Source organism: Desmodus rotundus, chromosome 13 (assembly GCF_022682495.2).
Source record: "Desmodus rotundus isolate HL8 chromosome 13, HLdesRot8A.1, whole genome shotgun sequence".
Classification (NCBI taxonomy): Eukaryota; Metazoa; Chordata; class Mammalia; order Chiroptera; family Phyllostomidae; genus Desmodus; species Desmodus rotundus.
Genome location: NC_071399.1, coordinates 89,009,427 through 89,080,403, shown reverse-complemented (window position 1 = coordinate 89,080,403; position 70,977 = coordinate 89,009,427). Strand labels below are relative to the sequence as shown.

At 45.5% G+C, this 70,977-nt stretch overlaps 3 protein-coding genes across 4 annotated transcripts in view; 1 reads left to right on the top strand and 2 right to left on the bottom strand.

The window, feature by feature from the left end:
- MRPS31 (mitochondrial ribosomal protein S31) overlaps positions 1–4,993 on the bottom strand; it is a 23,535-nt gene extending 18,542 nt beyond the window's left edge. The window contains exons 1-2 of one of the 2 annotated variants that reach the window (XM_045201188.3): positions 4,780–4,993; positions 2,435–2,719 (exon numbers count right to left, since the gene is read on the bottom strand). In XM_045201188.3, the coding sequence (XP_045057123.2) occupies positions 2,435–2,719; positions 4,780–4,904 (410 nt within the window). In that variant the 5' untranslated portion in view covers positions 4,905–4,993. The remainder of the gene's footprint in view (positions 1–2,434; positions 2,720–4,779) is intronic. The other variant, XM_053916528.2, reaches the window with a different exon arrangement.
- A 5,949-nt stretch (positions 4,994–10,942) lies between these two features.
- On the top strand, positions 10,943–27,645 carry SLC25A15 (solute carrier family 25 member 15). The gene is made up of 7 exons (XM_053916529.2): positions 10,943–11,121; positions 13,579–13,703; positions 18,739–18,997; positions 22,411–22,548; positions 23,501–23,670; positions 24,579–24,737; positions 25,753–27,645. The coding sequence occupies exons 2-7, from the start codon at positions 13,649–13,651 to the stop codon at positions 25,875–25,877; spliced, it is 906 nt and encodes a 301-aa protein (XP_053772504.1). The 5' UTR covers positions 10,943–11,121; positions 13,579–13,648; the 3' UTR covers positions 25,878–27,645.
- Positions 27,646–31,643: 3,998 nt separating this feature from the next.
- LOC112313683 (phosphatidylinositol 3,4,5-trisphosphate 3-phosphatase TPTE2) lies at positions 31,644–70,427 on the bottom strand. The gene is made up of 19 exons (XM_053916370.1): positions 70,336–70,427; positions 67,322–67,375; positions 66,675–66,740; positions 61,346–61,396; positions 58,625–58,786; positions 58,254–58,373; positions 56,657–56,756; positions 56,450–56,513; positions 55,508–55,572; positions 52,471–52,531; positions 51,644–51,725; positions 51,452–51,540; positions 45,064–45,125; positions 43,294–43,374; positions 39,750–39,855; positions 37,499–37,578; positions 34,831–34,923; positions 33,573–33,643; positions 31,644–31,780 (listed from the first exon to the last, which is right to left on the bottom strand). The coding sequence occupies exons 1-19, from the start codon at positions 70,425–70,427 to the stop codon at positions 31,657–31,659; spliced, it is 1,623 nt and encodes a 540-aa protein (XP_053772345.1). The 3' UTR covers positions 31,644–31,656.
- Between the last annotated feature and the right edge of the window lie 550 nt (positions 70,428–70,977).

Here is a 70,977-nt window from a genome sequence, read left to right as displayed (position 1 = left end):
CTAACAAAATTGACTCTTCACGCAGACCATGCATGAAGCAGCGGTGCCAGTGCATCGTGACCAAGGTGGTGATTAGCCCACTTCCGTGCACCTAGAACCACTAAGGGCAGGGGTAGGGGGGTAGTAGGAATCATTGAAAGATAGATTTTTAAGAACAAACGCACCTCATTCACCAATCTTCTAATGTAAGACCAAGCCTCTTCTTTGAAGACAGGGCCACTGACAGCAGTTCCAAGACAGAGCATTTATACACACCCCCCACACAGTACATTCCCCAATATGCCCAATTTCGGTTTCTTTGAGTAGAAACACGGAGCAAGAACTTAAAAAAGCTACAAAGCAATCTGAGTGTAGAATTTCCATAAATTATTATGCTTGTCTCATTCATATCTAATTGGAAAGCAATTTCGAAAATTAATTTCACTGAATCTTTGCATAGCCTTCAATGCCTTTTAACCATTTCTGTACTAGTTAAACTGTGTAGCTATAATAAAAGCACAATGGGTCATACACAGGTGTGGGAGCTAATAACTCACTCTGGATAAGTACATACGTTTGTGTGTGCATTATTCTATAACACACGTATTTTTACTTTGTTTCTAAAAGGAGGAAGAGGAGGAGGAGGTGCCTATTATGGGCACTCACTGTTTGAATCAGCCTACTCTCTACGACCCAATTATACTTTCCAGAGGTATTTTTGATGTAATCTGACACGATGTAGAAAACAAGAGATTCCATAAAAGTTCTAAAAATAATAACAAATTAAGTCATTCTGGGAAACAGGAATCTACCTTACCTGTCTATTCTGCAAAAAGAAATCAGTGGGTAATCTTAAAGCCATATACCTTATTACTTAAGTCAATGATGTCATTCATGTAAGACATTATTCATCACTACCATGAAATGCTGCCATTGAAACTGCACCACAAATACCAAAAGACCACTGACTGCACTTACACTTAGTGAAATATGATACTCGTGACAAGCACAAGTAATTGCAATGTTTTGAGGACACCACAGAAGCTCAGAGAACTGAAAATTACTGGTCAGAGAAAGCCACACAGAACAGTTGTAAACGATATGCTAAAATTCCATGCGAGGTGGAATTTTCCAAATGGAAATATCGTAACAAGCTCTTCTGAGACACGAAGCTACCTACAAATCAGGATGTAAATTGTTAATTAATAACTTAGAGAGACAACTAATGGCAGGTAATACTGATAAAATATGAGAGAACGTGTGGAATTCTCAGTTACTCCTTCCTTCTTTCTAGATTGTATGCAGATATCCCCTTATTTAAACACAGAATAACAGCACTTCCCAAGTAATTATCAGTCTCTTCACAAACTACACTTAGCCTCCATTAATTCAGTATCTCCCATGTTTTCTAATTAAAATTTTTTTTTACTTTTCATTTTTAAATTAAAAAACCCTGCAAGGATGAGCAGAGCTGCGATCACGTCTAGACCGGAATTACTGTCGCCCCCCACCCCCCACCCCACACCTGCACGGTCAAAAGTCTGTTGAGCCCACAGCTTGTCTAGCCTTCAGAAAGTCCGTCAAAGGAGCAGAACGGGCAAAAACCACATGGACAAAACAGATCACTGATCATTAAACGATGAACAGTGACCATTAAGTGATGCACGTTTCATAAATCATATGTAATCATGGTTGTCTGACTTTAAAAAGTGCCACTTTACAAAAGGCTTGAGCCCAGGTTTCACCTATTCCACTTCCAATGCACTTCAGATGGCCTGCTCGCAGATACCTAGTTTGTAGTTTTTCTAGAACACTTTTTATGCCTCTTTTTTACAGAGGAATGAGTATTCTCCATAAATGCAACTCCATGAATGCATTTGGTTCCTTGCGACACCACTAGCAGCAGATCAGTAAGTATCTACCACTCATTCCTGTATTTGCTGCCCTAAGTCCTGGAAGAGAAACAACGAGGCACACAGGTCCTGCTCGAAAGAGGTATCTGTCCAGCAGCAGAGAGAAATCAAATCAGCGCAGAATTAGGTAAAGAAGGTTTTTCGTTGTTTTTTTTTCTTCCAGAAATGTGAGTGACAACAGGAAAAAAAGTGGAGATAAAGGTTTTAACAGACTAGCTGGAGTTCAGAGGATGCTCAATACAGAGAGACTCGGAAAGGGGAAATGGGACCGGGGGCGGTGGGCCAGGGAAAGCTTTTCAGAGCCAGGAGTTTGGCTGGGTTGAGAAGGCGGACGAGCTGACGCACAGAATGAGAACGCTTGTATCGGGCCCAGAGAAAAGTACAGAAGGTGTACTTAGGGAAGAGTAACGTCCTAACTTGAATTTGGAGAAACATTTGCAAATGGAACTAACAACTTTTTAAAATTTTTGTTTTCTAAAGAAAAAACTGGAGTTTCAAAAATTACTTTCAAAGAAGAACACTGAAATTGGAATGTAATTCACCTCTTCTTTGGGTCATCTCCTATAGGTTTTTGAAGCCTGCCAGTCGTAGCCTCCAAAGGTTTCAGTGGTTTTCTGTCGGGTGGCTTTGTGGTCTGCACATTTACTGTATTTAACTCGACTTTCATGCTCTTAATGATATTCAACAAGCCCTTTTTCGTATTCTCCTTCATATTGTCTTGACTCTTTGTCTCCTTGGAAATCTCATGAGTTGGAATGGACTGCCCATCTTTCTTGCTATAGATCCTGTTGTTAGTGCCAAAATACCTTTGGATGTTATTTTTCATCCTGGAAAGATGACAAAAGAGAGAAAAAAGAATAAACACAATGCAAAATAATAAAGCTAGGACACAAAACTGTTTTTCTGCATTTTTAATTTTTTTTTTAAATCAAGCCCGTCCCTTTTTTTTTTTTTTTTTTTAATTGAGGTACAGCCCTGGCTGGTGTGGCTTAGTTGGCTGGGCAGAAAGGTTGCCGGTTCAGTTCCCCGCCAGGGCACATGCCTGGACTGGCAGCCAGGTCCCCAGATGCAGGTGTGCAGGAGGCAGCTGACTGATGTTTCCCTGGCACATCACTGTTTCTCTTCTCTCCTCTCCCTCCCACCCCCCCTCTCTAAAAATAAATAAAATTTTTAAAAATAAATAAACAAAACTTAGATTCCTGAGATTATCAGTTGGTAGGTTTGGAATGGGGTCCAAGGATCTGCACTTAACCCAGATCCCAGGTGATTCTGGTGAAAACAATCTCAAGACCCTGCATCAGACCTGTACCAAGCTCTCAAAGCCAGCAAATGGCAGTGCCAGGTTAGGGGCTTTTCATGAAAAAGAAAATGGCTACTTCCAAAAATGCTAAGACAAACTATTTGAGATGCTTATAAAAATGCCAGAGGCTAATTCATCAGGCAGTTAAAAATTAGACTGAAAACCCCATGGCATAACTGGCACTCTTATCATCTGTACAGAGGAGCCACATTATAGTATTCAGTATGTGGCATTACTCAACTCAGGAAAATGCTCTAATTGTTATTTCACATGTGAAAGTTACATTAAATTAAAGGTATAACAGAATAGCGTCAATCAAGGGAATGAATGCCATGTATAACCTGTATTTCAATGTTTCCTTCCAAAAGCATGCTACAGTAACATGGAGAGTATGTTTGTACCAGGAAAATCATGGATAGGAAGCAACTCCCTAGCACTAAGATAAGAAAACTCCAGCTCTACCCTCCCTCCTGAGCGTGTTTCCACTGACAGCATCTCATCAGCACTTCAAAGGCAACAGGTCCAAGACCACATTCAAGAACTCCCCTCTCAGACGACTTTCCGTTTTCCATTCTTCTGTAGTCCACCAGCCTCTTCCCATAAATAGGTATTTTTGTATTCTAAAAACTATGACATATTTTAAAAGCTTTCTCAAAGCTGCTCCTCATTCTTCTGTTACAGCAGGTACCTTAATCCTTCAGGGCAACCAGCCGAAATCTCTGCTTTGACTATCCTGCCTTTATCTCGTATATCACATCCTATCAATTCTACCTATGCGATTTCCCTCCTCCGTCCCACCTCATCCCCGCTGCTTCCAACCTGCCTCAGGGCTGTGCCTGTCCACCCCAGTGGCCCCAAACCGTACTGCACGGAATACATGCAGTAGAATTAAAGTTTCACAATCACGAGGGTTCTCAGAGAGTAGCGATTGCCACCAAGTACCCCACAACGCCTTTTCTTGCCTAGTTACCTCCAACCCTTGGTCCGCCCTCAGATTATTTCAGACTGCTCTCCCAAAAAGGACAGTCGGAAAGTCTCCTACACTTTTTTGCTCACCCAGCAACTACTTGTTAAATTAATGGAGCGTTCTGTGCTACCTACGCTCTCTCAGCTATTGCTCCACGTGAACTGCCTCCTTGGGGCAACTGTAGCTCCGTGACGGCAGGACTGTCTTATGCTGGCACACTGCAAGTACTCTCAATAATTAACTGGAGACTAAATGGAGGCAACAGGGAGACCATCACAATTCTGAGAGGCAAAAAAGAAAAAACAAAACTTCGCCTCTGGAGCTGGATGAAACGAGGGGGAGAAGTGGCGAGAAGGCTGAGGCGCGGCGTGTCGTAGCAAGAGCCCAGGACTGCAGACCAGGAATGTCACCTTAACTGTTTCCCACGGGCGCTACGACCTTGGGCAAGTCCCTTTATCTTTCTGGGATTTCCCTTTCCTCGGATTTGAAGCGATGGCTTCTAAGATCCCGGGGGTTGGAACACCGGCCTTAGGAAGCCGGAGAGTGACACCTGAAGGAGCGGGAGGGGGCCCGGGGGTGGCCCGAAGCCCTGCGGAGCCAACAGCGGTAGAAGGCGGTACCTGACCGGTCCTTGCGGGGCACTGAGAAGCGCGATCGCAGCCGCCGACGCCTCCGGGCCTCCGGGGCACAGGGGGAAGCGGGGACGGGGACGAAGCGGCAGGACCGCCGACACTCGTGGAAACATTGCCCAGAAACTGACCGAACTGCGAACCGGACGAGCGCGTCCCTTGCCAAACACGCCCCCCGCTTCTGTCTTCCGTTCCTCGAGCGGGCGCGTCCCTCCCTTTAACCTTCCGGTCGGCAACCAGAGCCCGGGAACTGCGTTCCGGCCTCGGCCGCGCTCCCCGCTCCCGGCGGTTCCCGCCCCAGACGGGGATCGACCGTGGACAACGTCCAGCGAGGCTGCGCTGGCTGAGGCTGGAACCGGAGGAGAGAGCCGGCAGAGCGAGGGAGTGATCAACTGGGCAGACACTGCCGACGGGGCCGGTCGGTGAGGCGGGGAGCGGAGCCTCCTGCACAGTGTTGAGGGGAGAAGGTCCACAGCTCCCATCTTAGTCCCAGACTGATCCAGGGCTACCCAGGAGGTTAAAAAAATTACGAATGGGACCTGCTGCCAGATCAGTTAGTATTTCTTTTCAGTCTCTGTACTTGGGGTAGAGTCAAAACATGAGATACATATTTTGTTTTTCAGAACTGGTTTTAGAGATAAAAGGATCGATAAAAGGCTTTTCGCTGCCCCCCAGGAAGGCAGTGAGCCGTGGCCCAGAAGCCATGGATTCAGGGTCTCAAATCAGGAATGCCCGAACATGAACCCTGCCAGCAATGCCGGGCTCCATGGAGACCGCTGGCTTAGAATGCCATACTAGCGGGTGAAGGTTGACATCAACATTTTCCCTGCAGTTTCAAATAAGAATCAAGATTGGTCGTAGATTTTTTTGTGATGCTGAAAACACGGCTTACACTGAGATCTTGCTGAGGTCCACTAGCCCTCACAGAACCTTTGCCACCAGGCTGAACACAGCATGCCTTGTGTCTCCGTGCCTTGTTTGCCTACTATTTTAGTTTTTGTGGTATTGTATGATTTCCGCCCCCCCCCCGTTTCCTCTTTCTTATGTTATGTGTCTCAATTCTATATTTTTGTTTTGGGAAGTTCTCATCACTTATTTGTTCAAATAAGCTCTCTCGTCCTTTCTTCCTCTCTTTTTATTTTTTTTCTGATATATCCAATATCCTTATATTGCTCCTTTTTAATAGATAATTCTCAGAGTTCTCTCATTCATTTTTTACTCTCAATTCTCTCTCTCCTTCCACTGAGTCATTCCTACATCTCTGTCATCAATATCACCAGTGCTGTCCTCCTGGTCTTTTCTGTTTCCTGAGCTTGCTAGTTCATTCTTTATCTCATTTATTGAGTTCTATGGCTCCAGAATTTTTGTTTTTTTGTAGTTTAAATCTCATTGGTAAAGTCCTCCTTTAGTTTGTTGGTTTTATTTATGAGCTTGTTAAGCTGTTTTTCTGAGTTTTCTTGTATCTCACTGAGTTTTTTTTTCAGAGCTGCAAAGTTGAATGTTCTGCCATTTAATTCACAGTCTTCCATGTCTTTACATTTATTTTCTGGAGATTTTTAATCTTCTTTCTGAACTTCCTTGTGACCTTGGTTATTTTATGTATTGCCCTTGATAGATTCTTTCTTTGCCTGGACATTTAATGTATTGAGATCTTCAGGTACTGTTCTGCTTTTAACAATCTAACAGGTTGATAAGTCAAGGCTTTTCTTTTCTATTCCATTAGGTGGTGCTATTGCACAAGTTTTTGTTTTCTCCCACAGCGTTAGTGAATGAATTAACTTTGTCACATCTCAAAGAAAGTCTCCTACGTTCAATGGCTCCCTCTACCACCCTCTCGATTAAGTCAACGCTCTCAGGAGGGCCTGTGCAGCACCCCCGCAGAGCAGCCTTGCTCCTTTACTAGCCTCCTTTATTTCACCTCCCGCCCTGCACTGAATCATTGTCGTGTGCCTGACTTTGCCACACTGCTTTCCCTCCTTGCAATTGTACGGTTGGTTCCCTCCTTCAAAACTCCTACTCCTACTTGAAGACATAGCCATCACCTCTTCCGGATGCCCTTCTTGGTTTTCTGGGCTGGGTCCTGTGCTCTTTCCCTGTTGCTCTGCAGCACCCTGAATGTGCCTCCGTAATTCTCAGTGGACTGTCTTCCCTCCCTGCAGTGTAAGCTACTTGCGTAATCAGGCTTTGCTTTTTACCTCCAAATTCTCAGTGCATACACCGTACAAAGCTTGGAATAGAAATGTTTCCTGATGGAACTTCACTTGGGGATGGGCAGAATGCCGTGTTTTAGTGTTTCATGCACAGTGAGAAAGAATCCTGTTATAAAAAGGGGGTTGGCAGGTGGCACGTAGAGGTGGAAGCATAAAAATAGCAGCTGTGAAGCAGAGACACTGAAGGTGGCAGGTGGCAGCTGGGATGGTACTTAGAGCATCCGTTGGTAGGACATACCTTTCCCCTCATTCTTGGTCCAGAAGACTTATTCTACTCAGCCAGCAGGAAGAAGAGGTGCTGGAATTTTCCCCTCAGGCACCTGCCTCCAGGGCTTGTGCTAATTTCTAGGCTCTCTTGCCTCAAACATAGGAAGCCTTCCAAAGAACTGATGCATCCCTTTATTTTTGTATTTAGTGATTCCATCGGCCTGTGCTTGCTCAGAATAATCAACTTTCCAATCATATTTTTTAAATGTTTGTAAATGGCTGAGTGTCCAATAACACAGGGCAAGATACCCATGATAATTTTTTATAAAACTTCATAAAAATACAAATACGCAGATCCCTCTCCAAACCTACTAAAACTAGACCTTTAAGAATATAACCAGGCAGCCACTAAGACATTAAAAAATATATAATAGGGTAAAAATAATCTCTACATGTAATTCTCAAGCCCAGCCATAGTTAACATTACTGATGTAGCCCAGTCTCCTAAGTGCTCACCACCTCCTTTTCAGATCTGCAGTGCTTGGTGTTGGGAGACTGGGAACCAGGCCAGGATGTCCCTGCTAAGTTGTCACTCATGCCGCAGACCCTGAGCCCCACCCTGCCCCCATCACTGGGCCAAAAAAAAAGGTACCAACTTCAGTTGTAAGATAAGTAAATACTAGCGATGTAACGCACAACGTGACAGCTATAGCCTACGCTGCTGTGTGATGCAGAAGAAAGTTGTTCGAAGAGTATGCCCAAAGAAATCTCTCACAAGGGGAAAAGGTGTTTTCCTTTTTTCTTCTGATTGCATCTATGCGAACAGATAGATGGCTGTTAGCCGAACCCACTGTGGTGATCATTTCGCAGTGTATGTGCATCAAACCTTCACGCTGTATGCCTTAAACTTGATACAGTGAGGTATCAAGTTTATCAGACAATTCTCAACAAAGCTGTAAAATGAACAGAAATGGCCCCCCTTTCAAACGCCGTCCTACCAACTCTTTCATGGGACCCAAATTACCTCCTGATTTCACACAGGCAGACAGACAGACATCCAAATCTGTTTATTTCTAATACAACGCAAACTCTGGTTCCAGAGGAGGATACGAGGGAGTTGTCAAGGAAAGTTACGGCGGCTGCCAAGAATTGTCGATGGGAGTTAAAATTGTGTAATCAAAGTATCCCTCCTCCTCTCTCATTAATTAAAAGTACCCTTGAATCAGAGATAATTTATGTTTTTTAATTATTTGCAATTCCAATCCATACTTTGTTAAGACACACCCACCTGGCGTCAGGGCCAAACCTTTCCAGGGGTGATTTTAGTTCCCCTCTTAGTATCATTAACCAGTGCATTGTGAAATTCTGTTGCAAGAGCGAAGGCTGTCTCTTCCATGTAGCCACTCTGCCGCCTTACCTCGGACCTGCGTCACACCTGCCCCTTCATCACAGAGCCAGCTGCACCGATGTCCCCGGATTGTGCAATTCCAAGTGCGGCAAACAGCTCCCCCGAGCAAAGCGGTCAGGGCATTGACTTGTTAGCTGTGTTGACCGACATACTATTTGACCTACGCACATGGAAAGCAGTGATCACTCTGAAATTCCATTCTCAAGAGGACATCAGATTCCTGGGGGATGGCCCTGAGGCCACAGTTTGCACGGACACTTTCTCGGTTCCGTGCCAGCTGATCCGCTCTCTGGGCCCTAAGGGGAGGGTAAGCTTTTAGACATCTGTGTCCGCGTCTCCCTGTCCCCAAAGGAAAGAGCCACTGCCGTGAGGGGTGTTAAACTGCTGAGGTGACTTTATAAAATGGCGTGAAGGAAGAGCTCTCCCAGGAGTAAGAACTTCGAGTTCCTGCAACCTTCCTGCTTTTTAAGAGGGAGCCTTCTGGAAGGTATTACTGTATAACGCAGTGGTTCAGAACATGAACTTTGTTGAAAAACTAGAACTGAAGAGGACCTGGAGGAGGAAAGAACTTGGATGAGTCAGCTCTTCCCTTAGTACTTGTACAACACTGGGCAAGTGACTTGTCCCTCTAAGCTCCTTTCTTCACCAGCATCACTCATGGGACAGCAAGCAAAACAGAAAGCAGAGGCCCTGACCGTTGTGGCTCAGTGGGTTGGGACTTGTCCCACAAAGCAAAAGATCACTGGTTCGACCCCCAGTCAGGGCACATGCCTGGATTGCAGGTTCAGTCCCAGGTCGGGGAGCATATGAGAAGCAACCTCATCTCTCTGTTTCTCTCTAATATCAATGTTTCCCTCTTTCTCCCTCCCTTCCCCACCACCTCTCTCTTAAAAAGGGGGGGGGCAACCTCTGTAGAGTAGGGGCTAAAATTTTGCAGGAAAGTTTCCTGCTTGTTTCTTAGTTCCCAGAATAAGTTGAGGCTAACGGCTGTGAAGGAAAGGTGAGGAAGAGAAGAAATGTAGAAGGCTTGGGGGAGTGATGATGGTTTGGAACAGCCCTTGTGAGGGTAGGAGAGGACGGGTCTAAAAGGAGGGGTGAGGGGACGCCAGCTCAGCAAGGGCACCGACAGTGATCTGCCATCACAGGCAGCCCACGGGGAGGCGCAGCAACAGCAGCCCCCAGAGCAGATGCACTCAGCGATGACTAGGGCTTTCAGAGGTTGAATGGCTCCCTAAAGGTCCCACAGAGACGTGTATAAAAGCCTCCTGGCTCCAGGTACAGAGCTCCTTCTAGTCCGTAACAGATCTGGGTCTGTCCTCGAGAAGCTTTCCTTTGGGCCTCACGTTCCTAGTTTGCCAAAGCCACTCGGCCCAGTCGCGTCCCCCAGGATGCTGTAACGGGAGGCTACGCTCCTGGGTCTGCCTCCCACTATTTGGGTTACATGTAACTTTGGGCAAGTCCTCGAAACTCCCTGGCTTGTGTCTGTAATTAAATTTTGTTCCGGAAGCTTGGGTTCTCCAGCGCTGTCTTGTGGGGACGGTCCCAGGCTGTTTTGATGTGAGCCCTCATTTCTCCCGAGGGCCTATTCAGTGATGTGGCAGGTCAAATATTTAAGTCACTGGCCCGCACCAAAAATCACTTTCTTACATCGGCAATAGTCCAACACCGCACACAAACAGGGCAGAAAGTTGTCGAAGGAAATGACAGCACGTTTTAAGGAAGAAAACCCTAAGTAGGAACGAAGCTGGAACCAAAGCAGTCCGAGGCAGTGACTCAAGTGTTGCAGGACAGTGAGTAGGTGTTAGCTGTGTCCTAAAGCCCCAGAGAAAATTGCTTTACCCCGGGTGTACAACGGATTCCTTCAGTCGCGCATTTTACTGAACTTCCAGAGAGCCATTGAAACAGCCTAAAAGATGGGAGAGGCTGACTTAGGGTTACAGTTTTCGTCCGTGCAAATGGATTTCCTTGGGCAAGGCAGAGTGGGCAATGTTTGGGATTTTTTTAAATTAAATTTTATTTTTTTTTTACCGGCAATAGCGAATTTATTTCTCATCATTTCCTTTCCAGTATCTGCATACGCAATTATAACTTAAATGAAGCCCGTGAGCCCCGAGTCCCAGCAAGGCGAACCGGCCTAAGGACTTCTGTTGGTCCTTCTAACCCAGACGCCAGCCCCAGCCCTTCGGTCTCCTACAGCGGGGCCCCCGGGGACGGCCGGTAACCCCGGCAGCGCCCCGGGCGCCGGGTGCCCGTCCGACCCGCGGCCTGTGCGGGCGGAGCGCGCCGCCGTGCCGCGCCCACTTCCGCTTCGCGGCGGGCTGGGCCCTCCCCGGTGCCCGCAGCGCCCCGAGCCCCGCCGGGCCGCCCGCCTCGGGGCAGTCCCGCGCGGGGACGGGGCGGGGCGGCCCGCGGCCCACGTGGGGGAGGAGCGGCCGCCCCCGTCGCCAAGGCCCAGGGACTGCAGGCGGCGGGAGCCGGAGCAGGACGCGGCCCGCAGGCGCGGAGGCGGTGAGCGGAGCCCCGGCCTGGCGCGCGCGGGCAGCAGGGAGCGGGCCGGGAACCGGGGGTGAGGGTGGGGGAGCGGGCCTCCGCGCCCGGGCGGCGCGACCTTCCGGGGCAGCCAGGGAGGCGGCCGGCGCGCAGCACACGTGCCCGGGGGCCCGCGGGCGCCCCCCGCCCGCGTGCTGCCCCCGGGTTTGGCGGAGACTCTATCGGGGTGCGCGGCCCGCTTCCCGCAGTGGTCACCTGCTGGCCAGCGTTGCCCTCCTTCGCCCCAGGTTGTGTCATGTGGCCTCGGGGCTCCGCGCCCTCTGTGCCCGATCGCTGGGGCGGACCGAGGCGCTTATGAATGGGAGACTCTGGCAGGTTGCTGGGCAGAGCTCGCGAGTGTTCAGAGCGGGGCAGACAAAGTTGGAAGTCGTGTCCTTAAGCTGCCCCTCGTGCGGACGAGGATGCCAAGGCTCGCGGGCAGAAGTGCCACGCTGGCTGCTAAGCGGCGAGGCCGGTGTGCGTCCCAGCGCCCTTGTGCCCCAGCTCCAGTCCCTGCCGGAGGGCGGCCGGCTCCTGGGCCGGGTTTCCCCCGGAGGTGGAACCTTGCTGTAGAACGCGGCCTCCTCGGATTCTCCCTTTAGAGAAATTCATTTCCCTAGGGAACCTCTAAGCTGTGTGGTCAGCGCTGCTGTTTCTCCCGAAGTGGACCCTCGTGTTGTTTTAAACGGGGAGAAAGGGACGCTGAAAGGGTTTGGTTTTTATATTCCAGGTAGTACTGAAGGCCGACGAATCCCCCAAGCCAATTATCTCACACGAACCAGAGCTGCGCATTATTCGAATCAATAGCCCAAACTTCGTGAGTTAGTGCGTTAGTTCCCATCACTGTTAACTATCCCAATAATTCTACAGTTCGTAGGACTTAACTTGTGTATGTTTGGCTTACCTAAAGGGGTTGGGCTCACCCCGATGGCATCCTGCGATCTGCCCTTGGAAGAAAGAAATGCCCATTCCAAAAGGAGCGGCAGCGCTGACAGGCCACAGTGGCTGTGTCCCGTTCGTGTCTCTCCTGCACGAGGCACAGCCACAGTCCATCTTCCTCTGGCCTCAATTTCCCACCTGAAAAGGGGACATTAGGTTAGGACGTTGATATCCTTCTCCAGATCCTGGGTGGCCGCCACCTCAGCAACTGGCACTGCCTCTCCAGGCCTGTTCATAACGCGAAATCCTTGTCTTGGGTTTTGAACTTAGTTGCTTTAGGTACTCAAGTACTGTGTTTTGGGTGGTTCTGGTTTTAATTTTTTGTTAATTAGATTCTTGGTGTCTGGTCATGGGCAACCTTCTTCAAGTGGTTAAAAACCATTTGGCAGTTAAAGTGATTTTCTGCTGACATTCAGGAGACGTTGGTGTTCATCCCAGGGTGGTGTTCAGCCCACCCACCCTTCCTGAAAGGCGGCCTGATTCAGCTCACACAGGTCTTCAGTGTGATGAGGAATAAAAACTGTCCCTTGCGGCTCACAGATCAGTCACTTACATAGTTTGGAAACCATACAGAATTGGTTGCTGGATTGGTTACTTTAATACTCTGTCAGGGGTGTCGAACTCATTTTCACAGGGGTGGGGGGGCCACATCAGCCTCGCAATTGCCTTCAAAGGGTCAAATGTAACTTTAGGACTGTATAAATGTAACTACTCCTTAACTAGGGGCAAGGAACTCGGCACTGCCGCTGGATAGGAACAAGGTGCTGAGCTGGCTTCGGCCCGCGGGCCTTGTATTTGCCACCTGTGCCCTGTGTTAATGAGCCACCCTTCCTTTTAGTAAAAAGTCTCTATTAAGTCCATACCTCAGCAGTCACTGATTTTTGTCCAAAGGTAGAGGAATAGGCTCTAGTTTTTGCACTGAATCAAGATTTCCAGGAGAGGGGCCTAATTATTTCAATATGTAACAGGTCCCCCAGGTGGTTCTTACAAAGCAAATCTTGGGCACAGCGGAGCAGGAGTAGCTTCTCCAAGCGTGGTTGGGGGTCAGGCTTTATCAGCTTGTGAAGATGGGCAGTATTTCTGGGGCCACCTGAGCCTATCAGTCAGACTGTCTTTCAACAAGGTCCCCAGGTGATTCGCGTGCACGTGATGGTGGAGAAGCTCCGGGGGAGGGAGGGACTGTGATGACCACAACCTTATTTGGCATTTGTTTCCAAGGGTTTCGGGATGGTTGGAATGAAGTGCATTGCTCCAGTGGCTGTAGATTGATACTCAAGGAAGGTTTTTGATCTGGGAGCTGTTAGTGAGGAGGTGGTGGGAGGGTTAAAGAGAGAGGCCAATCAGGAACTGTGCTGGCATCCTGAGCCCTCCCCCTTTGGAGCACCCTGGAGCTGATGTCTCAGTTCCCCCAAGTTCAGGTCCAGTACCCAGGCAGCAGGCCCAGAGACAGGGAGGCTGCAGAGGCCTGTCTGATGGTGAACTCTTGCCTCCACCCAGGGACATGAGGTGCCTGTCATAAGCTTCAGGGACTTGCCTGCGACGGAGTCCAGCAGAGGAGTGGGCAAACATGAAGTCCAACCCTGCCATCCAAGCGACCATCGACCTCACGGCAGGGGCTGCAGGTAATCCCAGAGAAAACTCCATCCTCTCTGCCTCAAGTGCTCTCTACACGTGAGACCGAGGGAAGCATGGTGCAAATACTACTTTTTTCACCCCCAAGTAATAATGCCTTCACTTAGAACGGGGCTATTGATCAAAAGTGTAATACGGAGCTCTGAGCACAGGAGAAGGTAAAGTAGTTCCCATTGTGTTCGAACTGCACAAGTCAGGGTGCAGGGTGGGAAGGTCCCCAGTTTGCCGCTGGAATACATCACGCCTCAGAGCGGAGGTCCCTTGTCCTTTGTCACATGGCTGGGACGAGCAGGTGACGGATTCTCCTCCAAGCCTGGCAGTCTTCAGAACCCTTATTGTATAAAAATAACACCATGCTATCTCTCCAGGGAATCCCGGTAATATCCTTCTTACTGTCAGGGAAAGAAAGGAGGACACCCTTTAGAAATGTCTTTGGTAAATGAGACTTCCATTCACTGGATCTTAAAGTCCCGGAAGGTCAATAATACGAGGCCCTAGGATTTGCCAGGGAACGGTGGCCCGGGCCCCAGCCCCAGCACAGACTTTGGCCCCATGGGGCACAGGTAAGTGCTCCCGGTGCAGCTTGTGACAGACAAGCCACTCTTGAGAAAGATGACCTTTGCTCAGCCTGACTCAAAGGGCAGCATGGGAAGTGGGTGGCTGGTAACTTGTTCTCCAGATTCCTGTGTCCGTCCCATCAGGGCTGAGGAGCATCAAATGCTCGGACTTCCGAGATGAAGACCTTGGTTTGCCCTTGCCGCCCACCCCCCCGCACTGATTCTTACCATGGGTTGTAGCTCCCGAGAGTGGAGAGGCCACAGGGGTGGGCTCTCCACTGTCCTCTTAGGCGGTGGGACCTCATGGCTCAACAGAGCAAGTGCATTCAGACGGCCACCTCCTCTCATCCTGTCATTCGCTTCCTTGTAAACAAGAAATTGGGGTTCCGAGGGAAAAAATGTATTTTCCCATGAACCAAAGGTCAGCCAAGGTGAGCTAATGAGGAAGGCTAGAAATAGCACGTTGCAGAGGCTTCTCAGGAGTGCAGGGCACCAGCACCAACTCCCAGTCAGAGACCACAGGCGTGTCCCACCTAAGGAGCAGGGGAAACTAAGGGCTTCTGGCTTCTGCCCCCCGCCTCCCCAGCCTTTGCCTGCTGTATGCCAGCCCCTCACCCTGCTGTGGAGTTCAGCTGCAGCCCCTCAGGCCCCACGCCCCACCCCACTGCCTGCCCGTCCCTAAAACCTTGGGACCATTTGGTCTCTGTGGTCTCTCACTGCGTGAGAGGTTCTCAGCTTTCGGAATTAAATGTCCTTCAGTCTATCAGAGATGTGAGATCTTCTGTGGTAGAGTTGGAAAGCTCGCCTTTTCCTAGGGAGGCGTCTGTGTGCCACAGTTATAAGTGACGGTAAAACTTAAAGGTGTAGATTGCAACTGTGTTGTTGGGCGTCTGGTGTGGAAGGCACGGTGGCTGCCACCTGCACGGGGCTCTTACCTGAGCTGATGTGGACTTTCCCTGATACCTGTTTCCTGCCCTGGAGACACAGCTCACCCCGCACTGCGTCAGCACTGCCCCCCCCACCCCGGGTGGTCTGACTTCCGAGAACACCAGGCTTCTCGGTGAGGGCTCTGTGCTCTCCACGGAGGGACCCGTGGGCCCTGAGGAGAGCAGTTCCTGGTAGGGACCTAGAACTCCCTCTGTGTGCAGTGCAGACGGGAAGCAGCTGTCCCCTTTGGGAGGGGTCTCAGTCCTCACAGGATGGGCTGGAAGGGCCTGCAGAGAACACTCAGAAAAGAGGCCTAGGTGGCTTTGTTCAAGTTCGAACAGCTTGGTGGAGTGAACACAAGGCCGAGACCCAGGCTGCTGCATCCCTTGTCTCGTTCTGTCGTCCTCTTGGTTTTACTACAATTCAAGGAGCCGACAGCAGCCCCGGAGGGGGGTTAGTTTGGAGCCTTCGCTGCCCCAGCTCTCTGCATGGGGAAGCGGTTAGGCCTTGGGATTTCCCTGCTGGCCCGGAGCAGGGGCCTCGAGGGTCTCGTGGACACAGCCCACCCAAGGACAGGATTAGTATGGACTGCTTGAGGCCCAAGGTGATGTGGGTGTGAGATCCGTGGGTCCTGTGTCTCTCCTTTTTCTGGTAAGCAAACCTCTCCACCAAGCAGATTTTCAGTCCGGCTCGTCTACCGGGAAGCTGTCCCTGTCCATCTACCACAGCTACTGTAGGGCAGAGCCCAGGAGCGGCTGGGGAGCCCCAGGGAGTGAGGCTGGGGGAGAAAACAGATAACTGGATCACGACTGGGACGAGGCAGCGTGCATCTCAGGTCCAACCGCACTAAGGGGAAGCCTGTGGTAGGGGAGGCCCGTGGTAGCCCTGCCGGCGGTTAAGACGGGTGAAACGTGCTCCCCCCACTGCGGCTGCTCTGCTGCAGTAACTGCCTTGTGTAACTGGCACCGTCGGGGAACGCGGCATTTTGGGTCGTTGAAGTGTATGCCCTCCAACGCCCACAGTGAAGAACAAACCAAAAGCCTCTGATGGGAGTACTGTGAAATCGATACAGCCCTCTGCATTGCTCAGCTGAACCTTTATTGACTGCCTCTGGAGGGGGGTGAGCTTCTTGCCTTTTGGGCGGGTGCACCAGGTAATCCTGGGTGGAGGTCGGCTTCCCGATTTCCAGCTCTGCCTGCCCCGTGAGCTGTCCTTCCTAGCCGACACAGTCCAAGCCCAGTATATTTCCCCAGCACCTTGTCATCTGCTGACGTGACCACAGCAGCGAGCCCAGTGAGGTGCCGAGTACAACCCGGTTGGAGTGCCAGTCCGGCAGAATCAAATGAAGGGCCAGCCCTGATAGCTCGGGAGAATGCAGAGGCTGTTTCCCTGTGTCAGGACACGAGGTGTTCGGAGGTCTGAGCTCCAAGCAAGTAGAGAAATAGTTAATTCCTGTAAATGACTCCTGGCTTCCTTGACGTGGTAGGTGCCTGAGGTCCTGCTGGCTCCCAGTGGTTGGTGCTGCTGTTCAGAATAGTCGGCGCCCCCTGGAGGCGGGCGCAGGGAGTTCCTGGGCAGTCCCCTTTGTGTGTGGTCAATTACCTGTGAAATTAGCTTACCTCCCTGGAAGGAATGAGAGAATCATAGCCAGCATTGGAAAATTCATTAGCTTCCTACCTGTTAGAAACGTAACTCTTACAGATGGGCAACAAATGCGTATCATGGTAACCTGCGATGTCTGAACCATTCGGGATGATTGTGTTAAAACAGGGAAAACTTCCAGTTAAAATAGTAATGCTCTGAATTAAATGCTTTATTCAGTGTATCCGCATCTAAGTTATCTAAATTATGTACCAACTTAAAAAATTCTGACTTTCACCTCTTCTTTCAGAATAATTAAAGTATTTTGACAGAATTAGAATAGTATTTTATTCTGGCCCACCAGTACCCAGGAAAGAATAACTCTAATTATAGCATTGTGTTAGTAAATTACATTCCACCAATTCAGAATTGGGGATAATTTGATAAGACAAAGCAAAAACATATTACCGCTCTCCTACAAGAAACAAACAGCGAGAAGATCACGAAGATCCTACTTGTGATTTCTTCAAAGAAGAGATCGAACAACTCAGACTCTTTGGAAACGTCTGTTCCTCTGCTAATAATTAATTGGGAGTTACTCCTAGCAGCCCCTCCCCTATCTCTGCCTTCCACAACTGAGTTGGAGTCACCGTGTATAATGTCGAAGTTATGAAATTGTATTTCTTAAGTTTTTAAAAAACGTGCTGGGATGACCTTGGTTAATAACATCGTAGAGGTGTCAGGTGTGTGGTACTGTAAACACCATCTGTATGTCACCCTGTGCGCTCATCACCCACAGTCTGGTCCCCTTCCATCACCACGCGTGGGATGTCCTTCGCCTTCTCCAGCCTCCCCCACAGTTCCGCCACGTGGTCCCTCGTACTGTTGTCTCTGTCTGTGCGTTTGTTTCCTGAATACGTCCTGTAATGCTTCTCTTCGATTCTGACTGGGCTTTAATAACCTCACCCAGCGGTTACGGTCCCTGGCACAGCCAGGGGACAGCGGAGACTCAGTGGCCTTGCAGGCCCAAGGGAAGGTGGCAACATTAGCCAGTGGCCGCTCCCAAAAGGCAGACCCCGCCCGGCATCTGGGGATAGAATAGGGTCATTTCAGGTCTGTCTCTTCCTTACGTTCAGAATTTCTCTTGAAGTCATCTCATGCAATTTAGATTTGCTGTAGTTAATACTCTTACAGCATAAAAGCAAACACATATGTAGTTTTTGCTAAGCAAAGATACATTTCAGTTCATTCCTTGTCTGTTTACAAATTCTGTGTTGGTAGAGTCCAAAGAGAGGCTTTTCTATAGGGCCAGCTATTTAACTCCTCGGGGGTTAATTAGCCACTCTGTTTTCTTTATCCGGTGCCAGTTCCTCTGTGATTGTTCGATAGTCGTCAGCACCAGGAGGCATTAGGCAAAGAGAAGGGATGGACTTTTCCCAGACGTCCCTCCCTGTCCTTTGATAGGGATGGACACACACACACACACACACACACACACACACACACACGCAGGAACCGCAGCAGCGGCCACAGTGTCAGGCCTTCCCCTCCGTTGTTATATTCGATCCTTGCACGACCCCGACTAGGAGCTGAGGCCGGGAAGTCCCCTCACTTGTCGAGGACCGCACAGCCGAGCCAGGGTTTTCAAGCCCCGACCCCTCCGACTCCCTTGCTCAGTGCTGCTGAACACAGGCCGCCCCCTTGCTTCCGGTGGCCTCGCCTGTGGAACACACACACGTCCCTCTACCGTGTGGCTCCTTCGGGGCTGGAGCCGGGTGCCAGGCACACGTGTTGTTTCCTGGATGGGTTAGCAGGTTGTGGGGAGCGAGAACAGTGAGAACGAGCTGAAGCAGAGCTCAGTGCTGGGGCAGGCCCCGGTCCCCCATTTCCACAGGGCATTGAGCAGCGCCCTAAAATGGCTGTAGACACGCACTACAGAAGATTCCTGTCCCGTTTGCAGGCGGCACAGCGTGTGTGCTGACGGGGCAGCCCTTCGACACCATGAAGGTGAAGATGCAGACGTTCCCCGACCTGTACAGGGGCCTCACCGACTGCTGCCTGAAGACCTACTCCCAGGTGGGCTTCCGAGGCTTCTACAAGGGGACCAGCCCCGCGCTCATTGCCAACATCGCCGAGAACTCGGTCCTCTTCATGTGCTACGGCTTCTGCCAGCAGGTGGTGCGGAAGGTGGTGGGCCTGGACAAGCAGGCCAAGCTCAGGTGAGTCGGGGATTGCTGGCACTTGTTCCATTTGTTACAAAAACCACGTGCAAAGAGTGTTTCCTTTTTTGAAAATAACCCCCTTTCTTTCTGATGGTGAATATATTGTGCCTGTATCGGAATGCATGTTTGCATCACACTGAAGGAGGATGGACCCTCTGTGGAGAGGGAGCCACCCTGGGTGGGGGTGGGGGGATGGCGTGCTGTGGGAGAACACTTTTCAGATGCTGACGGTGCAGCTGCTTCTCTCGTGGGCAGAAGTGCTGGACAAAAGCCTTGGATGCCCCATGTGGCCCAAGCTTTAGGTTCTACTCTGTTGGCCAAATGGAGAGTCTTGAAAGAGGTTACCTGACCCAGATAGGTCCGAGGATAGACGCGGAGTTGTAGGACGGGTCAGAAGAGTTGGAGAAAGTGCAGGTGAAGCTTCTGCGGCCAGGTCTGCCCCGAACATCGGGCTCTGGCTTATGTCCTGTCATCCCTGATCACCACCTTATACAGACACTGAAAAGGATTCAGAAGCCTCTGGGACGCTGCGCCATGCCTCCTCCGAACACCGATGTATTTGAAGTAACTTAGAACTATTATATCAGCCTCGTGGTTGCAAAGGGCAGGCATCCTGGTGGTTTGGGTAGGAATTTGAAATCACATAGCAACTGAGGGTCCCAAGTGACTAAAGTAGGTTCCTTTGCAACAGAAGTGTTCTCCCGGAGGTCCACAGATGGCCCCGTGTATAGGCGGGAGTTCTGTCTCGATGGACAGAACCTGTTCTCTAAAAGCGTGGGGCGGGGTGAGCTCCTTCAAGGAGACTGTTGGTGGGGGGCTGAGCACGGACCCTGGGGCCGTGCAGCACAGAGGGGTCAGGAAGGAGAGAGGAGGTGAGGAAGGAAGCAGGAGACGGACCAGACTGACGGGAGAGCCTGTTGTGACTGTAGCTCGTCCCACTCGAGGCAGAGGCTGGGCCCCGAGGAGCAGCTGGGGAGATTCTGCAGCAGCCCTGCAGTAAAGGAACCTCCTATCGCCCTTGGCCTAAACCAGCACTCGATTCTGTTTTGCACTCAGAGTCTTCCTGAGGCCACAGTTGGGGCTTGGGGGTGTTTGGTAGGAGTCGGCTCTAGAGGACAGGTTAGTCAGCAGAGCAGTGGAAGGCGAGAGTGCTCGTGAGGATCTGTTGTGAACGTCTACAGTAGCCCTGTGAACACTGGCCGGTTCTCGGTGTGGGCGCTGCTGCCAGGGCTGTTGTCTCCTTTGACCTTTGACCAGACGGGGTGTTTGACCTTCCATGGCAGGGCTGTGCCGGTACATGTTTGTTGAACCCGTGACAGTCGATTCTTACAAAATCCCATCCTACACCTGTTGCCATTTCAATTCCAGTGCTAAACGCTTACGCTTAAGGCGCAAGCTGGGGCCCTCGGGCCTCCCTCAGTGCCCTGGTAGATGAAAGTGCCCCCTAGAAAGCCACAGTCCACCACAGACCCCATCTGGCCTTGCGCTGAGCAGGCGCCCGAGCCAGCCTGCATCTGAGATGGGATGGCCAGCTCCACTGACAGATGCCCCCTTGTTCCCGAAAACTTGGCGAACCAGTTAATGACCCCGATTGACTGCTGCTCAAGTCAGCAGGTTGACACAGGGACCCGTGGGCCCCTGAGTATGGGTCTGCAGGCTGGCTGAAAGACGGCAGAAATCATTCTAGGCTTTGGTTTTGCCAACGCGGGGGGGAAGCAGGAGCAGAGTGGGAAGGAATGGGGTGAGCAGGGGGCAGTTCCCACACCCGGAGGGCTGAGTGCTAGCACAGCCGTGCACCCGGCACGTGAGAAATGGTCTCACGGCCCATTCTCTAAATCAGAAGGAAGGCCAGGCCCCAGGCAGTGTCCTCCTCCTGAGAGAGCCTACCTTCTGAGACCTGACACCCGCCACATCCAGCTGCAGCACCACGGCCAGGCCACTAGGGGATAGGGTATCGGGGCCAGGACGGGAGGTGGCCCTTGATTTCACACTGAGGTTTGCCCACAGTTTATGTAACTATTAGTTTGTTGTAACTTTAGGACACCTGAGTGTGGTAGGCACATTAAGCTTTTGCTCGCAGTCTGTGGAAACCTCGTAAGGGCATGTCTGTACCGGGGGCCAGCAAGCCGAGGGGGTCCCTCCCCGGGGCGTTTGGAAGCCTGAGACTGGCGCTGGTCCAGCGACAGCAGGATGCCAGCACTTAACAGGGGAGTTCCAGGGACTCACAGTCCTGCTGGGGGCAGCTCTGGCTTTCCTGCCCTCCACCCCAGGGTCGTTTGCCCCCCCTGCCAGGGGTGCCGCACGAGGAAGCACTGTCTCGGGGCAGAAAGGGTTTTCTTTTCCGACCCCACACACTCTCAGGTGTCTTCCCCACAGTTTGTGTCTGAGACTGTCCCCCACAGTCACAATCCCCAGTGACTGGCTGGTGGTGCTGCCGGACACGGGCCGAGGAGGCGAACGCGTCTGTCTGTGTGTGGCTGTGTGTCCAGGCCTCCCTTTGCACACACGTCCAGCTTCGCCGTTTTACCTGGAGCTGGTGGACTTGCTGGCTCATGTGGGCTTCGCCCTCTCCCCCGTGCCCTGTGTTGCTGAGGTCAGGAGGTCATCAGCTGAACTTGGAATCTTTTTGGAACAAGCAACTTTTTGGTTAAAAATTTACCCTGGATTTTCACCTGGGGCAGTTATAGTATGTGTTTGCCCCAGGCTGGGTTTTGGCCTCAGAACCTAGTTCTACTTGAAGCTCAGTGGCAAATACACTGGAGCGCTCGACACTCGTGGTGTGCATGTGTTCACGGAGGGGAGACCGGGGGCTCGTTCTTCCTTCTCTGTGTTGTGTTCTGTACGTCACTCAGTGTCGCAGTTCTGGCTGCTGTGACCAAATGCCACTGACTTGCTGGCTGAAGCAACCCACATTTGTTTCTCATACATCTGGAGGCTGGAAAGTCCAAGAGGAAGGTGCGGGCTGGTGTGGTGTTGGGGGTGGGGGGCCCTCTTCCTGGCTTGCAGAGGGAGGGTGCAAGCTAGCTGCTCTCTTTTTGGTCTGTTCTGTTAGGGGTTCTGATCCCACCTGAGGCCTGCACCCTCCGACCTCATCTAACCCTAATTACCTCCCAAAGCCCCCCTTCACACACTGTCACAGTGGGGTTAAGGCTTCGACATGGGGCTTTGGGGGTGGGGGACACACACAATCCACAGCCCTGTGACTCATAAAAAGAGGTGGGTTTTACGGTCCGGCAGACCCAGGTGTGAATCCTAGCATTGCCACTTGGCAGCGGTGTGACTCAGGCACGTGACTTTCCCCACGTGGAAACTGGTGTATCGCTGTCGACCTCGCAGGGTTGTGGGGTCCTCAGGTGGCACAGTGTGTCTCTCTCCTTTCATCCGCATGCTCCTGTGCTGTGTCCTTTCAGCGACCTGCAGAATGCCGCTGCCGGTTCCTTCGCCTCTGCGTTCGCCGCGCTGGTGCTCTGCCCCACGGAGCTGGTGAAGTGCCGGCTGCAGACCATGTACGAGATGGAGGTGTCAGGGAAGATTGCCAGCAGCCAGAAGTAAGCGCCCCCGGGCACCGGCAGTGGATCTCTGCTGCCTTAGCGTATCGAGTGGTTTGTAATTTTGTATTGTACTAAAATTAAGTAGAGGATAGAAGAGCAGACGTATCTACTGCAAACTGTGGTGTTTCCAAATCCTTTCCCCCACCAGCTGGAGGATAATTTTCTGAACGGACTGCCTGTGATGTTGAACCCACCACCCCACCCGACAGACAGATATGTAATCCCCCAGAAGTGGGGAAGCCGCGGGTTATACCCCTTTCGGCCTGCATGCCCCCAGCCATGTTGGGAGGCCCCTGGCTGGCAGCTTTGGTACCGAGAGCTGAGCTTTCACAAGGGCTAATTTGGACTCGGAGATGACTCTTTGATGCTTGTTCCCAAGCGTCACATAGGTGTTCAGGCTGATCAGCCCAGATCCTTGTGGTAACTCCCTTCAACTGTCCCCCACCCCCACCCCCCATCCTTCAGGGCCCAAGTTCCGAAAACCCATGGAAACCCTTGTAAGCACAGCTCTCTTCAAGACCGAATCACTCTCCATCTCAGTGTTTTTCCCCATTACCATTTGGGCAGTTGCTACAGAAGGGGCTGGGCGAGTAGAATGCCATTTATTTTTGCTGCATTTGGATACTCTTTATTGTAATTGCACTTCTTCACTGTGGAAAATGGGTATTAGCTCTTTTACATGGTTGATAGTAGGTCTTCTAAAAATGTATTAACCATTTTAATAAAATTTCTCTCCTACAGAATAGTTCAGGTGATACAACTTGTTACGAAACATTTGTATCTATGCTTCTCTGGATATGTCTTTCCCACAGAAGCCTTTTATTCGCAGCATTCTGGTTCCTCTGTTTCATAAAGTCAGCTGCTTCCTCCCTGCAGCTGGATCAGGCTTGATGACGGGGTGCCTGGGGTGCCTCATTGTCTTCAACACTCTCTCCCTGTCTGCTCCCAGCACAGTGTGGTCTGTCGTGAAGAGCATCCTCAGAAAGGACGGCCCCTTGGGCTTCTACCATGGACTCTCAAGCACTTTACTCCGAGAAGTACCGGGCTACTTCTTCTTTTTCGGTGGCTATGAGCTGAGTCGATCGTTTTTTGCGTCGGGGAGATCCAAAGATGAACTAGGTAACGTGCTCGCATTGGGGGTGCCGGTGTGAGCTTTCCCATGGAGTGGCCGCTGGGGTTCCGGTTCTGTGCATCCCCCTTGGCACTGGGGTTTCTGGACACTGGGAAGCAACGTGGCCCTGGCATTTGCAGGTGCCTTCCTCTGGGTGGCGCTGGCACTGGCTGGGTGGCCCTGGGCTTGGTCATTGTTTTAGGACAGGCTGAAGCCCAGTGTCCCAAACTTCTATGCTGGAATAACATTCATTAATTTGTTCTGGCACCATTTTAGGGGCGAGGAAATACAGAAATTCCTTTCCCTATGGGAAAGCAGCCATAAATTGGACGTCACCTATAAATCATCTTGCATTAAGCTTAAAACATGGTAATAAATCTTGCTAGTGTTTTGAGAGCAGTGGACTTGCATAGTTCTTTCTAGCTTTGTTCCATTTCGCTGCTGGACACAACAGAGTGATGTCTGGCACACACCGGGGGGGGGTCACTTTTTTCTGAACCTAGTCCGGGGTTAGTCAAGCTCCCAGGCTTAACCGTCGTGTTTAATGAGACAACCTGGGTTTCTCCTGGTAAAGGAGGAGTCGGGGCTGTTGGGCTTTAAAATATTAAAATACTTCAGAGGGAGAACGTGGAGTAAAGAGCTGTGTTTCAGTGGTCTCAGTGTCACTCCTCCTGGTAGGGCGTTGCCACTGCTAGGGGCCAGAGGGCCACCGTGCTGTGGTGACCAGCCCAAATACGACCCTCCCTAGGGCTTCCCGTCCACACCACACCACACGGGGCGTGAGCTCTTCGCGCCCTGACAGGTGTCTCAGAGAACTGTGCTCCCCAGCATTCGCCTTTTTATTTGCACCTAGCTGCAGCTACTACCTTGACCTTCAGCACCGTCACACCAGCTGTTTGCCAATGCTCTTCTCTAGGCCCTGTCCCTCTGATGTTAAGTGGTGGAGTTGGTGGCATCTGCCTCTGGCTTGCTGTTTACCCGGTGGATTGTATTAAGTCTAGAATTCAAGTGCTGTCCATGTCTGGAAAACAGGCGGGATTTATTGGAACCTGCATAAGCATCGTGAGGAACGAAGGTGAGGCTGCCGCGGGCACCACATGCGAGCAGTGGGGCTGCTCTGGGCCCTGTCTCTGCCTTTTCTAGCACCGTCTGTGGACTGCTCTCCAACCCCCTTTCTTTAGCTTACTGTTACATTCTTGAGAACGTTTAAAGTTCTTATTCCTAACCCCTGGGCCAGGTCCCCGTGAGGATTCGCAGTTCTAAATAGCCTGGAGGGACTTAGTAATAAAAGCCGGACTCTGTTTAGGGGGCAGAGGTTTGGAAGTAGCAGCACTTGCTTTATGTCACATGGGTCTTTTCAGAGGACGACCCCGAGAGAACTACTGAGAGATTTGAAAGCATGCGCACCATCCTCAGTCCTAAGACTGCTGGAATTAAGAATGCGCTCAGCAACTTCTGAAGGTGACTTTCTATCAGTTTTTAGAGTTAGGTGGGAGAATGAAGATTTTCTACTTACTATTCATGTAAGTCAATTTTATGCTACTAGTTAGTGAAGAGCTGTGAAGTCTTCTGTCTTGATTTGGAAAGACAGAGTACAGTACGAGTGTGCAGAAACTGTTCGATTTGTGTCCCAAATAGAGTCCAGCCATCTTGCATATTTCCAATATTGTAGTAACCCTTCTTTAAATTTACCTAATACTTCATAGTTTCACAGAGCACTTCACACTTCCTTTATCTGATTGGAGCTTTATAACCCCCCCGGGCAGTGCTAAAACTAGAAACAGCCTCTGGCTTCAGCTCGCTCTTCCTGCTGGCCCTGTGCCTCGGGGTCCTCATCCCCTGGGAGAAGCCGTGATGGGCGCATGTTTCCTGAGCATCGACCAGCTTTGCTCAGAGACCTGCCACCGCCCGGCTTCCTGTGGCCTGTTCCGTCCCATCAATCCAGGGAAATTTGGACACGAGCCCTTTCGTCACGTGTTGGTCTTTGAGGCCATTGTAGGGACCTGGAACTGTAAAAACACACTCTGCAGCATCGAGGGGCATCTCCAAGGAAGGGGGTCTCGGCGTTCGCTCACTCTTTTGTCTCCTAGGAATACCGGCCTTGTACTCCGGACTGAAGCCCACCATGATCCGAGCGTTCCCGGCCAACGGGGCGCTGTTCCTGGCCTACGAGTACAGCAGGAAGTTGATGATGAGCCAGTTCGAAGCAGACTGAAGCGTCCTGGCGGGTCCAGACCCAAGGCCGGGTGTTCGAGAACTGCAGTTGATCTCAGGGCCGCCTGGAGTACAAGACCAATGTGTAATTGTTTTGATTTTAGAGCATTCTGTTGTTGTCTGCCATTCCTCTACCCTAAATGTTAAACTTTGTGGAAGGACCTCTATTTTACATCATTTAATTTCTGCCCATAATCGTACTGAAATAGAAAAGTTGCTGCCCTTGTCCGCGGCAGGACCTACAGGGTGAGCCTCTGGCCCTCTGCACCTGACCTGAAAAGATAAACAGTTGTGTCGGGGATTTTGCACGACTGGACGTGCACACGCAGTTTGGATGCTCTGTGTCGTGAGCGAGGCATAGTTCTGTTTCCTGCCTAATCTCCAATCACACCAGAAAAGCCCAGAGGTAGCCGCGTTCCGTGAAGATGTTTTTCCATGGTTGCCCCTTCTAGATGTAGGGTCTCCCTTAAAATATGCTTAACACATGCTCTATGCCAAGTGGTAAAGTTTTAAAAAGGGTTCCTGTGGTGCTTGAAGACCACAATAGCTAGCTAGATTTTAAAGAGGTGAATATACCTGTGCACTGATGCGGCTTCCCTGTTTCTGATTCAAGTCTCAGAGTAGCCATCCTGGACTTTTCCAAGATGCTGTGCTGTTAAAACCGTGCCATTCACTTTCTGGGTGGGGCCCTCTTCTACTGTCTGACATACTGTTGGCTGTGGCTCGAGCATCAGGCCTACAGAAGCCTGGTGGCCTTCACCTGCGCCACCTTCTCTCCAAAGAGCTTCTCCTTGGCCTGGTTCTAGGTTGAGGAAGGGCCTGGGGCTAGGGGGCCGCGCTGCTATGCTTTGTGAAGACCTTGTGGCGGACACCAGCCCTTAGCTTCTGTCTCTGGGTCCTGGCCTGGGTAGGATTCCAGAGTATTCCATTGGGCCCCTTTGGATCACTTACTCATTGCCTCCACCAGCTGAAAACCCACCCAGGGAGTTGAGTGCCAAAGCCAAGAGAAACCCTCATCCCCTGTCTGGTGATGGAGTGGCAGTGCTCGTGGGCAGAGTCCTCCCCTCAGAACCAGACCAGACGCAGCGCATGCATGCCACAGAGAGTCACATCAGGGCCGACCCATTCGCAAGCTTCTCTTGGGGTCTGTAACTCCTTCATCATGCTTTTCACCATGTGGAGCCTCTTACATCCGGTCCTGGCCATCAGTGAATTGTGGTGATGACTGTAGATGCGGTGTGACTTTATGAGCAACGAAACAAGAACAGTAACTTTGATTAAGTTATGCCATATGTATGCACTAACACAACAACAAGAGCCCTCGTTCCTCTGACGCCCACGAACGTCAGAGCTTGGGGATGAGCTGCTGTTCTTTGGCCATCTGAGTGGTTCTTGGTCCGAACAGGCTAGAAATGAAGCAAAGTAGGAAATGGGACCGGCGTCCGGCAGGAAGCAAACTGCTTTGGGCCCACGGTCCCCCTGCCTGGTGTCTGTCAGCCTGTCTCAGCACTGTTGGCAGCACACCTCCCATGTCCTCCTTTAAAGGGTTAACTAAATGTCTTCCACGGAGACAGCCTGAGGCGGGAAGAGGAGTGGGAGCGAGGCAAGGGAAGTCAGGGGGATTGTTTGTCGTTCTGTGTAGCTCATGGTTCAGTCTTTGCGTCTAATTTGTACCATTTCAGATCTGTGCTCCAGACAAAAATATAGTAACATGAGATACTGTGTTTAGAGAAATTCTGGTGTTCTATATCATTAAATTATTTGCCTAATATTTGAGTATATGAGGAGTTCTTTGCATACACTGCAGTTATGAAGCTCGGCACGTTGGAATGTCTGTCTCCCTCCACCAGGCTGCAGAGGCGATATGTCGGATTTGGCCAGATGCCATTCTGTTTTTTAAAATAGTTACAACTTCTTTCTGTTCAGTTTTGGATAATTCTGTTCCACCCAGGTTAGTAAAGCCTGTTTGAGAAAACCAGTACCACACTGATACGTTCCGATGTAAGTTTCTTGTGCTCGAAGAATCACGTTGGGTTCTAACAAAGCAACCGCCGGGGAGACCCCAAGCAAGTTTTCCTTCCCTGAGGGGAAGCAAAGAGTGTGGCAACTCACTGCCAGAAGTTTGGATGGATCTTGGAGGTTGGGGAAGAGGAACCCCAACTGTATCTCCTCAGATCATAAAGCAGGATTCTGACAAAGCAGGGGTTGCCAGTACTGAAATAGGTAGTTCTTACTCCTCACTGAGCCAGCTCAGCATTTCCCCCTGTTCAATGAAGCCTGCCTCCTGACCTGCACCTGCGGATTGGTGTGGCGTGAATTATTTGAAGGACACAGTACAGCCTGTTTGGCCACACCCATGTTCCCCTAACACAAACGAACAGGGCCTGATGCAGCCATAACACGGGAGGAACCTGAGAGCGTGTCCTCCATGGTCCCGCCTCCAGGGAGCCAGGTTAGGGAGAGTGGAAAGATGACTTGTGTCAGAAGCGCAACAGGGACCCTTTGTGGGTTATTTGAGGACAAAGAAGACGGCACTAGTATGCAGGCTGCCCGCCAGGGTTGGTGGTGATGGCGGCTCGGGCAGTCTAGAGATCGTGCCACTTGGCACCCACCGGCCCTTCTCCAACTAAAGCATTGCCCCAGCTCCCCTCCTTTCAAAAAATACCTGCTGTGGGCTTCCGGCCAAGACAGAGGCGGAGGTAGACACACGGTGCCTCCTCACACAACCAAAAGAAGGACAACAACAAATTTAAAAACAAAAAACAAGCAGAATGGCCAGAAAACCAAACTGTATGGAAGTCCGACAACAAGGAGTTAAAGAAGAAACACTCACCCAGACCAGCAGGAGGGGTGGAGATGGGCATCCAAGCGGGGAGGCAGCAGCTGGCAGACTGGGGGTCCCACATTCTTGTGTGGATAAGCAACTGGGGAGCAAGACAGCCCGCATGATCCAGGGCTCCAGAGGGGAAATAAAGCCTCAGACCTCTGACTGCAAACACCTGTGGGGGTTGAGGCAGTGGGAGAAACTCCCAGCCTCACAGGAGAGTCTGTTGGAGAGACCCACAGGGTCCTAGAATATACACAAACCCACCTACCCAGGAACCAGCACCAGAAGGGCCCACTTTGCTTGTGGGTATTGGGGGAAGTGGCTGAAGGCTGGCAGAGAGTGGAGCAAGTGGCACTGTTCCCTCTCAGACCCTCCCCCACAGACAGCGTCACAGTGCAGTGACGTGGGTTGCCCCGCCCTGGTGGACACCTAAGGATCCGCCCCTTACTACGGAACAGGTGCGCCAAGACAAAAAAAAAATGGCCCAAATGAAAGAACAGATTAAAGCTCCAGGAAAATACAACTGAGTGACAAAGACATAGCCAACCTATCAGATGCACAGTTCAAAACACTGGTTATCAGGATGCTCTAGGAAATCACTGGGTATTTCAACAGCATAAAAAAGACCCAGGCAGCAATGAAGATCGCATTATGTGAAATAAAGAAAAATCTACAAGGAACCAACAGTGACAGGAAGGAAACCAGGACTCAAATCAACGGATTGGACCAGAAGGAAGGAAGAAACATTCAACCAGAACAGAATGAAGAAACAAGAATTCAAAAAAATGAGGAGAGGCTTAGGAACCTCCAGGACAACTTTAAACGTTCCAACATCTGAATCATAGGATAGGGGTGCCAGAAGGAGAAGAGGAAGATCAACAAATTGAAAACTTATTTGAACAAATAGTGAAGGAGAAATTCCCCAATCTGGCAGAGGAAATAGACTTCCAGGAAGTCCAGGAAGCTCAGAGAGTCCCAAAGAAGTTGGACCCAAGAGGAACACACCAAAGCACATCATAATTACATTACCCAAGATTAAAGAGAAGGAGAGAGTTACCTACAAAGGAGTTCCCATTAAACTATCAGCTGATTTCTCAAAAGGAACCTGGCAGGCAAGAAGCACAGATGTATTCAAAGTCATGAAAGGCAAGGACCTACATCCAAGATGACTCTACCCAGCAAAGCTATCATTTAGAATGGAAGGGCAGATAAAGTGCTTCCCAGATAAGGTCAAGTTAAAGGAGTTCATCATCACCAAGCCCTTATTATATGAAATGTTAAAGGGATTTATCTAAGAAAAAGAAGATCAAAAATATGAACAGTAAAATTACACCCAACTCACAGCTATTACCAACTGAACCTAAAAGAAAAAAAAAAAACCCTAAGCAAACAACTAGAACAGGAACAGAATCACAGAAATGGAGGTCACATGGAGGGTTATCAGTAGGAGAATGGGTGGGGGAGTGGGAGGGGAAGAGATGGGGAAAGGTACAGAGAATAAGTAGCATAAATGGTAGGTAGAAAATAGACAGGGGGAGGTTAAGAATAGTATAGGAAATGGAGAAGCCAAAGAACTTACATGTATGACCCATGGACATGAACTAAAGGGGGGGAATGCAGGTGGGAGGGAGTGTGCAGGGCAGAGAGAAATAAAGAGGGGAAAAATGAGACAACTGTAATAGCACAGTCAATAAAATATATTTAAAAAACCCTGCTGTGGCAAGCACCAGGCCTTCTGAGCTGCTATCGGGGTGGTTAGTGGGTAGTGTGCTGGTTACAACACTGCTTAGTTGGAGTGGTCTGCCCTGAACCCCCGAACGCCCAAACCCAATCTCCCCCAGCAAACCATTCCTTTAATGTGTTCTTTGAGCAGAGCGCAAGGTTTTCCAGGACTGAGTATAGCGTTTTAACAGAGGCACTGTGTTTCTTATTCGTTGCCACCTTTGTTTCCCGATGAATTTAACTTGCCAATTACAGGAAAAATCCCTCAAAGAAGGGTAATTTCAATACAGCCAAACCAGAACTGTTCTCCAGGACAGTTATGGCATTATGATGCAGTGGCAGTGAAGTCACTTAGACTAAAATAGCACCAGGTACCAAAGAGAAAAGGACTCCCCATGGACACAGGACTAACCACTGCTTATAATGAAAAGGTGACCTTCCTTCACAGGGTCCCCAAGCTCAGGTGAAGCTGGTTCTTAGCGGGGGTGGGGAATGATCCTCTAGATCTCCACCCCTCCCGCCCCCACAAACATTTCCTCTACTTCACTTGTGATATTGCACAAAAGCAGGAGTTACTGAAGGTTCTTTATCCTTCGTGGTAACATGGTCCTCCACCCTCCCCAGCATGTGTGTGTGTGACCGAAGGGAGCATGCTCAGCTCTGTGCGGTGCTTGGGGGGTGAGAGACAAGCAGGTGCTGGGGTGGGGGGCTGCCATGGGAACATTTCTGTGGGTTTCAGACAGGCTTTGCTGACGATCTGGTATTTGTTCTTTGTAAATCAAAGGGAGGAAGAAGATAGAAGCTGCTTTTCTAACATGAAGTTATAATGTGAAACCAAGCAGGAACGAAATACTTGTCCAAAAATACAGAAGTAAATGAAGTAAACCCACCATATAGGGGAGAATCACAATTTTTAAATACTTCAATTACTTTGATATGAAAGTTCTAATTCAAGTTTTTAAAAGCAGTAAATGATGTCCCTGTGGAATGCGTTCCAAATTTACCTCAACACAAAACTTTATGTGACGTATATTCCTTCAGAACGGAAAAAAAATCACCATCAACGTAATCCCTTGTCTATATTTAATATATATTTAATAGATTTCTCAAGAACATATGTACATGTATGTAAATATTAGTATAGCTGGGAGGAAACAGGTTTTGAAGATATAAATATGGGGCAGGGATTGGGAAGAATATGATTCTATCCTGGAAGGGGAACTACACTTAATCAGATATCAGCTACAACTTGATCAATGGCATCAAAATATATTTCGACTGCAAACTCTGGACGATAAATTTTCCATGTTTTTGGTTTATGGGGATTGTCCAATTTATTCCTTGAAAGATAAAGCCTAGAACAGAAAAACAAAGTTACATTTTAGGGCTTACAGAAAAGCCATTCGGTAGGGCACCTCTGTTTAAGCTTTAAAAAAGATTTGCTGGCTGCGATTGGTCTCCGCCCCCTTTTCTGTGAGCCAGTGTTCCCGCCCTCTCCAGTGAGATGCAAAACATCTTAATCTTCAGTAACAAACACACAGTAACAACCTGTCGCTGATTCTTTTAACATTGACTTTTATGGGATCAGTGACATCTGTGTTTAATAAAATAAATTCCTGTGTGTGACAGAAATCAGAGAGAGAGATGAGATGTGTATTAAAATCACTAATAAAATACTCTTTTTTTTTATCCTTGCCCAAGAACATGCTTATCGATTGTAAGAGAGGGGAAGGGAGAGGGAGAGAGGGAGAGAAACCCTGATGTTAGAGAGAAACATCCTGTGCCCGACCAGGACCGAACCTGAAACCCAGGTATGTGCCCTGACAGGGAATTGAACCCGTGACCCTTCGATTGATGGGACGATGCTCTAACCAACTGAGCCATACCAGCCAGGGCAAAATACTGAGTCTTTCAAATAATGAAGTTGGCGTTTTCAGATGATTAACAATCTCGTAACTAATAAAAACAGCTTTACCAGGTAGTATGACAATTTAAATGTGGAAGAAATCTTTAAAAACATGTAAAAGTGGGGAGGAAAGTGATCTAAATTGTTGCCTCTCCAATATGAACTTGGCCTTTTAAAGGACAAAAAGTGTGTCCTTTCTTTAGCAAGAACCACTTCTGAGGAGTACATCAAATGAAGTTCCACCCAGATGTCTATTTGAGGGACTTTGCTCCTGTTATGAGTTAAAGTTTATTGTTTGTATACATCCAAAGAACTGAACTGGTAAAAAACTTTCATCCAATCCAAAGTTCACTCTATCAAAACCCATAAATGTGTGTGCATTATTAAGTCTGTAGGTTAGATGTTCAATTTACCGCTCCCTTACTGGACTTGAAGTGTGATTAGAAACAGTTCAAATTTGAAAAACAGGCTAGAATTTATGTAATGAAAACTATCAATTCCTGCCACAGGCAATCACAACCACTTCAAAGCTCACCCGCGTGATTGTTTGAGTGTTATTTTTCCTTTTGTATTGGGTGGTCCGGTGATATCAATAATCTCAAATTTTCAGCACCACAGAACAAATACTCAAAGTGGAGAACTTCTCGAGTCAGGAATGAGTTTCTGGACATGGTAAAGGTTTTTTGGAAAAATAATCTCCAAATCAGTTAATTACTTTTAAAAGTGACTCCAAATTTATTCAAAATCACTTTTAAATGAGAGACTACTAGTGATTGTCTTTTAGCCTTCTTCATTGATACTGTGTCTTGTCACTTCTGCCCCAGTGTACCAATCAGCCTTTAAACCAGCTGAAGGCTCCCAGGTGATGCCTGCCTTTGGCTCAGAATTTGGCCGCGGTCAGTCATCAGTAAATCAATCCATATGGAGGAGCTGCTAAGTTTAAGGTACTGAGCGGACTCGAGCTTCCATGGGAGGGGTTTATTACCACACTTAAGATCTGACTACACTATGTTTTAACTTACAGCACAGTCCTGTGGCAGGGACCTTGGGAATTATCTCAAGAACAGCCACAGTTTAAAAATATCCAGGTTAAAATGAGTATGTGAATGAATTACGGCAACTTGAGCATCTTTTGGTTTCTGTAAATTGAGCCTATGGCAATCGGCAAAGTAAGTGCCATTACACCTTATGCAGATGTGGAAGACAAGGCTGCTTCTACTGGAGTTGATCGTTAGCCATACCTGTTATTCTGTATAAAAGACGTGTGGAACCAAAAGAAAAACGGGCAGTTGTCATAGTCTTTCGGAAGAGCCTAAAAATACACGGTTAAAAAAAAAAAAAAGGGTTAGTCGTCATAGTAAAATTGATACCGAGAACTAATCACTCCAAAGGGATTAAAATTCCTTCCTTTATTCATTTACATATTTATCAAACCATTGTAGCCATTCGGTGTGCAGCACTTAGAGTCTAAAGCATGACCCTGGGGACGCAAAGGAGGAGGCTTTAGTGATTCTTGTTTCTATCGAAATTGCCATGGAAATGTACTTTTTTTAATGATGGATATTCACACATGTTAATGTGGGTTAGATAGTGCTAAATGCAATCTACTAAGGATCTGTGCCTATTTATGCCCCCAAATATCACCCATTTCTACAAGGAGCAGCTATTATATAATTAATGGTCATTGATGATGATAGAAATACCTAAATTTTTTGAACATGCTTTCATCTCATGGCCCTTGAAAATCGTAAAGGCCACATACTCCCAGCAACCCCTGGGCCAGTGTCCCTCCGCAGTGCTCTGCGCGGGGGCCAATGGCTGAGAGAGAATTCAGAGTGGCTCCATTATTCAAGGGGTAACCATCCAATATGGGAGCTATCCCCGCCACTTGCTTCAATGCATTTACCATTTCAGCGTTCAGTAGATTGTCCCCAACAGGGAGCAGGCAGGGGCTAAAGGAGGGCACAGGAGAGAAGTTTCACATCGATGGACATAGTTCCTTACTGGCAGTTTAGGTTGACAGTTTAATAGGAAAATGAATTGAAATTATTGAGACTCAGAAATGTGTTATAGACATACATTTTATGACATATAAACTATACGTTTTTGATACTCTGAGCAATGACAACAGCAGAATTCTTATTTTTCATAAAGTAAATATCAGACTATATAAAGTATGGGGAGCAATGTGTGTTAGAGACATAAAACGAAACTGTGATGCATGCTATGCAGTAAAACATAGCTTTGTCCTTTTTCCATCTTAGTTTCGGTATTACTTATGTGAAAATTAATACATGCAAATGTATAGACTCTAGAAAAACATGAGCAAAACTTTTAATTTACATTATGTTCTTTTCTTAAAAAAAAAGGTGTTATGGATCTGACTTGGTTTTGTCTTCCTCCCTGGCTAGGAGTTGACGTCAGCAAAGATGACAAAGGCAATCCCAAACCAGAATCTTTCAAAAGGCCAGGCAAGAATGGCGGCGGAGGACTGCTCACCGAGGACAGGAACCGTACTTTCACGTCGTCATGCAGAGGCGGGCAGCTGCCGAGATGAATGACCACTCTGTCTCTTTCAACATCGTGGACGATCTGTGAATGAACACACAGCACTCAGAGAGTGAGCTGCTGCGATAGCCGTTACCGACATAAGTATATCAGTGAAGTTCACTGAGGCTTCCTATATTTATTTACCAAGGACTCTCCGTCTCCTAGCCCTATTGCTACATGTATAAATAAATGTTAATCATTATTTCTATAAAGTGGTGATACTGTTGTCTACATTTTTAAAAGGCCAACAGGTTTGAGGGTTGTATGGGGGGGCACTGTTAAAAAGCAAAGCATTCAATTTTCTATTAGGGTTTACCCCAATGAACATTACTGTCGCATGTATGTCTCCAGTTTTCATATTCTGGGGATACAGCAAGAAGCTCAATTTTCAAGCTGGCATTCACAGTCGAAAAGCAATGCCTAACTGGTCATGTTTTGTCAAGCAAACATCATAGGCGCTGTACAGAGCAGATTGCTCGATGAAGAGACCTAAGAGAGGCCAAGTTTCTGGAGTGAACACCTTTGGAGCCATCCTATTTCTTTGTTACTGATTCATCCTTGTGTGGCGGTGCCCCCACAGTGAGAAAGGGCTCGGCCAGGCCCTGTGAAAACCACAAAAGAAGGTGCAGACTGAGTTGATGACTCAGGGGGCTGTCCCACAAGGAACGAGAGTGGGATGGCATATCACTGCGTGTCATGCTGTGTGACGAAGGCTGAGCGTGCTGTTGTGTGTTTCAGGGAGGTTAACAGGAGGTGCAGAGTGAGAAAGCAGCACTGAAGAGGCAGAACTGGAGCTGGACGTGGAAGGGTTTGTATAAACAGGATTTCTGGAAAGAATAGAGTTCAGACAAGGGGCGTGTGGGGGTGGGGGAGGGGGAAAGACCAGTTAAAACCTGAAGCAGAAATCAGGAAGTTGTGTTCCAAGGCCCAGCTGGGTCCCAGTCTACTTGGAAGGGAGTGTGCAGGTCAAGATACTGACGGACATGAGCTCAAGTATCATAGGGCTATCTCTCGAGAGTTCAAGAGCCAGGGAAATAAGAATGAAGTTGCTGAAGACTATGGTGGGGCATTTCCTATGTGACAAAGTGGCCCGACAGTTCTTACAGATAACATTTACTCAGTCGTTTAGAGCTTACAGAGCCACTTCCCATGGATTACCCAATTCAAATCCCCACAATTCTTGAAACATAATCTTTATTTTACAGATAAGAATATTGAAACAAAGATATTAACTGTCTCTGACTATGAGCACACAGTGTGTCTTCGGCTCTCCCTGCAGCTTTTTACAATGAGAGCAGTATTTCAGGATGCGCATTGTAGGACTCTACATTCTGTGTTGGATAAGGAGAAAAAAGGTAAGGAGGTGACTATAGAAATATAGGCATGAGCAAATGGGGTCCTAGACTACGGAGTGGCAACAGGAATAGAAAGGAGGGGAGTGAGGAGCGATTTCAAAGGCACCCTCAGCAGGATGTAGGCGGCCAAGGCCAAGAGAAAAGTCAAAGACAATACCAACATTGAAGGCCTGAGTGAGAGGACGCTGGTGCCATTAGCAGAAGCAGAAGAAAAGGCCATTTGATAAATTTCAATTGATGAATGTACTTTTTTTCTTTTTATTGGCTTTATTGGGGCGACACTGGTTCACACAATTATCCAGGTTTCTGGTGCACAGTTCTACAACACATCACCTGTGCACTGAATACTATGTTCACCCCCCAAGCCACGTCTCCGTCCATCACCGTTTATACCCCCTCCTTACCCTCCTCCACCCACATCACACACATACCCCCAGACGACAGTGCGGTGATTGCCACACTGTCGTCCATGAGTTTTTTCTCTTCTTTTTCTTTTTTGCTCAATCCCTCTACCCTCCAACCCAGCCCACTGCATGGCAGCTGTCAGCCTGCCCTCTATCTATGAGTCTGTCTCTATTTTGCCTGTTAGTTTATTTTGCTCTTTAGAGTCCACATATGAGTGAAATCACATGATATTTGTCTTCCTCTGACTGGCTTATTTCATTCATAATAATCTCACAATAATCTCCAGTGCCATCCATGCTGTCACAGAGGGTAAGATTTCCTTCTTTTTTATGGCCAAGTAGTATTCCACTGTGTAAATGTACCACAGCTTTTTCATCCACGCATCTACTGATAGGCACTTGGGCTGCTTCCACATCTTGGCTATTGTAAATAAGGCTGCGGTGGACATACGGGTGCATATATTTTTTCAAATTAATGTTTCAGATTTCTTTGGGTAAATTCCCAGAAGTGGAATTTCTGGGTCAAAAGGTAGTTCCATTTGTAATTTTTTGAGGAAACTACACATTATTTTCCACAGAGGCTGCACCAGTCTGCATTCCCACCAACAGTGCACGAGGGTTCCCCTTTCTCCACATCCCTGCCAACACTTGTTTGCTGATTTATTCTGAAAAACCTTTCTGGGACAATGAGTTTAATTTAGCTCTGACTTGCATTCAAACCCAGGGGCACCAAATTGGATAGTAACCCAAAAGCAACATGGCCTCTCTTTGTGGTGAGCGAGGGTTTTGGCAGGTCAACATGCTGATTTGACATTGAGATTTAAAACAATGATTTTTCAGTCACATGCTTTCTCTTACCCTACAGTTTTTAGAAGCAGAACAGAAAAAGACAATCTCTTGGTGCATTATTATTTCTACTTTCAGATCACTTCCGTTGCCTTTTCCAACACCTGAATGAAAATGAAAAGTCAGAGTAAAGATCAAAATGTCTCACCAATTAGCATGATGAATTAAAAAGACAAGAAATCCCAGCTAACAATGTATCAATATTGAATCATTTGAGTTTGCATGAATTTTGTCTTTGAAAGACAAGACTTTGAACCAATTCTGACTCCTAAAGCAGACTTTATTAGCCTGGAGGAAAGAAAAAAAATAGAAGACTCATACTTCAGCTTCTAAGCCTCACCTTTCTAGAAAACAGAAATTAGGGAAAGTGACTTGCAGCCTTTCTTACTAATGCACTGCTGTCTTCAAATTTCAGATCATGATAGTTCTTAATACCAGTCTAAATTCCTCTTTCCCTTGTTCCTAGAGAGCAGTTCTGGGATAGCATTGGATACTCCAGCATTCCTGTAGTGTGCAGTGTACATTTATAGCCAAATGTTTTTTGTCCTTTTTTTCAATTTAAATGATCCCCTTCCTTTAGCATTTCCTCAGAGGGCTCATTTCTCAAGCCTCCAATTACTTTTTATTGCTTTCCCCTCAACCCTGCATATTTCACTTAAACAGGCACAGGACTAAACAAAAGTACAGGACTAACACAGATACTCCTACAAAGCCATCTAGTAATCATTCTCGATTGGTCCCCTCCTTGGTTTTGTTTTCATTTAATTTTGTTTCCACTAATGGCACGTTATTAACTGGTCGTTAGGAGTCCCCTTGCCTCGGTGCCCCACTCCCACCCTGACTGCAGAACTCCCCCCCACTCACGACTCACTCACGGCTGCCAGAGATCAGTGACATAAGGACTTAAACCAAGTCACCTACTTATCACGTGATAAGAAAAGGGCATTGATTCACAAGCTTCAATTAATCCCCACACATTTAAAAAATTTTAAATAATCACATGATTTAAAAATGAATGGTAAAAAAGACAAGAATCGAGAAATCTATGGCTTACCCATCTCCACCCTCAAGTAGATAGCCACACTTTTTATTTCTTGTTTTATGCAGTTATAATCAAATATAAATATTCTCCCACAGGTTTTACAAACACATATGCACACAAATATAAAATCATATGTCTTTCTTCTGTTTGACAGAAATTGTTGCATAGCAGAGCACTGGGCAGTACCTTGCCCTTTTTAAAACACATGGTGAAAATTATTTAACTCATCCATTAATAAGGGACCAGTCAACCGTTGTAGCCAGTCCAAAGTCCGGCACACTTACAGGCAGATGAGACATGGGGCTGGGGGTCAGTTCCTGTCTCTACCTCTTTTCCTTTCTTCCTCAAGGCTGTATGTCCCTGCTGCTGGAGGGGATGGTGGATCTAGTCAGCTCTTTTGAAGAGTATATGGGTTTTTATTCCTGGTAGTAAGTGGTAACAGTGGGGGTTAAGGACACCCCACAGAGCCCAGGTTCCCCAGCTCCTCCTGCTAGTGCGGACTCAGGCAAGGACACCCAAGTGCTGACCCCTAGAAAGCATTTCTTGACCCCAGCCCGGACAGGGCCCGGCCCCTGCGTGCCAGTACCACTGCTCACTCCTCCGCTCTGCTCCCCATCCAGGGCTCCCGAAGGGTGTGGGCCCCGGGCCCAAAGTATGTGCTTGGTAGTTATTTGTGAAAAAGAATTTGTGGCAACAAAATTCATTTACACTGCTAGTATTTGAGGCATTTTGAGAGGGTTGCTGAAGGTGAGAGAGCAACAGGTGGAGGAGGGAGGGGAGAGGGAGAGACCAGGGTGATGACACAGATGTAGGTGACAAAATGAAATGGGCAGGTCTCTGCCAAGTTGAACATGAACCAGAGGTGGGTATGAGGAGGGCATGGCCAGTGCCCACAGGCCCCTCCTCTCTTCTGACTCAAAGGGTCTACTCTGCCAAGTCCACCCCGGCCGTCAGTGAGAACAGGAGAAAAGGGAAGGGGACAGGGTAGCTCACACCGGTGACGGGAAAGGAAGAGAGAAGACATCCAATGGCTGGTGATATGGCCACAGCACCTCTGGGCTGATGGCAGTGCCGGGGAGGAGGTGGGGGGCTTCCCATGCAACAATGTCCAACAGCACAGCTCCAAGCTGGGGTGCCTGTGTACATAACTATGGGCAAAATCCTCCCAAACAGTAAAGTCACTACTCCCCCCAATTCTCCAATAATATATACAGTGCTTACCATGAATTGAATAAATAACAATTTTTCTTATCGCAAGTAATTTTCTTGGAGGGAGAGTCAAGTGATAGATGTTTTTCACATCTGCAAAATATCCAACATATCGACTCTGAAAAAGAAAATAGAAGCCTCAATTTGCATGGCGATGAAAAGCCTAAAATCAGCATATCTGAATTTTTTTCCACATGGAACTGAAGGGGAGCCATTTAGTAAGGAAATGTTTTTGGGGGGCCATTATATAACCATGCGTTTCTACGGGTGTTGTCTCATGACCTGACATCTGCGTTGGGAAAAACACCGTGGGAAGTCACAGGAAGGAGCAGGTGCTGCTGACAGCTGCCACCGCAGAGAGGGTGAACCAGGCTGAGCCAACACAGCAGTCACCTCCCAGCAAGATGCAGTCACCGGCGACTGGAGATGAATCGAGCTGAGGGTAGGAGCTTCGCTGTGACTGAGTTAAAGGAGAGTTTGCGGTTTGGTGGTGAGTAGCCTCGTAGGTGTGAGAGGGGCAGAGGCAACCCTCCAGAGGAAGACCTCCACAGACTAGTGGCAGACACATGTCCTCTTGCCTCTGCCAGCTCGTTTCCTGTCCTTCCACTCCCCAATTCTGTGTTTGCAAGGAAGCCCTGGGAATTCCCTTAGCCAGGCCTTCTCTGGTGGCAAGCAGCTCACCCTTGTTGAAGCGTTCTGGTGCCAAATCAACTGGACCAAGGAGTTCACGCTCTTCCCCACCCACCAGGAAATGTTAAGAAAATTAACTGCCTTACTGTCCTGGCCAGTGTGGCTTAGCTGGTTGGAGCATCAAACACCAAAAGGTTGGGGGTCGATTCCTGGTCAGGGCACATACCTAGGTTGCTAGTTTGCTCCCCAGTCGGGGTGTGTATGGGAGGCAATCAATCAATGTTTCTCTCTCTCTCCCTTTCTCTCTCTCTAAAGTCAGTAAAAATACTAACACTTTTTTTTTAATGTAACTGCCATACTTTCCATGGGAAAGGACCAGTGAAAGAGAAAGCCCGTGCAAGTTCGGAACCCAGGGGTGGATGGCATGTAGCCGACAGAGAATGGCAGGCAGTGCCGGGGTGGAAGACGCTGGTGTCCGAGAAGGGCCACCCATGCAGCAGGAACTCTGTCCCCGGGCCAGGCCGGCGCAGCTCTCAGACCTGAGGCGCAGGCCCTGAACTGCTGTCCTGGGAAATCAGAAGAGAGTCCGTGGTAGCGAGGCTGCGCCAGCTCTGGACTCAAGTTAGAGGAAGCGTTCACAGCTGTGGGAGAGACAGGGGAGGGGAGACGTACAAGGAGAGCCCTTGAAGGGGTTCCATCTAACGCCCCCTTGACTCCTACCACCAGACTCTCCACCTTCCACCTAAGGTTGGTGACCGAGCACAGCCCTCAAGCTGACTTGCTGTCACTGTTCCTTCTCCTCTGACCTAAAGCGCCAGGGCCTGCAGCAGGAGTTAATGACACCCACGTGGCACTCAGGGGGCACCTGCTGCAGACAGAGGTGATACAGGTTGTACCACCTGCGGGGCTGGGGGATGCCTGGGGTAGAAAGACGGGTAAGACAGGGGCTTCTTCACCTGGGAAACCGGGGGAGAGGTCCCCATTGCCAATGGCTAGAGAACCATGGAAAGTAAAGTAGAATCCCTGAATGATCACGAAGCGCTAGAAGAATGGGAAGAGCAGAAGACCACTTTGGACTGGGAAGGGAAAGGGGCTCCAGGAAGGGAGCCCACAAGAACAACAGCCCGTGGGTGTCAAGTGCCGCCAGCTGGGAGGCCGCACACAGCCCAAACGTGTTAGAGTGTGGGACATGTGACTGCACGCAGTGGGGGGAGTGGTTGGGAAATAAATCGTGGATCTTGATGTCAGGTGAAGAAGTTGATGCTTGTCGCCATTGGCAATCAGAAGCCGTTGTGGAGTTGGAGCGTGGAAATGGCATGACGAGAGCTGGGCTGGGCTTCAGGAGGCTCGTGTGTTCCTTTCAGTGTGGGCTAGAGATTTTTTTGGCGGGGGTGTATGACAGAAAAGTTTCAGGGATTAAGGCTAAGTTCTTTTGCCCCAAACTAAGTGTCTGCAGCCAGCAGTTGCAGTGTTTGGCCAACAAGGCCAAAGGTATCTATTCAGCTCACAAATCACTTCACCTGGCTCCAAATCTGTCATTCATAGTCACGTCCATTCTACGTAAGGGTTCCCCACCAGCTCTTGCCGCGGTTTGAGGGTGATAGAGTGGATGGGAAGCTGTGCACAGCCCGGGAAAGTACAGGCTCCGGGGTCTGACAGATCTCGTTTGCGTTCTTGGTTTGAAAAGTTAATTTCCCTGAACCTCAAGTTCCTTTCCAACCGTAAAATGGGACTCACCGTGGTGTCCACTCACAGAGTTACTGAGAATATGAAATGAGACAGCAAACGCAAAACCCTTAGCACAGCTCTGTCCAGTCTAGAGTGCGTAAACTCTGAAGGGGAAATGCCCGGGGTTAGCAAATGAACAACCCACAAGGAACAAAAAGAGGTGGAAAACCTGTAAACCACAGAAGACTTAAGAGACAGAGCCACCGAATGAAACGTCTGGCCCTTATTTGGATCCTGATGGAAACAAACTAAGACTTCAAAAGATTTTAAGATGAAGATAGGGACGTTTAAAGAGGAACTAGACATTTAACATTAAAATAGTATCGTATTTTTAGATGTGATCAATGGTTTTAAGGTTTTTCTTGAGAGTCTTTATGTTAGATGTCCTACTGAAATACTCGTGGGATAAAATTATCTGGTGGCTGGGATTTCCTTTAAAATAATCCAGGTTTGGAGAAAGAGCCGGGGTGGGGGGGGAGGGGGGTGTGGAGTGGAGAAGAAGACCACAGCCGGTCATGTGACGAGGTCCTTGTTGAAGTGGTGTGAGAAGGGTAAGGGGACTTACTATACGACCGTCACAGCTTTTCATGTTTGACTTTTTCCACAACAAAACCCTTTTACAGGGAAAGACAGGGTCATAGCATCTATTCCACCTGGGTTATCTGAGTGTTCAATGAGATGGCACAAGTAAAAGTGCAATATGATGGTGCATACTAGTGTCTGGTATCTAATGGGTTTTTGAAAAATGGTAATTTCTCCTTTTCTTTCTCACTCTAAAGATAGCCCCCACCCTGGGTGTGTGTCTGTCTGTCTTGTCTGTCTCTCTCTCTCTCTCTCTCTCCCACACACACACACACACACACACACACACACACACACACTCTATATTCTGCACGGGTCGAATCGCCCTAGTGGGGCATCATGAAAGACTCAGTTGTGACTGCTGAGTGTTGTCTGGAACCTCTTCCCTTCTCTGGAAAGGGAGTCAGCACCTCTCAATGTCAAGTGGGAAGCTCTGTGGAACACTCAGTGCTTGTGAAGCTCAGGTCTCAGCCTCTGGGAGGGGAGCGAGGCCTATCACAGGGCACCCAAGTGCGGCTGCCTGACCACCAAGGAGAAGCCTAAACTGCAACCACAAAACAGGTGCCAATCTTCACCCAATTCCCCAGAGGACCCCTTCTTTAAAAAGAAAACTTACCTGAGAAGGAGTTTCTACTCCCTGAAATTTATTGCTGGTGGCTTTATCTGTTCGTCGCTCTCCAAAATAATGAAGGCTTTCCTGTGGAAATGGGGACAATCCAACCGTGGTTCACCCGCCCTTCCCGCTCCTGCGTAAGGCATTCTTAGAGTTGCTAAGGGCATGTGTTTCCCTAAGTCCGCGGTCTTTGGGCAGAGGCTGCCCCGAGTGACAGAATGAACAAAGCCACACCGAGGCTTGCTCTCATTCAAAGATTCATCGGGATGTGGAATTGCAGAGCTGGAGAGAACATTCATCATCTGATCTGTCTTCCAACCTTTCCATTTTACAAATGGAGAAGACGGAGACCAAGAGAAAACCAGTGACCTGTCACGGGGACGTGCGCAGCCGGTTAGAGACGGCACAGGCCTGGCGCACCAGGCCCTGGCTCTCCGGCTAAGGCTGGGGGTCAGTGGCTTTCAGACTTTGTTATTTTAACAGCCACAATCCACATTAAGAAACCAAAGAGATGCACAAACCCAACTGAAACAGAATTTCGCAAGACAATACTTACCTTTTGGCATTTCCTAACCTATTCCATGTTATTAAAAAATATGAGTTGCAACCCAATAACTCATGAGTGAATTGTGATACATAGTTTAAAAAACACTGTCCTAGCCCTGGCTGGTGTGGCTCAGTGGACTGAGTGCCAGCCAGCGAACCAAAGTGTCACTGGCTCGATTCCCAGTCAGGGCACATGCCTGGGTTGTGGGCCAGCTCCCTGGTGGGGGACGCTCGAGAGGCAACCACACATTGATGTTTCTCTCCCTCTCTTCCTCCCTTCCTCCCTCTCTAAAAATAAATAAATAAAATCTTAAAGAAAAAAACACTGTCCTCGAACATTCATGGTCATAACCTGTGAGCCTCAAATTGGAACAGAAGAAGATGGTGGAAATAGCGAGTGGGGCATTGTGCATAGGCTCCGGCCGCTTCTCCACTTGGCCGCAGGCCAAGTGAGGAGCAGAGCTGCTGGGAGCCTGTCCTCCGAGGGGAGACTTCTCAGCAAGGTCACGGCAGAAAAAAAAGACTGAGAACCCTGCTGTAAGAGGTATAAACAGCCCACTCTATCTTATCGGAAATTTCCAGGGGGCACAGACCCCACAGATACTGACTATGCAGAGCTAACACTCAGGAGAGACTTGGCTCTGAGTTGGAACCTAGCCCCCCTAAGGAACAAGGTCCTTTAGAGACTTACTAACCAGTCTTGCAGTTTGTCTTGTGAGAAAGGAGGAAGTCCCACAACTGGTCGGAGTAAGAGCAGAGCCAGACTAGGTGAGACAGTCAAGCCTTGAGTGCTGGGCTTTCTTGCACTTGCATGACTCGAGCTTACCTTACCTTAACCTTGAACCCTCCTGGGTGCTATCTTCATTTAAAATGTTGACATTGTATACATTATGGACATTTCTGTGTTGATTTTGATTTTTAATAATATTGCAGTAGAATGTTACTTATTTCCACTGTGAGTATTTCGGCATTCTCTTAAGTTTGTGCCCAAGGTGAGTTGTACTGACCCCACCCTGGTCCTAGCCCAGAGTAAGAGGTATCTAGGTCAGTTAGAACTAGTGCAAGCAAAGGAGGAAGGGTTAAAACAGAGCTTTCCCATTGCAGCCTCCCCAATGACAACTTCATCAAGTACCATGACTTGAACCACCATCCTGTCCTACCAGGGACATTCCAGAACTAGCAAATTCAACCAGCACACGACAAAGTTTGTAGACACGTCCCTCCTACCTCTGCAGTTGTGAATATTCCACAGGCAATAAGGTAGGCACAAGCCATCGTTCCAGTTCTCCCTAGAAAGGGAGAGAAGTTCGTTCACGAACCATTGTCCAGCGTCCTACATGGTCTAAAAATACTCTCAGAAATATTCAGGGGTCATTTTGCATTGGTTTCCTTTAACTCTGAAAGTGCTTGTTCAGAAAATTTCAGTTCAGGAGTAGACAAAGCTGTTTCGCGGCTCCGAGGTTCTGCCAGGCAATCCTCCTCACCATGCACAGGAACAGTCATGCGCTAGAGTGGGCCCTCCCTGCAGCATTGCAGCTGGGAGGGGGGGTGCAGTCACTGGCAGAGGCAACCTGCTCTGCTCCAGGACTCGAGAGCTGAAGAGCTACTTGCTGATTAAGAGCTAATTAAATACGCTGTTTGTCTAACACCAGTAAAAGAACAAGGTTAGAACCGAAAACGCCATCTAGCACTTGCAAAATCCATTATTCCTTCCATCTTACTTTTTCAGTGTGTTACAAAACATATAAAAGTAGTGAACAGTGTACTGTATGCCCATGTACCTGGTCCCCAGACTCTATAATTATATTATATTGTTTCACTTGTTTAATTTCTCTCTCTCTCTTCCTTCCCTTCTTCCCTCTCTTCCTCCCTCTTCCTCCCTCCTTTTCCTCCTCCTCCTCTCTCTCATATAGCATTTTAAAACAAACCCTTGATTTCATGTCATTTCATCTTCCAAGTCTTTTATGTTTTATTCCAATTTATATTTTTGTCTTGACATACAAACTTAAGTTAAAAAATGTTGCTTTTTTTAACTTCTACAACGATCTGTAGCTTTTGTCTTACCAGTATATGCTGAACTTATTTTATGTAATTCCAAACTTATCCCTTTAACCTGATGCACTCCATTTTCTAGCCTATCATTTTTAAATGAACTGTTAAACTTATTTTACAACCCACAGTTTGAAAATCACTGTTTTAAGCCAAGTACCTCTAAGAGAGGACTTTGTACCACCCCACGCTATGATAGATAAAAGTTCTGTAACAGCCTGGCTTTCAGTTGCCTGTAGACTGTTAACGTGTCACTTTTGGAGGACATTGCTGGGTCTCTGTAACTCTGACACTGTCCTTTTGAAAAACACCTTTGCAGATTTGCATCTCTGTGGCTGCAGATAAGTACAAGCGCAGCCACAGTACACGCCGTCTCTCCAGCCTCAGGTACCGCAGGGAATCACAAAAACAATATTGTCTGTTTTTCACTTAAAACATAAATGGGTATTTATTCACTAAACTTCTGACCTTGAGCAAAGGTTTTGGAGTTTTTTTCTTGGAAAGACCAGGTCCACGGTCTAGACCATTGCATCATCCATAATTTCTAGTTTCAGAATTTTGAAAGCCAGCTAGGTACAGAAACCCTTCTAGATTTTACTACTGGAATTTTTCTCCCAGTGTTTTACATTCATCTTACTTGTATTTAACAAGTTAGTTGCAGCCACTGAACTTCATTGAATCTTCTTGAAACGTGCACTTATGTTTCATAAACCTGTAACTTTTTCTGTTCACTCTGCCATTTCACAGATCTATGCAATACTGGGTTACTTGTCCTCAGTACAATGACAAGTGGCACTGGCAGACCCTGGTGGGAGCAGGAACACAAGGCATCCTAAAGAGAAGCTTATAGCTACAATTTGTCTCTGTGTCCGTGGACACCAACGGGAGAGTTTACAGAGGGAGTGGAGAACATCACGGGATCCACCAAGTTGGTTAGACGGAGTCAGAACCAGGGCTTTTGTTACCCTGAAGTCGGCAGAAGCATCTTGCTCCTCTAAATGTGATATAATTTTTGGCTTTCATAATGATAATAACTAAAAGTTGGGTAATGCCTTACAGATCACATGTGATCTTTACAGCAACTGCATGAGATAAATAACCCAGGATAAGGAAGGGAGACTGAGGTCCTGCAAGTTCAAGAGACTTTCACATAGTCAAATAGCAAGATATGTTCATGCTAGCTTCTATGACCTTTTTCAACAACCTTTAAGCTTTATTTTTTTTTCTCAAGCTCTGTCCATCACCACTCCCCACGATGTAGAACTTACATGCTAAATTGTGAGATTGTGCTTCGCTAACTGGGTCCTAGTTGATGCTGATGCTGCTAGCCCATGGACCACACCTTGAATCTAGGTCACTATCTCTGAACAAATACCATGGAAAATCAATAATAAAGACATGGCTAGAACTCCTGAACACTAGCTGACTTTAAGATAAATGACTTAAAAATAATCCAGATTTTTAAAAAATCCCTTCTATATAATCTCTGTGGTTAAGAATCAGGAGATTTTTGGAATTATTTTTAGGAGAATTAGTAGAATAATCATGAATTATTCAGAACTAAAGGAAAACAAAAACAGTACCTATAAAATAATTGGAAGTTAGCTAAGACTGTATGAACAGGAAACTATATCGACTTTAAATGCATAGATAAAAAAGTTCCTGGGGTGGGGTGGAGGGATGGGGAGAAAATGCATACAACTGTAATTGAATAACAATAAAATTTTTTTTAAAAGTTCTAAAATTACAATTAATCAGCTAAGTTTTTGTTCAAGAAGGTAAAAGAAAATAAGTATACTCAAAATAAGTAGAAACTGTATAACTATTAAAGTAGAAATTAATGAAACATAAATTAAAATAGGATTAATAACATTAAACATCAGGTTTTCCCCCAAGAAACTAATAAAAAAATCTCTTATAAAATAGATCTTATAAAGGGAGGCATAAATATTAGAAATAAAAATAAGGACCAAAGTATGACTATAGTACAAATATGAAAACACTGCAAGGATAACTTTATGGGAATCATTTTAAAATTTAAAGTTAAAATTTCAATTAAAAAGTTTACTCAAAAAGGAAAACCTAAATAGAACAATAACATTGCATTAAAAATTATATTTATAATCAGTCTTTCTCACCACCTCCCCCCAAAAGGACAAGATGAGATTTATACCAAACCCACAAGGAAGCAGTAATTCCTATCTTTTATACTTTTTAAATAATAGTAAAAAATGAAGAATTCCCAACCCATTTAATAACATTAGTATAACTGATTCCAAAATTGCACAAACATAATAGAAGAAAGGATAACTTTACACTAGTCTCACTTATGAATAAAGATGTTAAAAAAAGTAACTGAAGTATCTTAAGAGTGAATCCAACAATGTAGAAAAAATATGTATTACTATCAAGTGCCATTTATCTCAGGAATGCAAGAGTCGTCTTATATCAGGAATCTATGTTAATGTAATTTGTTATATTCACAGATTCAAAGACAAGCAATAACCTCAGTAAGTACAGGAAAAGGCTTTCACTAAAATTCAATTATATCCATAATTTTAAAAATAAAGAAAAACTAAGAAACTTCCTGAAATTGAGGCAGGTGTCCTGGATGGAAGACTCAGTACTGTAAAGATTTCTGTTCTCTTCGGTCTACAGATCCAAGGCAATTCCAAACAAAATTGAATCCAGTGTGTGTGTATGCGTGTGTAATTTGAGTAGCTGAATACAAAATTTAAATGGAGACATAGATGAGCTAATGAAACCCAAACAGTTGTGAAAAAGAGCAAGCTGGGTGGACTCCCTGGCCAGTGGCAAGTAACATAGTTGCACTACCGGCATGCAGACAAAAGAAGACCAATGAACAGAACAGAAAGTTCAGAAACAGACAATGTCCCACAGAGTGGTGAAGAATGAAGATCCAGTCGGTGTGCTGATACAGTTGGGTGGCCATGTGGGAAAAGAGGCAACTTGGCCCTTTCCTCACACCACACACAGAAATCAATTTCCAATGGAATGAACCTTCTATAAGATAATAATGCCTTTTAAATGCATCAGGACACAAAACCCAGCACTAACCTTATAAAGAGAAAGAACAATACAGTATGTTGACTACGTTAGAACCAAAAACTTCTGTTAACCAAATGATACTCATAAGAGAAAGAAGAAACAAGTTATAGTGCAGAAAAGGTTTCTTGCAATACATATAACAAATAACAGAGTTGAAAATCCAGAATACATAAAAAAACTCTTATATGTCAAACGGGAAAAAAACAATCCAGGAGAAAAATGGACAGGGAAATTAAACAGAACTTCACAACAATGATATCCAATGGGCCAACGAACCTATGAAAACTTTCTCAGTCTTCTCAGTAATCTCAGAAATGCAAAAGAAAGCCACTGTGAGACACAGCTACACACCCACCCAAAACTAAAAGTATAAAGGCTAAGAACTCATGTGTTGGTCAAGATGTGGGACATGGTACTTTCATACATAGTCAGCGGAGTGCCAACCAGCACAACTGTTTGGGAACACAGACGACATCGTCTATGAAAGTTGGAGATGCATTACTCTAAAACACAATGAATTTCGTCCAAGGTATACACTCAACAGAAATGTGGACACAAGAATCACGTGCATTACTTATCAGAGTAAAAACTGGAAACAATCCAAATATAATAGAAAAAAGGTTCCATTTGCAAGGGCAATATGCCTGAGGATAAACTTAATGGAAGGTATGTAAAACCATTTGGAAGAAAAGTAGGAAATATTATTGAAAGAGAAAAGATGATTCAAATAAATAGAAAACTATTCAGTATAACTCAGTCTTGCAAAGCTTCAATTCTTTCAAATTAATCTATAAATTTGACAGTTCCAATAAAAATCCTAAACATATTTTATTTTAGAACTTGGTAAAATGATTTTAAAAGTAAATGTAAAAGGGGGCAAGACAATTCTGTCTTCATTGAGATATTTTATAAAGCTATAAAAATTATAATAGTGTAGTATAGAAAATTCAAAAATAGTCCCAAACATTTGAGAACCCTGCTATGTACCTGAGGAGGGATTCCAGTCATTGAAGGACCAATGAGCACTCAATGGGTGGCGTCTCTCCCTGCGGAAAAAAGCACCCCTCCCAAAGTCCAACTAGATCAAAGACCCAAATGTAAAAAATGAGGCTTTAATATTTTATAAGTAGAATTATCTGCACTCCCCCAGTGCATGGGTGGATTTCTTTAACACAAAAAGCACAAACCACACCCACAAAAAGATTGATACATTTCACAATGTAAGTGACAAACGTTTATATGACAAAATAAATCATAATCAAACTCAAAAGACAGCATAGTGGGAAAAGATATTTGCAATATAAATTCCCAACAAAAATTTAGCATTCGGATTACTTAAATAAGTCCTATACATTAATAATAAAGTATTTTGACTAGCACACAGCTGGTAATGTGCAGGCACCAGCCAGCGAGAGCAAAACCAATGTGGACGAAACACTGAAAAAAGACGCTGATCTGGGGCACACCAGCTGAATGCCAGCCCTCCCAAGGATCCTCAAGGAAAGTCAATGAAAAGCGTGCGAACACAGAATAGTGTTAAGTCCCCTCTCAACAACACAACAACAAATTTAAATTGGAAACGAGTATTTTCCTTCAAGGAGGGACTGAGTTTATTTAACAGAAAACGGAAGTCAATTGCTTACACTATGAGTACACTTACACACACGTGGTGTGGCTATTTCTGTAAGTAAAAAAAACAGTCAAAAACTGGCAATGCCATATGGTTCAACCTCAATGTTCTCTATTAATCCATGATATTGTAATTTTCCAATATACACAGAATATTTCAACCTGCAGGACTAACAATAGAACCTGCCTACTACTAATGGGCTTGAAACTAATTTTCATGTAAAACTAAAACTTGATTCTACTCAACCATATAAGGCAGTTTCAAAGTGTTGTGTTTTCCTGGAAGTCAATGTAAAAAAAACCAAATATGTAATTCTTTGTCAGAAACTTTGAATTTTGTTTAGATGACTATTATTAAAAGCCTAAAGCTGAATGAGGGAAAACCTAACTTAACTTAAATCGGCTGGATTTACAAATGGTTTTTTAAAATAATTCACCCCTACCAAAATTGACTTTTTGTGTCATAGCACTACAAACATTTCAGATAATTTTTGGTCTATGAAATAGCATTACTGTTGCTCCCTTGAACCTTAAAAGGGTCTTACAAAGTTGAAGAAAAATCTTAAGTAAAATTAAAGCGTTTCAACAGTTTCTAAATTTTAACACAGTCAATATTTTGGCAAGTCAAAAATGAAAAAATCCAGATTGTCCCTAAAGGGAAATTAGGCTCAACCTTCCTTAGTTCTTTTGGGCTGATTTTCTTTCCTTCCTTCCTTTTCCCTTGTTTTCCTTCAGTCTGGAAGCTAATATTCAAAAACGTTAACAATTATCAATACCGACTAAGCGCAGTATGCATCTTGTTCTCATACTTAAATATAGTTTTCTAATTTCCTAAGAAAAGGAGAAATAAAAAGAAAAACGTGTTTACCTTTGCCTCCCATACAGTGAATCACTACGATGTTCTTGTTATCCTGAGCCATCCACTTCTGTACTTCTTTGGAAAATTCCACCATCTCACTGATTGCAAATGCAAGCTTGTTAGTTGGGTTAAAAGACCTTGGAAAAATCAAGCCCCGTGTGTTTATCCCTCTTCTGACAGCCCACTCGGCGTAACGCTCACCTGAGAGAGGGCACGTTGTGGTCGTCAACCATGAGTCGGTGGACCCTATAATGGAAGTACTTAGGGTCATAAGCTTTTTCACCTAAAATAGATGATACATACACCTAATAAACATAGTTAATTATCTAGTGAGGAAGAAGTTGTACTTTTCTATTAGAAATTCCTTATGCCCCTTTAAAGGGAGATTTCTGACTGGGTCCTGCTCCACTGAAAGAAACGAAACTTAAGGCTCTAGAAAACATAAGGATAAGCAGTGGTTTGTCCATCTTGAGGAACGTAAGCCCAATGTTTTTGATTTGTTTTATAAGCCTTTTAACTTTCTAGCAGGTTCCTCATTATATTATGCTCCGGTAGTTGGATACCCCAGAGCAGAAGCAAAGGGGGCCAACAGGTAGGTTTGCCTCCTCAAAACGTCTAGTGTGCAGGAAGAGGAAAAATCAGGAGAGGGGAGTGAGCTGCATATAATATTTTCTATAGGGTTTTGCTTTATTTCGTGGAGAGCCCAGCTATCCGGATGCCCCACTCCTAGTGGGTTAGAGAACGCATTTGTTGAATTGTGTATCTTCAAAACTGGCAGAAAAACACAGAAATATTTTCCTACACCTAACACCACTAGAGTAGGCTCTTCCTAAAAATGCTCCACCTCTACTCCAGCCTCCTGCCAGCCCCACGGGCACTTGGGGCTGGTGAGTCATCTTTTCCTCCCAGGTGGGGACGGTGCAAGACCCCAACACCACCAAAAATGAAACGTGAAAACCGAATCATCTTCGTATGTGTAGTGACCTCTTTTCTAACCAGAGGAGCAAAACATCCAGTCTTGTACGTACTGCAAAGATTGTAGACTCGATAGTGGTTTCGATGCTTGGTGTCCAGGAACCGCACAACTTCCTAAGAAAGATGGACACATGTCTTCCATATATCCACATGGCACCAACACAACCCACCATCTAGGAGTGACCTGCAGGGGTCACCACCTTTTATGCACTTGTCCCCCTCACTTAGCGCCTTTTAGGGGAGATTCAGGAAATAGGAGGTTACGGACATTCCAGGTCCTATCTGACCCACATGGTTTTCGAATAGCCCACAAAGCTGTGCTTGGCCAGTCTGGCTGGCCTCTGCTACAAATACTCCGGGCTTCGGCCACCAGAAAAGGAAATTAGATGGTTAACTAAGATGAATGTATGTCTGTGTGTCTATGGGTGTACATGCAAATACACACAGTGTGTGTGTATATATATATTTAACTTTTAAAATAAAACATAAATGGTGATTATTTTCTAAAATACAGTTACTATCACCATGCTAATACACTTCAGCAAACTTATCCATCAGAAACACACACGCGTGTATGTGTACATGTGTGTGTGTCTGTACAACAGCAAAAAGGACTATTAAAAAGTTTTAAAATTGATTAGGATGGCTTAATATTGAGATAAATAAAAATTAAGTCATCAAAGTGATGAGTTTATTAATTGGTGAATCCCTGTCCAGTAAAAGAGAAAAGCATTCTGAGTCTGCATAGTACTGGGCTGGGGAGATTAAATAGTCTTATACGGAAATTCATAGCATCCCTTATACCAGAATAAAATCCAGATGGACTGAGGAATGAAACGTAAAAACCCACAAATACCTCTAAAAAATTAAAGTGAACATTAGTCAATTTTTTGGATGAGGAAGAACTAAGTGTTAAATCAATGGACGATTGACAGATTTAAGTGGGACTTCATAAAATGTGACGTTTCTGTTTGAAGAATGCCACAGTATAACAAACAAAGAAGAGGGGAGATTTTTTCAGTAAGATTGGAGTGAATGGGGACTATGCTTAATATAACCTACAACTAGTTATACTAGTATAAACTAACAACTCATTAACAATAATTTAAATTTTACTCCCTCATCCTATAGATAAATGGGCCAAAGACAAAAATAAAATCACAAAAAAGAAAATTCACTGGCTAATAAGCTACATAAAGAAATATTCACCCTCACCAATAAAGAAGTCAAAACAACGATGAAATGCCATTTTCATCCATAAAATTAGCCTTTTCCTTTTCAATGAGAAAGTCCAACACTGGCAAATACGGCATGAAAAGAAAACCTTTGGTTTATTGCTTATAGAATCCACTGGACTTGGCAATATATACTAAGAACTGCAAAATATTCGTACTCTTTAACCAGATAATTTCACTCCCAGGAATCTATCCAGAAAGAGTGTTGTGCCTTCCTTGCTGTTTTAGTGATAATAACGACATCTAAACATCCAGCACTAGAGTTTAATTACAGCACTAATGAACTGTCACGCAACCACTGGAATGCTGTCCCAAAACCTTCATTTTCTCAGCAAGTGAACATTGCACAGTGGTTCATTTATGTGCAGACTTCTTTGGCATACCCACATATAAGGATAGTAAGTATTTGCTCGTTTTAATGGGAAAATTAATGTACCTGGATGGTTAGACTTCATGGACTTTAAAAATCACATTCATATTTCTCTAAATGTCTAAGAAATAATATTAATGCTTTGATTTTTTTCCATGAGTCCTGCCTTCACTCAATATGAAGACAATTTATGGCTCTGTTTTCTGGTTTAAACTGTTTACCTAAAGACTCCAAATACCTCTTGCCCAAATGAACTGAACAGAGATATAAAACACCGAGAGAAAACTTCGACTCTGCTTGGAACTATGTTTTGGGGGTCACAATCTGTCACCAGATGAACAACTTCTGTCCTTGACCAGAATGAAGAATATTCCACTGTAAAAGAATATTTTTCCATTTTTACAATGCAATATTCTTGTGAAATTCTACCATGTGCTCTGCACACGACTATTCAATATTGTTCAAAACATAACCCTGCAACTTCATTCCCTCTTAACGGGGAAGGGGAAGCACATGACTGCTCAGCATTCTCCCTGGAGTTAAGGGCGGCCACATCTGCATGTTGCACCCTTCAGTCAACCTTGATTTGAAGCAGCCTGTGGACGGCTCTTACCTACAAAGGACAAGGCATTCTCTCCGGCACACACTGTTATCACTGAGCACACGACCACTGAAGCAGCTCAGCGTGGCTGCCTGATTCTCAGTCTGCCTGGGCAGCTGAACTAACAGCTCCGACTCAAGCCTGCCCTTTGGCAAAAGATGGTGGTAATTAATTATATGAATAGGAGATATGCTTTTGCAGTGATTTATGATTTATGGATTTTAGGAAAGCAGATGATTAATTACCACTTCTTCAGGTATGCTGATTAAAAATGACAAAGGGATGAATGACTTGTTAGAACTCCACCCATATTCCAAGGAGATAATAGTATAATAACATCATACTCAATGATAAAAGGGTAAATGATTTTGCTCTAAGATCAGGAACAAGACAAAGATGCCCACTTTCTTTTTTTAAAAATATATAATCTTTCAGGGTGCCCACTTTCACCACTATTATTGAATATAGCACGGAAAGTCCCACACACAGCAATCAGCTTTTAAAAAAGAGAAATAAAAGGCCTCCAAATGGGAAAGAGAGAAGTAAAACTGTCATGATTTGCTGATGACATAATACCATGTAGAGAATACCTAAAGACTTTGCCAGAAAGCTATTAAACATAATAAAAGAATTCATTAAAGATGCAGGATACAGAACCAATATACACATACTGTGTATGTTAAATGTGCTATGTACTGTATTCATTACATGCACATTACATGTATGATGTACAGCACATTGTACAATACATATATCGAAGGTCATTAAGAAGGTACCCAAGAGAGAACATGTTTCGGAGAATGCGTCCGTCTCCGGGCGCTCCCACCCACGACTCCACGGTCGGCGGCTAGGAGACAGGAGCGTTTGCCCGGAAGTACTCTCACCTGAATGGGGTTCCTGTAGAAGGACTGCCGGCCCGAAGACGGGAACGACATGGCAATGATGCGCCCTGCAAGTCGAAACAGTCACCGCCACGGACGTCGGGACAGGTGTCAGACGACATACGAGAATTTGCTCACATACAATCAGACTTCTTTTTCACAGAAAAGAACTTTCAGGATTGAGAGTGACAGGAACAAACGCTAACTAACCCTCGGGATAATCAAGATAATATATTAAATTATCCAGGTAATGACCATTAAACTCCCACGTGTTCCCAACGCAGTTGGTTCCAGCCACATGGGACAGATTGGTGTTGACGACCATCTGGAGTTTCCCTGTGGTGGGAATTTACGTCTTATTTAAACACCAAAGAAAATGAGGCATTTTGGCTCCAGTGATGGCTCCCAGGATGCTTTGCAGGGTTCCTGGCTCAGAAACCTGATGTCTCCAAAGCAATGACCTTTTTCTCTGGGGTTCTAGGAAAATCAGAGATTTCTCTGGGATCCTTGGGACTCAGACCTCAATAAATTCTAAACAAAATGGCCCTGGCTGGTGTGGCTCAGTGGGTGGGGTGTCGTCCCGCAAGCCGATGGGGTTGGCTGATTGATGTTTCTCTCCCTCTCTTTCTCCCTCCCTTCCCCTCTCTCTAAAAATAAATAACCGAACTCTTAAAAGAAAAAACCCAACGAATGGGGTCAGTTGAAAATCCATTCAGCTCCCTGTACTGTAACCAAATAGGCCTGGTTTGAGATGACAATAAAAAAAATTGTCCGGGTTAAACTACTGGCCCCGACAAGGTCAGAGATGCGTACCTCCTTGTGGATAAAGAATACTTCGAGAGAACGTGGCCTAGACGCGGCAAGAACACTACAAATGCATAATTACTTACACACAAGAAAAATGTGAAATTAACATAAGAACATCAACAGTAAAACTTCACAAACCAGTAACGTAAGTGAGGTCTAAGTCAAATCCGTCCTTCTCGTACCGTCGTTTGTTTCCCGAAACCTGAGCATTTAAAACAATCGTTAATTTGGAAAACAAGTCAACACAAAAATGAAGATCATGATATAAATGCGTAGAACAACCCTTGCCAGTGTTTCCTAAAACACAGCACTTTTCTGAGTTATAAGCGTGGTTTGCCCACTTACCATCCTTCTGGTCAGCTTTTCGAGATGTCTTTTTTGGTGCGCCAGATGAAAAATTCTCATCAGAATGACAAGTCGTAGAGATCGAAGGAAAATTATCAATCTAACAATAAATTAGAAAGACCAACTTTTGCTTCAGAAGCAGGGTTTCGTCAATGTGAATAAGTCTGGAGCAGCAGTTCTTAACCAGGGCTAATTGTGCAACCCTCTCCGCACAAGCTTCCTACCCATCCACGTAGGGGACATTTGGCCATGTCTGGAGACATTTTTTTATTGTCACAACTGTGTGTAAGGGGGTGCCGCTTGCATCTAGTGGGTAGAGGCCAGGGATGCTGCTAAACACCAATGCACGGGGCTGCCCCCCGCCCCCCACAAAGGCCTATCTGATCCCAAATATCGATAGTGCTCAAGTTGAGAAACTCTGGTTTAGTTGTACGATAAACACTTAGAATGAGTGGATTTAACTTTTGTGGTTTACGATGAGTATTTTTCTGTCTTTTTCCCATGGATACAAACTGAGTGTTCTCGGTCACCTTTGTTACTTCCATCAGTAACAGAGGTTCGTTACAGCTGCTAACACATCAGGCAGGCAGCAGGTGGAGATGCTTCCCAGGTGTGCCAGCTGGTGTCACTCCTACCACCAGCGAGAAACACAATGGCAGAGAATGGATGGTTTGCACTAGTGTTTCCTCATGTGAGTGTGCACACTGATTTAGTGTGTATGGAATGGGGCTGGGGATGCTCTTCTTCCATTTTCAGCAAGTTCTTAGGGGATGCTGAGATTGCCGGTCAGAGGACCATTCTGGCTCCAGTTATTTTCAGACAATGCTCAAAGCCTATCGGATAATGCCAAGTTGTGTTGGAACATGAATTGAAGTCTGGGGAAGATGGAGTGGAGCAAGAAGAAGCAAGCTGTTTGATGAATGAATAAGCCTAGTGGGCCACCCAACATCTACAGCCCAGGACATGTTCGTTCTTCTTTTCCGCATTGCCAGAGTAGGAAGAGAAAGAAGGAAAACAAGCTATCAATGTCCCCTACACATTTTGTTAGTTTTCTAATCCCAAACAGTGACAACTTTGCCTCAGCTTTCTTCATTTTGAATACACTAGCCTGCGTCTTCCACCTCTGCGTTGCTATCCAGTCCCCTCGTTTCATGTTCCACTTGCTCTGTTTTAGACAATTGCCCTCAGAGTCACCCCACATTTGCATATGCTCAAAGCAGTATCCTCTTTTAGAAAAACCTAGAAATTTCATGGGTAGGAATTTGTGGTCGAAGCTCACATTCTAATGTAGTGGGAATTTAAAAATGCAGAGGAGTTAAAATTAGTACAAGAGACGAAGCGCCCAGTTTCTTCCTTGGGTGTCCCACCTTCTTCCATCAGTGAAAGGTGCTCAGTGGGTACACCCCTCCCTGGTCCCACCCCTCCCTGGTTCCTCCCTTTAGTTTCCAAGCAGGTGGAAATACCATTTCATTTTCACACAGCTCGTCTGGTACCAAATCAGGACATTCAGAGTTAAAAGGATGACATAGGGAGAAAGCCACAGAAAATGAAGACAAAAAAGAAAATCTTTAAGAGAGGTGAATCATAGGTTTCTTACCTGGGGATTTCTTCAAAAACCTCAAAGTCATTTGAAATATAAGTGAGATCAATTAGTAGAGTCACCACAATAATCACAGCATCTATAGAATTAACTATGTCAGAAAAATACGACTGTATCCTGTAATATAGAACAAAAAATATGTTTATGCCTCCCAAGAAGAGATAGGGATGTATTTAAGAACACAAATTATTTGACTCGTCCCCCTAAAGAACTCCACTTTAATGAATTACTTTAAATTCATTTTTAAAACTAGATTAAGGGGACAAATTTCACATTCATTATTTTATATATATGTATATAACAAAAGCATCAGTAGGGCAATTTAAGTGTAGTATGAGATATAACCAAACCATTGAACAAATACTTACCCTTCTACAAATACTCGAAGAAGAATATCCGTGAAAAAAAATAAAGCGATAGATAAGGAAATTGAACGATATTCCAAAGGAATGTACATTGTGTTATCAGTGATAAGTAGGTCTACAATGACGACAGACACATCCACAAAGACCAGCAAAATTCCAAATATTCTACAACAAACACAGAAATCAATAGAATCAGGACAAAGGGGAGTTCACCTCCGTGGTTGTACTACATTTAGGCCACTCATCTGATTTAAAAATGCCACTCTTTAGGACGAAACCATGCAGTGGTAGGAAGAACTTCACTGCCTTAGAACCTGCAGAGTTACTCCGTTCTCACCCAACAGAAGCAGGTGTCGGGAGAACAACATTGTCCCAGACCGCCTGATGTTACCTTGTCCTTTCCTTAGAGACACATCAGGTGGACACCCCAAAACAGAACAGGCAAATGGAATTGAAATCACCTGTATCCACTTGTAAGCTCTTCATGAAATTTGAGAATTTTACCAGGGGCTTCTACCGATTTCTCATGATAGTTAAAACTTCCTTAATCTTGATGACTTTACAGGATTCAGTAATAAAAACCAAGTGAAATCCTGGCTAACGTAAGCCCTTAAAAGACCACATGGACCAATAAGATTCTGTATCCGTGAGATTTCACATGTTAGTGGATGCTTTGAGAACAAGGCTGGCAGGTGAAATTCAATTTCAGAAATACATACATAATTGAACACTAAAATATCTAAGCCAGTCTCGTACACATTTTATTCATTTTCCATCTTTTTTTGCTTTAAGTGAATTCATTGGGGTGACATTGGTTAATAAAATTAGATAGGTTCAGGTGTACAATTCTTTTTTTTTCTGTTTAAAGTCTATTTTATTGATTATGCTATTACAGTTGTCCCATTTTTGTCTCCTCTTTATTCCCTCTGCCTTTCAGCCCCCCACCAGCATTGCCCACCCCCCTCTTAGTTCATGTCCATGGGTCATACATATAAGATCTTTGGCTTCTCCATTTCCTACACTATTCTTAATCTCACCGTGCCTATTTTGTGTCTGTCATTTATGCTTTTTATTCCCGATAGGTGTACGAGCCCATGTAGCACATCATCTGTACAGTGAATTGTGTGTTCACCATGCCAGGTCAAGTCTCTCCCATCATCATTTGTCCCCACGTGACCTCTTCTACCTCCTCCCGCCCTCCTCGGCTCTGGCAATCCCCACACTGTTGTCTGTGACCGTGAGATTTTTTCTTTTTTGCTTAGTCCCTTCACCTTTTTCACCCAGTCCCCCAATACCCCCCTTTCTGATAGCTGTCAGTCTGTTCTCTGTGTCTATGAGTCTGTTTCTACTTTGTTAGTCAGTTTATTTTGTTCATTAGATTCCACATGTGAGTGAAATCATATGGTGTTTGTCTTCTCGGACTGGCTTATGTCACTTAGCATCATGCTCTCCAGGTCCATCCATGATGTCATAAAAAGTAAGATTTCCTTCTTTTCTACAGCAAAGTAGTGTTCCATTGTGGACATGTACCACAGCTCTTTTATCCATGCATCTCTTGATGGGCACTTGGGCTGCTTCCAGATCTTGGCTGTTGGAAGTAATGCTGCAATGAACATAGGGTGCATATATTCTTTCAAATTAGTGTTTGGGGGTTCTTTGGTTTCTTTGGATAAATTCCCAGAAGTGGAATTGCTCAATCACAGGCAGATCCATTTCTAATTTTTTGAGGCATCTCCACACTGCTTTCCACAGTGGCTGCACCAGTCTGCATTCCCACCAACACTGCACAAGGGTTCCCCTTTCTCCACAGCCTCGCCGGCACTTGTTGTTTGTTGATTTATCAATGACAGCCATTCTGACAGGTGTGAGGTGATATCTCATTGTGGTTTCAGTTTGCATTTGTCTGATGATTAGTGACATTGAGCATCTTTTCATGTGTCTGTTGGCCATCTGTATGTTCTCTTTAGAGAAGCAACAATTCAGGTCCTTTGCCCATTTTTAATTAAATTGTTTGGGGGTTTTATTGGTGTTGAGTTTTATAAGTTCTTCATAAATTTTAGATATTAAACTCTTATCAGATGTATCGGTGAATATGTTCTCCCATTCAGTGGGTTGCCTTTTCATTTTGCTAATGGTTTTCTTTGCTGTGCAAAAACTTTTTAAAAACTTCAGTGTCTTATTAGCTTTCAAATTTGATCTAAATGTAATTTTTCTAATGAGTTACATAGAGTTTAAACAAATTCTCCATACATTGATTATACTATTTGCATAATCTATGAAGATAAATTAGTATTCAAATTACTTTTTTACAATTGTATCACAGATTAAAATATTATACATTTAAAAGGAAACAAGTATAACTTGTGACTCTGTTGAGAAGAAGCCTAAGTAGAATGCTTCCATAATTAAAGAGTAATTCTAGACAAATGAATAAACACACAATTATAGCATCTTAAAATGCATGCTTCATTATTTTTACTCTTACAGATAAAAACATTAATATTTACACTAGACTAGGCAAAATGGCATTTCTTTGAAATCCTTAATGTTCAGCTTAGAATAATATTTCAAGAATTACATTATATTATATTAAATAGGGCACAGGGACAATTTTAGCAATATACTGACAGAAATGTTTTCTCCTCCCAGATCCTTTTTCATTAAAAATATTGATATTGAGTGTTATACATATTTAATTATCTCCTTTTCTAGGGTCTCACATACCTGAATGTAAAGGATGAAACAATTAAGAACATAGTTCTCTTAATCTTGCTGCTGCAAAAAGAAGTGTGAGTTAAAAGAATTAAAAATCAAGTTCCAGCACTCGCAAGTTTATCACAGATTCCTTCTAACAGATAATGTGAATTTAACCAGCAAACAAAGGCCTTTATCAATATAATCCTTAAAAAACTCTTCAGAAGTTTCATAACAAAATGCTTTTTACTAATAACTAAATTTGTCACCTTTCTGCTTCATGATTTTTTCATTCATATATATGAATAAAACACTAAACTTTGGATACTTAGTAATATTTCTCTTGCCTGTACAGCCCCAACCACAACCTTATGGTGAGAGAAAACTTAGCATCACCAGCTAAAGCCCCACCGACTAAGAACGTGGCGACAGGAGGGAGTGGGAGAGGAGACCTGGGCCGCAGCGCTCTCACTAGTCATCTGCGGGATCCCGGACAAGTCATCAGGCCTCGCAGACCTCTTTCCACAGCAATAAAATAAGGGCTCTAGGGATGGGTAGGGAGTAAATGATATTCTTGTCCTGTAATACTCATCCCTTGGAACAAAACACCCCCACGGAAACAACAGCTCATGGGGGTCACATTTGGGTTGGCAAGGCCACTCTGGAGGTGAGGAATTTCGGTAAGATACACGTCAAAGGAGAAACCCTAGTCAATGGCTCCTTCCATTAACAGGAGGAGGGGCCTGTTTGATGGAGCCTCTGGTTATGCCTCATTTTACCCTCCAGCTGGGGATGAGGTAGCCATTGGGGAGCAATTTCTAGCCCTGCTGACACCTCCAACAGGGGCCCCAAATTCCAGCCCCAGTGGGACTGACCCTGAAGTAGGGCTCATCGCCTACGCCCAAGGCTGGAGACTGGAGAGAAAGAAACAAACGCTTGCCTTGTTCAATCTATCCAAATTTTGCCCCACCCCTGGGCCAAGCCCCATTGCAGAGTATTTATAGTTAATAGGCAGACAAGTAGCATATCCACTGCAATAATAATAATAATAATAATAATAATAATAATAATAATAGAAGAAGAAGGAATGTCAAGTTGTGTTCTGATAATGCTGGAAGAAAACTGGTAGGGAACTTGGCAGTGGAAGCAACAGTAAGATCATCTGCAATCCAGGGACACATGTACCGACCGCCCCGGATGCTGTGGAATGGTATCGAAGCCCAGGTCTTTGTCAGGATTCTAACTGGCCAGGAAACTCTGGCGTCAAGAGGCAACAGCACAGCTAGGCTGACTGCTGAGAGCTGCCCAAGCCTGCGAGATTCTGACCATGGAAAAGAAGAGTAAGGGAAATGAGAACTGAATTCCTGTTCCTACAGGTTCAAAGCCTACACAGCTTACGTCACTTCAGCTCCTTACCTTTTGCACTGCATCAGAGTGCTTTCGTTGGCTTGTAAAGTAACCCTGTAACCCTGCTGTGCTCCCGTGGTTGCTGGCTTCCCTCCTCCCTTGATTTAATTTGATGAAGTATGTACTTGTAGATCAGTGTGTGATGAACTACAGGAAGGGTTTTTTTTGGGGGGGGTGGTATTGTTTGTTTGTTTTGGCACCACTTTCTTGAACAGTTTTGTTATCTAGAGTTTTGGCTGCATCGAACACATAACTTGGAACACATACTGATATTTTCTCAGAACTCTATAGTTTTGTAATAAGGAGAACAGGGCTTACGATAATACCTACTGAGAGATATCGTCCCAGGGACGTGGGGCAAGGTCTACATAAATGGTGCTGGCTTGGCAAACCGCTTGACATAGAGTAGATGCTCAATGCACGTTGCTGTCATCACCACTATCCATTACTGCCATCTGGCACACTCTGGGGCCCTTTGTATTAATTAAGCGGCGGAAAGAACTATTCACTGAAGGCCCGTACTGAAAGAGGTCATAGAAAGGGAAGTTCACGGGTAATTTGAAGAACTATTTCTATGCATCAGTTTCCCTTTTGTTTTCCATGGAATCTTCATCAAGACACCAACAAATTGCAACAGTGGCCGTTTAATATCCTCTTCAGCTCTACTCACTCTCCAACAGTGACACAATATTTGATGGTTAAATAACTGGCTAAGAAAGAAACAGAAGAAAAATCCCACGAAAATGTCTGCAGTTCAGACACGCAATTTTAAGAATGTATTATTTCCTTGCCATGAGTACGTGGTGAAAATGTCTTCAGACCAGAGAAGTAGGAAGTACTCTCGCTGAGATTATGGAGAAACAAGTCACAGGTAACAAAATTCAAAATTTAGCATCCTTTTATGATAAAAACTCTCAGCAAAGTGGGTATAAAAGAAACATCGCAACATGATAAAGACCAACCCACAGCTTGTCACATCATACTCAAAGGTAAAAGCCGAAAGCCTTTCCTCTAAAATCAGGAACAAGACAAGGATGTCCAGTCTCACTGTTTCTATTCAATATAACATTGGAAGTCCTAGACACAGCAATCAGGTAACCAAAAAAGGGGGGGCATTCAAATCAGAAATAAAGAAGTGAAACCCGCATCATTGATACTACAGATAGAAAACCCTAAAGACTCCACAAGAAAACTATCAGAACTCATAAATGGATTCAGTAACGTTGCAGGGTACAGAATCAATGTGCAAAAATCTGCTGCATTTCTATACACCAATAACAACAATCAGAAGGAAAAATTAAGGAAACTGTCCCATTTACCATTGCATCACAAAGCATACAACATCTAGAAGTAAATTTAACCAAAGGGGTAAAAGACCTGTACTCAGAAAACCATAAGGCGATGAAGAAAGAAATTAAAGAAGGTACGATAAGTGGAAAGATGTATCTTACTCAAGATTGGAAGGATTAATATTGTTAAGATGTCCTTACTACATAAAGCAATATACAGATTCAGTGCAATCCCTATTAAAATACCAATGACATTCATCTCAGAATTAGGAAAACTCATCCTATAATGTATATGAAACTGCAAAAAACCATGAATAGGCAAAGAAATCTTAAAAAAGAACACAGTGGGAGGTATCACACTTCCTGACCTCAAACTATACTGTAAAGCTACAATAATGAAAAGCACAGCACTGGCATGAAAACAGATACATAGATCAACGGGGTAGAATACGGAGCCCAGAAACAAACTTGCACTTATATGGTCGATTAATCTATGACAAAGGAGGCAAGGATATACAATGGGATAAAGACATTCTCCTCAATAAATAATATTGGGAAAACTGGACAGATAGATGCAAAAACTAAAATCGGACTATCTTCTTACACTATATACAAAAGTTAACTCAAAATGGGTGAGACTTAAATGAAAGACCTGCAACCATGATCTCATTCATACGTGGAATCTAATGAACAAAACAAACTGGTGAACAAAATAAAACCACAGACATGGATATGTGGAAGAGACTGCCATATTCCAGAGGAGGGGAAGGCAGGGGTGGAGGGTTGGAAGATATTAGGCAAAGAACATAGACGCATGTACGCAAAGCCCACGGACACAGACAACAGTGCGGTGAGGACTGGGTGGAATAGGGAACATCTGTAATAGTGTCAACAATAAAACCAACCAACCAACCAACAAATAAATCCATTTTCTTTCTTTACTAAAGAGCAAACAATTGAACAAACAAAAAACTCCTAGAAGAAAACACAGGCAGTAAAGTCTTAGTAAACTTTGACATCACTCTCAGCATTATGTAGCTTTTTGGATATGTCTCCTTGGGCAAGAGAAACAAAAATAAATAGATAAACAAGTGTGGCTTCACCATACTAAAAATGTTTTGCACAGTGAAGGAAACCATCGACAAAATGAAAAGACAGCTTACTAAATGGAAGAGGACATTCACAAATGATACATCTGGCCAAGGGGTTAATATCCTAACTATATAAAGAACTCATACAACGTAACACCAAAGAAAACCAAGCAATCTAATTGAAAAATGGACAGAGGACCTGAACAGACATTTCTCCAAAGAAGACATACAGTGGACAACAGATATGAGAAAAGATGCTCAACATCACCAGTCCTTAGGGAGATGCAAATTAAAACAATAACGAGACACTACTTTACAACTGTGAGGATGGCTATCATGAATAAATCAACAAATAAGAACTGCTAGGAGTATATGGAGAAAAGGGAACCCTTGTACATTGTTGGTGGGATTGTAAATTACTTCAGCCACTATGCAAAACAATACAGAGATTCCTCCAAAAATTAAAAATAGAGTTGCCACATAATCCAGCAATTCCACCTCTTGGTATTTATCCAAGAGAAAGAAAACGAAAACACCAATTCAATAGATACATGCACCCATGTGTTCATTGCCGTGTTACTACTAATAGCCAAGACATGGAAGCAACCTAGATGTCCGTTAAGAGATGAACAGATATATACACACAACAGAATGTTACCCAGCAATAAAAAAAGAATAAACTCTTGCCATTTGCGACAACATGGAAGGACCTAGAGGGTGTTATTCTAAGTGAAATAAGTCAGTCAGAGAAAGATAAATACTGTATGATTTCACCTACATGAGGAATCCAAAAACCAAAAATGAATAAACATTAAAGACGGAAACGGACACACAGCATAGAGAACATGCTGGTGGTTGCTGCAGACATGTTATCTAGAGCAGGAGGTGGTGACCTATGGCTTGTGGGCCGAAGGCAGATGGCCGGATACTTTGGAAAGTCATGTTTCATTGGGACCCACCCACTTGCTCTCACACTGTGATGTCAGAGTGGAGTAGTTGAGACAGAGACCATACAGATGACCCACAAAGTTAAAAATATTTACTATCTGGCCCTTTTTGGCAAAAGTCGGCCAACTCCTGGTCTAGGAAATGAAAGTCTTTCTGTTCATATGGTTCAATTCTTTAAACAAACAAACAAAATTCCAACAAGCAAAAATTTCATCAGCAAAACAGGTTCACTTTACTGTCAGTCCCATTGGCTCACAAATAAAATCAACAAAACTAGGAACTAGAATATATAGCCAGGAAAAATGAGAAAGGACACAATCAAAGAGTAAGTATCATGCTGCATTTCTCTATTAAGAAAGAGATTGTAATAAAATCACACTCTACTAATGATATGTTCATGCTTTTCAAACTAGAACATTTAATTGTGATAACTGATTTTTTAAAATGCTACATTTCTGTAAATTGGATTAGAATGGTTTATTGTGTACCATTATTCCCTCTCAAACGTTTTGATTGTCTTTCCATACTTTTCCATTTTTCTCCTTGCCTCAGCATACGCCCTACCTTCCCACAGATAAGCGCTGCCTCGATGGCTTCCTCCCCCAGAACTTCAAACTCACTTACTCATATGAATTGAGAAAGTCAAGGTCTTCACCCCCGTCGTCAAGCCTGGAGAGCTGCTCTATTTTACTTGAAATGCCAACAAAGACAAAAAACATATCATTAGAGGTTTCTTATAAGGAACAGTGAGCCCTGGCTGGTGTAGCTCAGTGGATTGAGCACGAGCTGTGAACCAAAGGGTCACCAGTTTGATTCCCAGTCAGGGCACATGCCTGGGTTGTGGGCCAGGTCCCCAGAGGGGGCCACTGAGAGGCAACCACACATTGATGTTTCTTTCCCTCTTTCCCTTCCTTCCCTCTCTCTAAAATTAAATAAATAAAATCTTAAAAAAAAAAAAAAAAGGAACAGTGAAGTGATCAATTTACCTCAACAACAAGAATTCCTTGATCAAAATATACAGGGCGAGGCAAATGTAGGTTTACAGTTGTTCATATGGAAAATAACACAGTAATAAATAAATAATAATACAAGAATAAACTCTGCATTTTACAACTGTAGACCTACGGTTGCCCCACCTTGTATAGTAAACGTGACTTGGCTGACTGGAAACCCTAACTTTTTAGACATAATGTTAGATCACGGCCCGTGGTACCATGGGTAATTCTGAGACTGAACTGCTGCATCCCACGCCCTCTAGGTGGACACCTTACCTTTCACCAGTGGCTCTGTCACAGATTACCGATGTCACTTCATCCGAGTCATTTCTAAGGAATTAAAGACATATGGTTAGACTCCCAGGGACTTCATAGATTTATGCATTTGTTTGCAGTTAGTAACAAGTAGTCTTCAATTTGTAAACTGGTTGAACTCTAAAAACTATTTCTAAGTTAATCGTCTGAAAACCAGCATTTCCATTTCCCCACGAACTCAGGCTTTATAGAGTTAGGATGAAGCGCTCAGGTCTGTCAAAAAGCCCAAGGAGTCAAGACGAGGGACAGCTCCGCACGGTTAAGCCCGACTGTCAGGTAAAACCAACTGCACTGAGGTTGAATTTACTTCATAATCCAGCTTCGGTTCACTGGTTCACATTGATCCAGCCTCTTCTAGTTTCCTGATTATCGAGTCCCTTCACGACATCCTTACTCTTCACGTATCATGGATGGCTTTTCTGTTCCTCAGTTGGGTTCAAATAACTGCCAGCCTGGGTCAAGGGCTCCCTCCGACATCACTGTGATTTCACATTTGTGAGCCCAGCTCTAGGGGTGACAGAGCTCTGGGGGGTGAGGGGAGAGCCAAGGTCTGTTAGCTCCAGTCTTTTCTGTAGCAAGCTCCGTGGCTCCCTGGCCCCTGTTCCATCCTCCTTACTGCAAAGGGGATCCCCTCCTCTCCCAGTGCCCTCTACGGGGGTCCCACACGCAGACATTCAGCTAGTTTCCTAAGAGGCGACTACATACTCAAGATCACAAACAGACTATGAGTCAGAGCCTCCCTCTTATGACCGGCTCTTCTTTTGTACACATAGACCGCCCCCCCCCAAAGAGAGTGACCTACAGAAGCTAGCAGTCTCTTAGAGAAACCTCTTATTGCCAATGGATGCCCCCAATACCTGTCACTGTAAAGGTCAGTCAAGTCATCTCACCCCTGGTTGTCATCATTGTCAAGGGACCCTAAAGAGACATCCATAACTCAGCTAAAGAGTAAAAAAATATATAAAAAATAAAGTCAGACATTTTGGAAGGCAATCAAGTTCTTTTTCCTCATAGAATTTCAGGACACGGGATGTAAAATCATGAGGAAACGTGACAGAAACTAAAGACACTGTTTCAGGGCATATAGCATTGGAGGCGCTGAGACAGGCTCTGGGCCGTGGGTGCACACCTGTGTGTGCACAAGCGTGCGTGGGCATCCACGGGAAAGAAGGGAGGGAGGCGGAGCACTCATCATCGGTGTAGGAAATGTGCAGGGGGAACGAGACTGCAGGGACGGGGAGGAGGACCCAGGGGACCGCTAGTAAGGGGGTACAGGAAAATATCAGAAAATGCCAGAAAAATCTTAAAAAAATGGAGATCTCAATGCCAAGGGCGAGCCCCTCCCCGGTCACCATTCATTGGAGGAGAAACAAGTAGGGAGGTCAAGGATGGATCAAATTATGTTTAAAAGATTTTTCTGAACTGAAAATACAGTATGTGTTCAGAATGATTCCTTTTTCTCTGAATTCATCTCAAAAAAGATGTCTGATTATTTTGTCCAAAAATCAAGACTCCCCACCACTGGGTTGGATAATTTAATCTCTCTGTAACTTAATTTTCTCATCTATAAAATAAGACAGATGAAAATGCACTTTGCATCTCTCAGCTTCATAAAATCATGCCGAAGAGTCATTTCACAAATATTACTGGGTTTTTTAAGGCAGTGTTCCCCAAATGTTATGCCAAAACATTAGCATGTGACAACATAAAATGATACATATTTAAATTTCAAAAACATGTAAAGATTCTCATTAAAGTAACACACTACAATAATATCCTGAGAACCCGGACATGTGGACAGACTGAGGAAAAGGGGTGCCAGGGGCTCGGTGGGAGGGAAAATTTTATTTTATTTTAATTCTTTAAAAAATATATTTTATTGTTGTTCAATTACAGTTGTCTGTATTTATCCCCCACCACTACCCCCTGCCCCAGCCTAACCCACCTCCTTCCCCTGATTCCACCCCCCCTTGGTTTTGTCCATGTGTCCTTTATAGTAGTTCCTGAAAACCCTTCCTCCCTTCCCCCCATTATCCCCTCCCCCCTCCCCTCTGATTACTTTCAGGTTGTTCTTAATTTCAATGTCTCTGGTTATATTTTTCTTGCTTTTTTCTTTTGTTGATTAGGTTCCAATTAAAGGTGAGATCATATGGTATTTGTCCCTCACCTCCTGGCTTATTTCACTTAGCATAATGCTCTCCAGTTCCATCCATGCTGTTGCAAAGGGTAGGAGCTCCTTCTTTCTCTCTGCTGCATAGAATTCCATTGTATAAATGTACCACAGTTTTTTTATACATTCATTTACTGATGGGCACTTAGGTTGCTTCCAGCACTTGGCTATTGTAAATTGTGCTGCTATGAAACCTCATCAAATTAAAAAGCTTCTGCATGGCTAAAATAAAGAGCATTAAAATGAAAAGAGAACGAACTATATGGGAAAACATATTTGCCAATGATGCCTTGGACAAGGGTGTGATCTCCAAAATATACAAAGAACTCATACAACTCCACTCCAGGAAGGCAAACAACCCAATTAAAAAATGGGCAAAAGACTTGAACAGACACTCCTCCAAGGAGGACATACAGAGGGCCCAGAGACATATGAAAAGATGCTCAGCATCACTGGCCATCAGAGAGATGCAAATTACAACCACAATGAGATACCACCTCACACCAGTCAGAATGGCCAGCATAAACAAACCAACAAACAAATGTTGGTGAGGATGTGGAGAAAAGGGAACCCTAGTGCACTGTTGGTGGGAATGCAGACTGTTGCAGGCACTGTGGAAAGCAGCATGGAATTCCCTCAGAAAACTAAAAATGGAAAATTTTAAATCCTGCTCTTGCTTTTCCCCTGAGTTGCTTGGAGACAGTTACTGCCTTTCTCAGGAGAAACCAGTGAAGGTGAGATGTCATTAGGATACAGTCAGGTGAGCTGCCAAAAGCAGGAAAGGCCTGAAGCACAAGCCTCGGGCCTTTGCTCCTCTTCCCTACCAATGTCCTTGGGCCCCTGGCGGGACTCTAGGCCTCCTGCCTCCTCCAGTGCTGCTTTGCCCAGGGGCTTCATGGTGACGTGCCCTGACCAGGGGAGTTGCCTAGTCCCGGAGTGTCGCGGGACTCTCTGAGACTCTCTGATCCCCAAGGCTCATCACCTCCTCCTGTTTTAACCTTACTGCTAAACACACACTTTTGGTCCTAGCTTTCAGTGAGGGGGGCTTACATAACACCTCACCCACGCCAGGACACTTTAGAAAGTGAAGGGATACACTCTGAATAATCAGGCTGACACAACAGCCCCAGACTGTCTCGAGGAGGATGACGTCAGCCCTTCCCTAGCACAGGTCAGCGGACAGAGTGGCAGAAAGCCACAAGGGACGTGAGCTCCCAAGTCAAATAATTAGACATGGAGGAGCACAGCTAGTGGAAAAGGCATGCAACAGACTGAACGACGTAAACCATCTGGAGCAGAACATAGTGACAAAGAGTTTTAAAATAAGCTTGAGAAATACGCTTAGAGATGCAGAGAAGCGCCCACAGAAAATACTCGGAAAGAATAAACAGAGAGGGAAGGTTCCAAAAAAGTGCCAACTGATACGGAAGGTAAAAAGCAACAGCTA

What these genes read in the sequence shown, in the direction of transcription:
- SLC25A15 (XM_053916529.2), top strand. Translation starts at nt 13,649, where the DNA reads ATGAAGTCCAACCCTGCCATCCAAGCGACCATCGACCTCACGGCAGGG. An exon ending in GAGATCCAAAGATGAACTAG is followed by an intron (nt 23,671 to 24,578) that starts GTAACGTGCTCG and finishes GCTCTTCTCTAG; the next exon opens with GCCCTGTCCCTCTGATGTTA. An exon ending in AAGCATCGTGAGGAACGAAG is followed by an intron (nt 24,738 to 25,752) that starts GTGAGGCTGCCG and finishes TTTGTCTCCTAG; the next exon opens with GAATACCGGCCTTGTACTCC.
- LOC112313683 (XM_053916370.1), bottom strand. Translation starts at nt 70,427, where the DNA reads ATGAAGCCCCTGGGCAAAGCAGCACTGGAGGAGGCAGGAGGCCTAGAG. An exon ending in CTTCGAGTATTTGTAGAAGG is followed by an intron (nt 58,374 to 58,624) that starts GTAAGTATTTGT and finishes TCTATATTACAG; the next exon opens with GATACAGTCGTATTTTTCTG. An exon ending in TCACTGTATGGGAGGCAAAG is followed by an intron (nt 45,126 to 51,451) that starts GTAAACACGTTT and finishes CTCCCTTTCTAG; the next exon opens with GGAGAACTGGAACGATGGCT.